Here is a 72,089-nt window from a genome sequence, read left to right on the forward strand (position 1 = left end):
TGTACGCCCTGGCACATGCACAGGCAAATTTTTGAGCTCAACTTCCATGATTTGGGTGCAAAAGAACTAAGGTAGGAATGAGCCCTCATCTTTAGTCCTTGTGCTTGCACTGCTGTCCAATGACTTCCAGTCTGAACATTTTACTAAGCCTAATAAACATTTGTGTCCATAAATAGACACCTAAACTGACACAAAGAAATGATTCCCACAATAAATATATCCTAGAAAATTAGCTGTAAAACATACAGAAAACAGATCTTACTGAATCCTTCTGAGGGACAGAATTATCTCCAGGGGTTTTGTGGAGTTAAGTTTTTAGGACTGGCAGATGAGAAACAAAAATTTTCTCCAAGAGAAGTAATTTTAAAAATATATTAGCTTATTTTTTTTTTTCTCCACTGGAGCATCATTTAGAAACCCAGACTAAATTCCTACCAAAGCTTTCAAAGGAAAACTGGTGCCCCAGTAATCTTACCAGTGATTTTGAATACTTTTCTTATCAGTATGTTTAAAGTATAAGGCTCTAACCAATTTTAAAACATTGAAAATAAAATGAATGGCATACAAAGGATATTAAGAAGTACTTGATGCTTCTGTGAAGCCATATACTTCACACACATAAACATGATGGACATCATGTGAATATTACTACCAGGCAGTTTTAATGCTGTCATTTTAAACAAGTGCAGCTTTTGTTAAGATGCCATTAATTTTTATTTAATTGATGCCTTGGTTTTAAAGATTGGGATCATTCTGAAGCCACATTATTATTCTATGCAGCAGCTTACTCCAGGGTAATTTATTTTCATGTCTGCATTCTTTGGGAACGTCAGATCTGTTTATTCAGCGCAGATAAATCTGCCATGTGGTAAATGATAAGAAGGAGATGGTCAAGTATGTTATGTTTCTAACCCTCTGAGTTCTGTCAAAAATTATTGTAAAATGTGTGATGTATTTTGAAAGGAAAAGAATAATGTGTTGTTTTATTCTGTGGAACACTTATTAATTCTATATAGAATATTATTAGTCTAGAAATTGGATGTGCCAGTGTGCTATAGAGAAATGAGTTTTTGAATATAATGTTCTGCATAAAATGAAGAATGCTATTTATCATAATATTTGGCATTTAGATAGAACTTTTCTGAGACTCTAAGAATTTTATTAACATTTATTAAGTACAGCACATGACACATCCTTTGAGGTAAGCAATTCTTCCATTAAATTAAGGAAAAAAGATAACAGCATAAAGAGTTGGTAGTTAGAACCATCATAATCTGCCTTTCCTAGGCTTCTTGCTTCTGTGAAACCACAGTCCTTCATTCCTTGAAAACAAAGAAGCCAAAGAAGATTTAAGTTTGTATTGCCCTTATTTCATTAAGTGAAACATTAGGGTGTGTTAGTTTTTATCAGTTGTTTGTTTGTTGTTATGTTATTGCTATTCTAAGATATGGAATATAATTATTAACTCTTGATAGGGTGGTGGGTGATGATCTCAAACTTATATTACTACTGATAATGAACCATTCAAAAGTAGTCTTTTACTGAAAGATATTTCTTAGCATAAGAAATATAATATCCCATTGTATTTATACATACTTTCATTTAGAAAATACATATTTAGTTAAATGTATTCTTTGCTATAATTTTTTAATGACATTTAGATGTTACAGACAGAGATTTTCCTAAATTAGTGGTCATTATTATTAACAAATTTTTATGACAGAACTTTAAAAATAGGCAGAGGACATTTCATTGCAATAACTTAAAACTGAATCTATCTTTGACCTCTTAAGTTCTTGTGATTGACCTGGTGCCAGTTTGCCCTGTTATATTTTTATAAAGTACAGATTTACTAACAGAAGTGTGCTCATAACAGAAAGCTATTTGCTGCTGTCATAAATTATATCATATCCCAAACAGTTTTGGAATGGCATTTTATTTGGAAGATCAGTAACTAGCTGTATCTCTGTAGTTTGCCCTGAAGTTCTTACTAGTAATGAGAGTTTAAAAGCCTTCAGGAGCCTCAAGGAGAAAAGTAAAATGAAGCCTCTAAATTTTATATTGTAGTGAGGAACAAATCCAGATGAACTTGTAAAAGTGTCTCAAAAATTTGGCACTTGAACAGAAAATACATTTTTAAATTGACTGTTAGAAAAAAAAGGAAAATTTTAACTAAGTTTGAACTAGTGTTTAAAGTGTTCAATAAGAACAAAAACCAGGTAACTATTTCTTATGCTAAGAAAAGTATTGTGGGTTTGATCCCTGTATGGCCCATTCACTTAGGAGTTGGACTTAAAGATCCTTGTGGGTCTCTTCCAACTCAGAATATTCTGAGCTTCTGTGATTTAGAGGTACAGGATTGTAGACTAGAGCACAGAAATAGATCAAACCAGGTGCTTCTGTTTTCAAAAGGTATTACAGAGCCCTAGACATTATGCAATGTTTCTGCACAGAAATATTATGTAAATATGAACTGAGAAGTTGGTGTTTTTTCCCTTGAGAATACCTGCAGGGGAGAGTTGGAGTAGGAACCACTTTGTTATCTGCCTTGCTCTTTCTCATTCATAGTCCCATGTAAGGTGGAACACTGTGCATTGGATTTTGCTTTGTATTGAGATACGATAGTCTGTGAAGACAGAATTAACCTACAACATTAGAACAAGGTTCCTTTGCTTCCTTCTAGTGGAAATATGCTTCAGGCAATCCTTCTCAAAGTACACATGAATACTTTAGGTTCTATTAAAAAACTTGTAACGAATAGGAAATCCAACATGGTATTCTTTGCTAGTTCTTCTGTCTTACCTACTTCCCCTGGGAATTTTCTTTTTTTTGCTTGCTTTTCTCTTTGCTTTGTTTTGGTTTTTTGGTTTTTTTTAGAGTCTTTAGGAGTCCTCTTTCATTTTCCTTGTAACAAGCCATAATGCCAAAGAATTGGAGGATTTTTCTAAATCTAAAAGCCAAATGAAGACTCATCTAGACTAGACAGGGTGACATACTTAAACACCAATTCCCTGTGCTAAAAAAACCCCAAAAGTCAGTTTGACCACTGCTTGTTCTAACTGTTCATTCCTTCCAATATTGCAGTTTTATGTTAAAACCCAAATTCTCAAAGTATGTAATAAAGTATGTAATTTAAAAGATCACTATAAAGAGTAGAAAAACATTTTATGCTTTTTGAGATGATTTTCCTATTTAAATAATAAAGAAAAATCAGCTACTTATGTGATTTGACTTTCCCTCAAGTTTCTTTAAATGAAGCATGACACATTTTCCTAGCATGCTATATATGTCTTTCAACACATCATGGACCATGAAGGACTCAGATAACTTTATCTGGAATCTACAGTGCAACAGAATTATCTATATCATATGTGAACAGGGCAATAACAAATACTATCCACTTCAAGAAATTTATTTTTTGTTCATTTTTAAAAAACTTTTATGGAGGTGATGAACTAAACTGATTTTTAAAAATAAAAGTTTGAAAATGGGATAATTTTATTGGCATTGTCAAAGTATGATTTCTGGATTTTTTTTTTCCTAAAGTTCTATAAAACTATCCTGGTAAAACAGAGAAACATTTTTTCCTCTTTTCATGACAGTGTCTTTTTAGTATCATTATTCTTTTTTACTTATGCTATTTAATAAAAAAATATTATCACGGATTGCTCTGAGTTGCAGGGGACCCAGAAGGATGATCAACTACAGCTCTGGAATCCTGGCACTAGTGTTACTAGCATCAGGCTCTAATCAGATGAGCTAACCCCAGGGTGAATGATGAAACTACTTTAATTTGAATCCTATTTTTCAAAATGAAATTCTAAAATCTGATAAGTATTTTAAAAAACAGTTCTCCACTTCCTCCTCACCCAGTTTTGCAGAGAGGCACATGGTGATTGCAGCTGGCCTGTAAGTGTTCACCTCTGCCAGTGCTTCCTCACAATTTTCCCCTGCTCTAGTGTGGGTCCTCGTGGGCTGAGTCCTTCCTGAAGTGTCCCAGTGTGGGGTCCCTGAAGGAGAGAGTCCTTCAGAAAACACTCGATTCAGTTTGGGCTCTCCATGGGCCACAGTTTCTACATTGCTTATCACAGAATGGTTGAGGTGTGAAGGGTCCTCTGGAGATCATCTGGGCCGCCCCAATTACCAAGGCAGAGCCATGTAGATCTGGTTGCCCAGGACCATCTCCCAGGTGGGAGTATATACAACCTCCCCGGGTGACTTGTGCCAGCACTCAGTCACCCTCACAGTACAAAAGTGTTTCCTGATGGTCAGAGCTAACCTCCTGTGTCTCAGTTTGTGCCCATGCCTCTGGTTCTGTCACTGGGCACTACTGAGAAGAGCCTGACTGTCCTCTTTGTACCTTCCCTTTGTCTACTTCCATTACAAGACTCTCTGACTTTTCTCCAGGCTGAACAGTCCCAGCCCTCTTTTCCCCATAGGAGAAATGTTCCAGTCCCTTTAATTGTCCTTGTGGCTCTTTGTTACACTCTGCCCATATCTCTCTTGTACCAGGGAGCTGAGAACAGTAGGGCTTCCCTTACTGTCCCTCAGACAACTCTCTTGGACATGTTATCCAGCTGTGGGATTCACAGCATCTTGGGTGAAAATCAGGCCCTGCAGGAGGGGATCTGGGGTTGCTGGCTGACATGAGTCAACAGTGAACTCTGGTAGCCAAGAGGGCAAACTGCATCCTGGGATGCACAAAATATGGCAACTACCTGGGAAAAAGAGAGGATTGTCCCACTGAACTTAGTGTTGGTGCACACATAAGTGGCCAGCTTTATTTAATAAACTGTGTATTTTTGCTTTTAGCAGTCTGTACTATTGAAGTGGATTAACAATTCTCTAAGGTCAAATGAAATCTATAGAGTTTAGCTGGTTGGCCTGCTTTTACAACTTTTTTTTTTTTTTTTTAATTGTTCTGTGTAGTACATTCATTATGCCTAGTTTTTCCAACTACAAAATAAGCCACCATGTCTTTCTGGGAAAATAGGAAGGATTAATTCATCCACTGGAGATTTTTCAAGTGTATGTTTTCATTAAACAATTCTATTTTTCCTTTTCCCATGTTAGAAACTATTAATGATCTTAACAGTGAAGGTCTGTTTGGGCTTTCTGTTGCCTAAATGTTGTGCTGATCATGGTTTATGTTTTACTTTTGTAAAAGTGTTTTTTGTCTCTGTTGGAGAGTAATATCCCCCATAAAGGTCATGACTTGTAAAGACACATGAAGTGAAGTGAGTGGCAGAAAACAGTAGGTAGCAAAGCATTGTACAATTCGGTGAACAATAAGGTCAATTACTCCATATCTACTTGTAGTTCAGCACAGCTGGATGGAAAAAATTGCAATATCTGACTGGCATTCTGTAGCAGTTTAATGCAGAATAATAATAGAGTTTAAATTGCCAGTTTACCAGAAGTGTCATTCTGAGTGGGCCAGCACAGAAATGAGAAGCAAGCTGTCAGAAAAGTATTACAAAAAGAACTGAAAAGTATTAGGAGAACAGAGAAGAAAGAAAATAGTAGAGAGCATATTGCTTGCTAAACTGACATCCTAGTTTTTCATACACTTTGTCTTAAAACTAACTGGTCAGACCATTGAAAGAGTTCTTTACTATTTAAACACAGTTTGTAGCTTTATAAAGCTGATTAACATCAGAAAAAAGTTCCCAAATGATCAACATCTGAGTTCAAATGTTCACTTGCACTAGTAAAGTTCTGTGAAATGAGTAGGTACTGAGATTATATGCAATTCATCAAGTACTGCAGTCCAGTGGAAAATTTGAACAGTAAAGATTAACTCCCTAATTGCATAAGAATCTTGAGGCAGTACTCTAGTAAGGAGAAAGAGCATTAAAAAGTAAAAGAATACAGAGAGGATTTTAGCGTATACTGATAAATATGCAGTGAAAAGATAATTTTATGTCCTAAAAATCATCCAAAAAGAGGATGAACTTGCCTGGGAAAGCCATATATATACTCTCACAAGCTTTGTGATTTAAAAAAGTTGACAGGATCTGTTAGAGAAGAACAATGGTTTTGATGTGATCTTCCCAAATTTTATATCAAGTGCATTGCTACAGACAGTTTAATGCTTGCATGCAAATTCAGAAATAAAGTAATTTTAGAACTTGGACAATATTTTTATAAGGATATGTTTTGGCATAACATGAGATATATTAACTAGGATGGGCTACCCTCATTGGCATAAAGTAAGCTACTATATTTTAATGACTATTATATTTTCTTACACAGTTTAGGATGATATTTGGTTCAGGTTTATTTTGTCCAGAAAATAGATGATAAAATTTTGAATGTTTTTCATTGTATAATTTTTATTGTGTAGGTTAAACATGTTTTTAATGCTGACTGAGAAACAAAAATGCAGAGATAGGATTTGTAAAACAATCTTTCCTTTCAATATTGCTTCTCTGTTCAGATAGCACAGGGCTGCAAAATTGTAGGAGAAATCTCAACTATGAAATTTACTTTCTCTATAAGATTTTTAATTTTCTTCAAGTTATCTCTCACAACAGCATATGTGGGTTATCCTTCCATTGGAGTTTCCAGCAGTACCATATAATATGGGAGGGGGTTATCACAAGTTTATTGCAAGTTTAAACCCAATGTTCCTTATTAAAAGTCACAGAACATAATTATTTCTCAGTTTTTCTGAACCTAGCAACTTCTTTCGATATTGCAGGTGAAGCCACTACAGAGAAAGGAGTCATCACCTGTACTTCTGTCTAACTCTTCCCATCACTGTCATCCAGCTGTTTCACCATGTCTGCTGTGAAGGAAAAGCAGGAATCCCAGGAGCAGGATATGGGAAGGATAGAGACAGAAATTAAAACAGCAGCTGGTGGCAGAAAGCTTTGGCTGGTAATTGCTTATCCTGACTTTGAGTGGCAGCAGCGTCCACACTGCTTAAAAGGTTAGTGTTCAATAAGAAATCTGGCAGTCAGATTTCCAGTTTATGCCTAACCTAGAACACAGTTTTCCCTCAAAACAGTGAAATATGAAGTTTCTTTACTCAGGGAAATATATTCTATGCATCACAGGGAATTCTTTTTTGCAAACCTTTTCATATAGCACCAGTATAATTTCACACACTTCTTCTGAGTTAGAGGTTAGTAGAGGCCTGGTAGATAGCAGTACATGTTTCTCCTACTAACACATCTTTTACTTTCATTCTTCTAAGCAATTAAATTTGTGTTAGTTGGTTGTTAGGTCAAGCATTAATTATAAGTTTTCCTTGATGAGGAACCACAGAGTGTGTGCCAAAGATATTAAAATACTTTTTTAGACAGAGAGTAATCATGGTACTGGTAATGAAGGAATTGTTTCTCATGTGAATGTAATTATTCACACTTGGATTTTTGCAGCATGAGAACATGCTTTTACAACAGACATTACCCATTGCTAGAAGCTTGCTGCCAGTTTAAATGAGTAGATCTTCTAATCTAGTGTGGCAACATTTCTAAATTGAGTAAAATAAAATTAACTTTGGTGCTGTTATCGGTGTACTTGGCTGTTGTCTACATGACAATTCCTTGGGAAAATTATGATTGACTGCTCTCAAGGCAACAGCTTGAATACAGAGGGTAATGGACACAGGAAAACAAGACAAAAGTGAACAAAATTGTGTGGTCTTGTAGTTGCTGAGATGGCAATGTCAGCAAGTTCTGATATTTTCATTCAGTCTTACAACACAACATACAGTTTTTGACACACTGCCAAGGTCTAAATTTGACTGTTTCTAGCCATGCTGGCTGTCTGAGAATTTTTCTTTTCTTTTTTACCTGGGTAATGCCCTTTTCATCCTTGTCATGAGAAAAAGAAAACATCTGTTGCAAACCAAAATTTATAGATCAGGATAGAAGCAATCATAATTAAATTCTATTTAGTAATACCAGCAATTCAGGGAGAAAGGTGACTGCTAGAAATTTTCTCTCTGCAAGGTATATTGACATAAACTTCACAAGATAAAACCTGACAACTACATGTTCTTCTGAGTTTTGAATCAGATTTCTGTTCATTACTTGTGGTAGGGATTAAGAAGTACATAAACTTTCAATTCTAACAATCAGTTCTGGTTTTTTCTTTTGCTAAATTACTTAGAAATAGATCAAAAAAAGTATTACAATTTAAAATATAGCCTTAATTTTTCAAACTTTCTTCTCCACATATCAGACTTTCTAAAAAGTGCAATTTTAATCCTTATCGTGTCCTTCAGTTTCTTCAAAATTGATAGATAGTTGTAGAACACTGTTAGAGTCGATAGATTGCTTTCTTGTATGAAATTCTTAAAAGGGTTAAGAAAAGAGCAATTACTGAATTACTAAATAATCACATTAATTTACTCTTCAACATTAGTATCATCTAAGCTCTCAAATACCAGAAGAATTTATGTAAGAAATAGTATATTAGTTACCTTGTTCTGAAGCTAAGCCAAGAAACTCACTATCAAATGAATGAACAGATGTTTTTATAATAGGAGAAGAATTAGAAAAATTTCCAGGATTGCAGTTGTCAATGCACAGAAAGGCATTAATGTCTTGAAATGGTTCCTCAGTGTCTTTTCAGTTGTTTCTCATTACAGTGCAGTTCTGAAGTTGTTCAGTCATTTGTAGTATTTTGAGGAAGCTCAAAAATTCTTTTTTTTTTTTCAGTATTCACATCTTTTTCTAAAACCAAGATAAGGAATTTTCTCTAGAATTTATTTAAAAATTAATTAAGTTTTTTATATTGTTCTGTATAATTTTCATTATTTTGAGAAATTAAAAATAACACACTGCATTGTCAGATACAACCCGAGGGAAGTATGTACTGCAGATTATCTTCAACAGACAAGGGACATCACACAAAAAAGTGTGCCCCCATTAAATAACATGTTAGATACAAAGTATTACACAATGACAGCTTAATGAAGAGTGATACTGAGTTTCTTAAATACACTCTACCTGCATCTGCTGCCAATGGTACATTATTCCATATGTAGTCTCACTGAAACCAATTTTGGACAGAATTATTTTGCTAAATTTGGAAGAAAATATCTAAAACATATATGTTTAAACATATGTATGCTTATCTTATATTGAATTTCGGTACAGGACTTTTAAATGTCTTTGTAAAAGTAGATATAAGTTTTAGCTGAGCAGAGACTAGAGGATCTATTCTCTAAATATAAATTTTTGGTGACTATTAGAGAGTGGTCAACTGAAATAGAATGACATGAGAAGGAAAAAAATACAATTATCTGTCTGTCCTGAAGTAAGGAAGGAGCTCTAGCATGTTGCTCTTAAATTACACAATCACTCAGGTTAGAAAATGAAGGGATAGCCATTCCACATTACCTTTTCATGTCCTCTTGTGAGGTAGGATGCCACTAAGTCAGATTGATGGACCCACTGGGAATCTTCCTAAAGCTTATTGCTCTCTTGCACATATACTGCTGGTGTTTTCCCAGATGTGTGGGAAATTGCAACACAGCAGCAGTAGCAAGTTTATAGGTGAGATCAAGGGATTCTGAACTGTGAAGGAACACTTGGCCTTTGTGAAAAACTAGCAGTTGATGCTCAAATTTGTTATTTGCAGCCTCTCCAAAAGTCTCTGTGGTCTACTTAAAAGACCAGGTATATACAACTACTCTTCAGATTTTTAGACAGAAAAGATTCTCAGTATTTTGAAAGAATCTGAGAACATATTATATACAGTTTTGCTTTGATTTTTTTTTCTGAAACACCATAGAACTGTAGGGAGATGACCACAGGAAGACCAAGGGATTTAGTGAAAGGATTAAATTAATCTTCCCAGTCAGAGATGCAAGTAATTACCTCCAATATGCTGATATCAATTAGTAAAAAATACTATCCTCTGGGGTCCTGCAGAGCCTTACAGATTTGGTGCCCCAATCTGTGGCTTAATGGCTGACTTGTATGGAGGGCAAAACAAAACTTCAGTATTTGGAAGAGGAGGGAAAAGGTGGTAAAGGCACCTTCCCTATCAGAGTGCAGAAAAGGTGGTGCTAGCTCCATTAATCTTTGTAATGGTTGCCTGCTACCTGTCCCCATAAGCTCCCTCTGGGGCATTGTAAACTGCAGCAGGCACATTGGCTGAACAGGAAATCCTTCTCCTTTCTAAGTGAAAAGACAGAAACTGGACCTGAGGGCTTGCCTCATGATCCTCAAGAAAATGAACTTCCATTAACTTTTTTGTAGTCTGTGCTTTATCATGACTTTAATGGTTTAATGATTTAATGGTCCTTGTAATTCTGTTTGCAGATAATGTGGCACTTGGCTCTACTGTAGTTTGTATCTGAAGATAAAATTTTGCATGTTACAGCTTTCACACATGAGAATCTACATCCATACAATATCTTTAGAATATTGATAGCATTTTTTCCTTCAACCGATTGCTTATGCATGATGAAAAAGAATTTTTTTACATGATTACTAATTTTTTCCCCTCTGCTTTCCATCACCTAAAACAGCTTGGTTTTCTTTGAATACATGGAGCAATTTTCAAAGAAAATAAAAATGAGATATGTGTGTTTTACAGCTGCCTTTCCTTATGAAGTAAATATATACATCTCTTCTAAAAGACAAGGGATGCTGTTCAGCAACCCTTACATGTGGCAATAATCTTCATTAAATTTGTAAATGATCTCCTAACAATGACTTATTAGATATTAATGCTGTATTAAACACAGAAAATTGTGTAATAAACTCATAAATACATCTAGGTGTGAATTAACTGCTTGAGTTAATACAAATAATTTTAAGTTAGGTTTTTAGAGAGAGGAAGTGCATGTTTGGAAAAAAGATGCATTTCTCAGCCTAAATACACTTGACTTAGATGTATGCTAGTCTCAGCAGGAATGGCACATCCCATTTCAGTAGTCCTTCCACAAGAAGTATTGCAAAAAATTATATTTTTCATTGTGTGTGGGGGACACTGTTTATTTGTTTGAGGTTTTTTTAAAGAAATCTAAGAAACAGGCCTTTGTTAAAATCTAAATGTCAGAAGACATTTATATATAGACATATTTATGTATGTTATCTTATGTGACTGGTGGCATTTTCTCTACGTTCTGCTCAAAATTCTTCCCCCCAAACTTTGCCATATCAATAAAAGGTCATTTTTTTCCTATAATGGAGGGATTATTTATGGAGTATCTGCCTCCAGTAACCAGTTATCTCTGCAGAGCAGGTATTAAATTTTTCTTCTGCTTGGACAAGTTGAAGAGCAAGGTCTGTCAAAATTACAAGTGCACACAAATTGTAACACACCTTTCAGTTTATTCATCATAGAGGTCCAATTGTAAATAGAAGAAATAAAAGCAGCTGTAAACCCTAAAAAACCCAGCTGTAAACCCTATGGTGAAGGTTGTAGTCATTGGGGTGATTTTGGTCCCACAGAGGGAAAGTTTTTCTTATCTCCTTGGAGAGTTCAGCTATACTGCATTGCAATACCAGTGTATAATTCCTATTAATACCATCACTGTAATGTCTCATATTTTTAGACTTTTAAGTATCTTTGCTACTCAGTATAAAAGAATCTGACTTTTAAACAAGTCAGTGAAGGGATGTCCTTATTTGAGCAAAAACTCTACAGACAGGCTGGAACACAATCCTAAACCCCCTGATTCCTCAGTAGCTACTACCAGAGGAGGACTGAAACCTTTAAACCTCCTTTCCAGCAACAAAAGTCCCACTCTAGGACCTAGAAACCTAGGTCCTGCTCATTTGATGGACGCAATTGAGGTGGTGGTGGGAGCTGGGGAACTTCCCTGTGGAGGATTCTGTGCATAAATATCTTGCAGCAAGAAGTTATCCATATTCTAGGGAATAGCACCCACATCTGCCAAATATTTTCAAAAGAGAACATAATCCAAAAGAAGATCAAATTACTTGAATTGTTTAACTTATGCCTCACAGTCATTACACTTCCTTGATAAACATTTCACCTCCTCTAATTTAGCCTAAAAACCCAAATTAGTCATCTTCACTCCATGTGCAGATGCTATTTTATACAATTAGGTCAAATGCAAGATTTTCTTGAATTGAGAAGCCAAGTTTTATGTGTACCTGTGCACTTCCATATGAGCTTTTCCCTTTTACCCATATGTGTCTACAACAAAGTTTATGTGAGCGGAAACTCAATTTTAACATTCATTTTCTGTCATGCAGGAAACATAAATCCTACATTAACTCTGAGAATCTGAAGAAACCAGATTTTGCACTTGTATGATGTTAATAATGCCAAGTTTTCTTCTTAATTAAGATATCCTAATTTCATCTAAGAGAAGAAAAATTCAGCAATTTTTTATGCTAAATGGGGGTCCATCAATCTGACCAACAGCATGTTATAATTTCAAGACAGTCAAAATGATTACACATCTCAGAGATTATAGTAAGCAGTTACTGACATTGGTGACAGAACACATTTCATTAGTAAGCTTTCTGTCACATATTGGTGGTTATTCTGCCCTTAAAATAAAAAAAAAAAAAAATTTCTTAGTAATGGAATTAGACTTATGTTGTCAGTCAGAGTGGCCAATAAATCAGCTATCTCTCTGATCCTGACTCAAATTTAATTTTGTTGCCTGACTATGCAGGACCCTTTATAATAAGAAAAATAATAAAAAGGTCCCAATTTTACATCAGCTGTAATTCATGATCTCCTTTTTTTCTTCCTTGTGTATTAAAAAAATCACTTTTTCCCTTATTCGAAAAAAGCAATACATTTAAAAAATTGAAGCACCAGTTTAACAAGTATTTTAAAAGTTAATTACCTTAAATATAATTCTGGCCAAAAGCAAATTATACCTCCATAGCTCATTCATATCTTGTATCTTGCATCTCAGTGGAATTCCACATCTTGATGTTTGAAGTATGGGTGACATATTATTGGTTTTGCACCTGACATTTATTTGTTTCTCTTTGAAGAGATGAGAAATAATGTGTCTTGTCTTGTCTCAACACATACCACTCAGATTCCAGCTTGCAAAAGTGGAGAAACACACATCTTTTTGTCATATATACATGGTTCAGTGACAACCAGTTTAGATATTTGTGGACAAGAATATACCCGCTATATTGTTCAGTGTACACTGTGCTTTCTCTTTCACTCAAAGCCTTAAGAGTGTACAGAACAGTCACCAAGTTCAGTAGTTATTTTTGTTTCTTCAGATTTCCTAGAAATGTCTTGCTTTTGGCAGTTCATATACAAGTAGAGACACTTCTGCCAGGTATTGCCACTAGTGACTTCACACTTCTTAGTGAGCTGGTGAGTAGCTTGACTACTGTTGAGGAGAACTTTTTTATGTATTTTGGCAGGAAACCGTGGAGCACATTTCAGAACAGTCAATGAAATTTAGGAGACTGACAGAGATTAAAAGTAAAATTTTTCTGAAGACTTCAGCAGCAGCTCAGAAAAGAGAACACAATAAGTTTAGATGGCAATACAGACAAACACAACTGCGCACAGAGAATATTGCAGGAATATCAGAATTGGCTGCATCCACAAAGGATTCAGCAAATATTGTTATTTTATGCCTCTAAAAATCAGTGATTCTGAGTTAAAATCTGGAATTGCTGCCTGTGGTACTGTTTGTTTCACTGAAGAAGACAGCATAGGGCCCAATTAACTCATGTTATCTTTGGTTAGTGTCAGGAGATCAGTCAAGCAGAAATCACACAGCTTTTCTGTAGAGGCTGGATTGCTAAGCCCAAATCAGTTTTTCACCTTGTTCATCTTAGTATGTCCTGGCAGGAATACAGTATTATGAAGGCTAGGAACAGCAGCCTTGGAGATATTTGAGAGAATCACTGCTGTAATAATATATTTTGCATTTTAATTACATATTTTTGAAACATATTTAATTACATATTTTCAAAATGTCTCAGTTGTTCTAGTTAATACACTAAGGTGTTAATTGGCGATAAATTTAATATGTACATACCATATTATTATTATGATTTAAAATTGTATTATTACTTGACCTAAATTGTCTAATTTCTCTTTGCATCACTAAACTGTAGGCATGCAGAAAAATGGCCTCAGTGTTCTCTGTCAATGTTTCTAAAATACTATAAATTTCTGTCAAACTCCTAATGTTGATAATTTATCAACTTCCATTTCTGTGAAGCTGTGCTACAATAAAGGCCAAAACCAGCAACCATTCTTTTGGCCAAGACTCTATCATGATGGTCTAAGCCAATTTTAGTTTAAATTTTTCCTCAAACCCAAAAGTCGATAGCTGAAATAGATTGAATCTGCAGAAAGAGATCTGTCTACAAGAATTGTGGGAAGGAAAACAAAACTAGAGCCATGTGGCTCCAAATCAGAAGAGTAAAAGGGAGATTTTTCTGACTGCTTTTTGGCAGGAGAGGGAAGAGGACTGGATGGGCTCAGTCTCACCTCCTGTCTCAATATGTGTATGTAGTCGCCAATGCAGTGATGTTCTAAATGAAATCAGTTTGGAAAAAATGCCAAATGGACATAGGCTGTTAAAGTGAGTAATTGGCAATGTCATTGTGATTGATACGGTCTATTGGTGAAACTTGCAATTCGCATCTTTCCATCGGTTTTCAGTCATTTTCGCAGCCATCTGGTTTGGGTTATGTTTTTTAACGTTCAAAGTTAATCCAAGTAAGAGAGTTTTCAGGTATACTGCTCTGAAGAAGAGAGAAGTCTAAATGGTAGTTGAAATGTGGTCAGTATTTTATATGTTTATACTTTGAATGCAGCTGAAGTTTCATATGAGCTCAGAATGTTAATATTTAACTTTACCATATTATATCATGCAACACAGCTTTATAGGACAGCTTAGTGTTATTTTGGAAAAAATCCCAAACCTTTAAATTCAATACTTCAAATACTCTTGAAGTATTAAACAGATGTATAGCTTGAAAACAAATTTAAAGTTCTTCTTAGACACTGTATAGCCACTGAATTGCTATTCTATACGCCAAGCATTTTTTCATATAGATAAATGGAAGTTATATTCAGAAAATATCACAAAAGAAAATAATATGGTTTTTGCCTAGCAAAATCTTAAAAATACTTTGCAGCCTAATTTACAAGGCAGATTTATGTGTCCTGCACTTCCTCAAAGCAGTTTTGCTTGTTTTACCTATTTCTTATGTAAAAAATATTTTTTGCTGCCTTTATAAAAGCCCTTTGTAGAATAAAAATTTGCCTGGATATTCCAGTGACAATTTTTAAATTATTTCTGTATACTTTTAATTACACAATTAAAGTTATAAATATCTGCTTAACTTTAACAATCTGAGATAAAATTTTGCTTTCCAAGTATATCACTAATAATAATCTGGAGGACTGGTTTTTTTATGTTCAGCTGGCTGATTTATCAGGGTAAGCTTAAGGAAAGTACAACTCTATTTTGGTAAGAAACACAAAATTCATATAAGACATTACCTTTCCACCTAGAAGTTTTCTACTGGAACTGTGAAAAATCTCAATTTGGCCAGTTTGGAAAGTACACTGTCATTTGAACATAAATAATAAGGACCTGTATGTATCTCAGAGGGGATATCTATTCCAGGAGTACTGTGATTATTCCATCCTTGGATAATAGATCCCTAAGATGTCTGTTGCTATGGGTGTGCCTCATAGCTGACAGAGTTTGCTCTGAAAACAGGATGAAGCATAGGAACCAAAGGAGGAATGGAATTTTTGTTCCTTTTAGAAAGAATAATAAACTTGATCCACAAATAAGATTTAGATCTTGTAACACATGGACACACACAATCTTTATTTTCTCATTGCACTGAAAAGTAATATTTTCCTTTCATAGATTGTTTTTTTTTTTGTATCTGTTACCCATGGAAAATTGATTCATGCTGTTGAATATCCTTCAGGTAGGTGCTTGTATCACACAAGTAAGAAAAAGTAAAATAATTAGGAAAGTACATTCAAGTTTGAGGCAAAATTTTGATTAAAAACATTTTTTCAGATCTCTGAGTATGGCTAGGGGTATTTTCTCTCTTATTCAAATTTACCAAGGCAGAATGCCTGTTGTTATTCTGAAACATTTGAATAGATTTTTTTTCTAAGTTAAATTATTTAGAGCAAGATAAAGAAGAAAGTAAAAACACTTATATATGCACAAATAAATAATTTTGAATTGATAAGAAAAGTGCTACAAAATACTGCAGAAATATTTTAGAAAGTTATCTGTAATTGCAAAGTTAAATGCAAAACAACGGTAGAAATTATGGAGAAATAAATTTTAAAGCTTTCTCCAGAGATGTATGTACTTGGGGAACTGTAGAAAAATTCCTTGTTTTCTAAGAAGAGAGCCATCTGGTAGTCTGACTGGGTTTAGATAAAATCTAGGATTTTAAAATTTGTAAGTGTTACCACTTGTATTCAGACCTTCTATTGAATTACTCTATCTGAATAACTCATTTTACCTCTGAAGAAGAAAGCACCTTGCTTTCTGTTAACCTTAGTGGAACATCTGTTTTTTCCCCAGCTGTTTGGTATTTAATGAAATACCTTCTAACATATGTTACCAGCTGCCCCCACAAAGGCAGGAGTAACCCAGGTTTTGTTAATAGATCCCTTGGGGCTAGAATGAAGTGATGCTGAAGGATTGGTGTTTGTAAATATATATAAATATATAGATATATGTAGGGTTTATTCTAGAACAAATTGTTTGCAGTTGAAAGCAGGTATGTAGGCTGTATTTTTGTTATTATTATCTACAGAAATATAGCAATATGAAAGGAAAAAAATATTACTCAAGAAAATGCATAAGGTGAAAGAAAGAAAGAAAAAAAGAGAAGTCTAACCATTTCACATCCAAAACCTTACCTCTCTCAAGGGATACAAACCTGGCCTCAGTAAAGCACACTGCCACCTCCACAGATAGGCAGATGTTTTGAGTCATTTGTCATTAGCAGCCCAGTCTCTCACAAGATATTATCATGTATTTATAGAAAATGAAAGAAATTAAATAAAGTCCTCTAAAGCAGTAAATGAACAATTTACTGTAAATTATATCAGCAATAAATACTTACTGTTTTTTTTTTTTTCTTGTATTTTTGAGTTGGAATAAATATTAGAAAGCCCTTTACTTGTATATTTTATAAGCAATGCTCATATAACATACTTTGCAATTTACAGGGATTCCCTAAGCCATTGGTATCACACCATTTAGGAAATCAAAGAAAGGTGGTTTCCTTACCATTTCCTTGCCACATTTCAGGTCCTGTGTGCTGGAAACATCCCACTTCAAGGTATGGGGTACAGGAAGGAGAGATGGCATTTGTTTTCCCAAGTCACACATGATGGAGCCCTGCTTTCCTGGAGATGACTGAACACCTGCTGATGAGAAGCAGTGAATGAATTATTTTTATTTTTTTTTTGGTGTAGTTTGCATGTATAGCTTCTGCTTTATCTATTAAACTGTCTTTATCTCAGCCCGAGAGTTTTCAGTCTTTTACTCTCCCAGTTCACTCCCTCATCTCACTGGGGGTGAGTGAGTGAGTGACTGGGTGGTGCCTGGTTGTCATCTGGGGTTAAATCATGACAGAACTATGGAATACTCTTACAAAAATAGTACCTGAGTTACATAAAAATGAGACTACATGAAAAATCAGACTATTCCAGACACAGCAGCAGGTGAGTGAAAACATGACCAAAAAAGAAGAGCTGGATTAAGACTGTGGAAATTGTTTTGATTTGATATTCAGGGAATATTAAAGTTATTGTATTCAGATCTAATGATCCATCAGTGTTTTAAGACAGACCTTCAAGGCACATTTCAGGACCTAAGGTAGACCTTAATCTTTCTTTGGAAAAGCCTCCTTTTACTTTCTGCTTTTTCAGGCCCTAAAAAATATAATTAAAAAGCCCTCTGGGAATTTCCTTTGACTGAAGTTTTCCTTTTTAGGTATTTACATTTAGTTAATTTAATCTAAAGATAATAATAGTAGCAAGTTGCATCCTCTAGTAGCACCTATTTATTTATAGAACAAATCTATTGGTGCCAAAATTTTTAGGAGTATTTGATGGCAAGTGGCAGTGTTTCTTTGGAGGTAATTAATTTTATTAAATGGTGCATTGGTTTTGAAGTCAAAAGTTTGATGATGCATCATTTTCTTGCATTTGCTTTAAATAAGAGTGCAATTGAACCTGTCCAATCAGCACATCACAGTGTGGAAGTGACATATATTTCAGAAGTACAGTTAGCTTGATTACATGATACTCTTTTTAGTTAAAAATAGGTAAAGGACTTTTTAAATTGCATAGGTAATCTGAATTAAAAAGCTTGGACAGCCATTCCTGTAGGAGGAGGATGCAGGCTGAACTTAAACTATAGTACTTTGAATACATCTTTGGCTTCCAGTCTGTGTTCAAAATCAGATCCATGATATGAAAATAGGTAGATATGCTAGTTACAAGATGACATGTATGGGATAATTCATATTTTTTCACACATCTGCCAAGCAAAGAACTCAAAGAGCCATCCAGTCCAACCACTGCTACAATGGGTATCTAATTTATGGGATCCTTAACTTACGAACTGCCATGATAAAACTAGAAATACTGAGTGGAAAACACTGCTGGAAAGCAAATAAAAGCCTTTGTGTTCTACTGGATAGAAATCTTCTGTTTTGCAGCTTGAACATGTTCATTGTAAGTTTCTACTCACTTGTTCTTTTGCCAGCTGTGCCCTTAAGCTTAAGTGTGCTTCGAACTAGCAGTCATATTTTCTCTCACTGTTTGCTTTTTTAGGCAAAACAAGTCTCTTTCATTTATTCTCCACTTACAAGATAGACTGTCATTCTCCTGCTGAGAGGCCGTGTACAATTAGCTCAAGGACGGTGCTGCTGAAGCTGCACAGCTTCTGAGCAGCACAGGTTGAATCTGCCTGCCTGGAAGTGTGTGAATATTTATGTCCATCAACGTGAGCTAACCTTTCTTAGGCTTTTCTGTATCTTGATTTTGAATAATCTTTAATGAAGATATACAGCCAGAATTGCAGCCCATAGGTGTGAAAGAACGGGTGTTGAAAGGATGAATGGAACATTTAACAAAGCACTGAATTAAGTCTGCTGAAAGAATTGTTTGTCACAGAATTTGCCTAGTTCAAATGGGCATTTAAATCCTTTTCTTACTGAATAGAATTTTGAAATTTGCAAAGAATCAGCAATAATTTGGTTTCATGTTAAGAATTTATACAATGGGAGAAATTAAGCAAGAAGAAATATACTTCTGGAATAAATTTTACTATAAACTGAGGCTGCAATCTTATCCAAACTCTTCCTTCTGCTGGAAGAAAGTATTGGAGGATTTGCAATATGTAATATAGTCCTATGTGTGTAAAAACATCAAAGCAAAAGCGTTTAGAAACTAGAGACAATACTTTCAGCTGTCCTTAACAAGTTTTCATTAAAGGGTATATAGGCCTTATATCTTGATTTCAAGATTTGGTGTTGAAAGGGCCCAAATATACTTTGAGCCTTCCCCTTCCCAGCTTTACTGTAGAGCAATGCCAAGATAGAAATAATCTATTATCAAATTAACCTCAATTTCAGAAAATGTGTCTCAGTGTTTTGTCTTAACCTGTTTTTGGTGTAACAAATAATGTAAGAAACAATAAAGAAATGCTTGAGGGACAAGGATGGTTAATAGCACTCTGACATTCAGATTTTATGTAAAGTAGACTTTTTGATTGGGAACTATTGGTTTAATCTAGATCTGCATATTTAGGAGGAGGGTGGAGTAGAAAGAGGAACAGTAAGGAGTGGAAAAGATAGAGTGTAACATCTTGCTGCATTAAATGCAACTCCATTTTCACTGCTCACTCACTCAGAAGCGATCTGTGACACACAGGGTTATTCCAGTACAAATTACCATTCACTTAGCAGAGCTTTATGACAAGATGTTCTAATAGCAGTGCATTGTCATAATGTCACTGCAAAGCTTGGAGATGGATTTGGCAGATGTAATTTCTTTTTGGAGACGTATGATAATAAGAACAACCTACGTGTTTCGCAGTGTAAAAAAACCAAAGTAACCAAGGTCTTCAGCTGATGCAGTGGCACTGACAGAAATACAGCATACATTTGTATACAGAGAGTAAATAGGGCAAAACTTTCTAAGATAAACCTCTGCATGAATTTGCCAAGCAAGGCAAAGATATTAGTTTCATCTTTTATATTGTGCCTTAATATCTAGTACAATGTTAGAATTCAAAGTATCTGGTGAACTATTTAAAGTTGTGACTGAAATTGTAATCATTGACTAATGGCTGAAGCGCTTCTTTGAGTCTACAGCAGCAAAATATACAAAATGGCACTGTATTTACAGTCTATGGTGTAAAAACAAATAAGTGTTGCAGTTTCTTCAGGTTGCAAGTAGGATACTCATCTAACATAAAGGTTAAATTCCTTTTGGCTAAAAGAAACTATCGTGTTACCAAAAGTACAGTTAGAACAAATAGAGTATTATTTCTAGGAAGGAGATATGAGGAATTCAGAGAATTTCGTAAGAGCATACTGTGACTCAAAAAGAAGAAATAAAAGTAGTGTTTGGAGAATTAATTTACATCAACTAGATTTGTAAGAACAACTTAACCTGTTTTTCTGATTTGTCTGTGAATCTATGTTGGAGTTACAAGTCTAACTAATGAAATGCCATTTTAAAATGCACACAGTTACATATTTTTTTTCTAACCATAACATATAGCAGTGGCAAAACTATAGAAATTACAACAAACTAGTATGTCAAAATCAACATGACCATGGACAATTGATTTGTGTGATAAAGGCATTATATGTGAATTGCTCACCTACATTTTAAGTGTGAATTGAGTGCTGTCAAAGACAGTTTCTGGTGACTGTATAATTTAATTAGTTTTTTATATTTAATTAGTTTGGTTTTTTTGCTTGCTTCTATTACAAAGAAATGACCTTTTGTTTGGCAACCAGATCTTTGTGGGCACTTTCAAATGGTATATTTGTCTGAGACGGAGAGACATTTATCATTGTATTCCTGGCTCATGAATATAATATTGTGTTGCAAACCTTTCCTGCTAATTCACCTTGTAACAGTAATGACATCTGGATTTTTTGGAGGTGTAGCTTGATTACTTTCAAGGAGATACAGAGAGATTTTAACATTGATCAACATTGTTCATTCTGCTTCATTCTTTCTGAAGTTAAAACATGTTTAATTGAGCTATCTGGTAAATACATAAAAAAATATCAAGAGATTTTTTAATGGTGTGGCAAAATGACACTTTTGTCTGTTGAGTGACATTTCCTGAATGATTAACATTGCTTCCTTTATTCAAAGCAGAGCTAGGATATTTTTCAAGTAAAATTTCAAGGACTTTAAGAAGAGACAATAAATATTTTCCTCACCCTAGGATAATACTAAATCCCAAAGACACAAATAAAAGTGTGTACTGAAGAACATAGATGCTGTGAAAAATTCCACGTAAAATCCTGGAGCTTTGGCAAAGTTGGAAATAGAATCTTACATTGACAATGCCTCAGATAATTTTTAATTACAGTGAGGCTATCAGCCTCAGGTCTTCTGTGGTATATTTATTGTAGTGCTTTCCATGTTTGAGGACCTAACAAGAGAAGATTAAGTTTTTAAAATGAAATTTTGAAGCTTTTAAACTTTAAAACATGAACTGACTGAGAAATCAATGAGCTAAAGGTTATTTAAAGTGTTAAAATTCATGGGCACTATGCACAATGCAAAAATAGATTAAAAGATAATACTTTTTAAATGAATCATATGCACTACTTTTTTAAATGAATACAATACTTTTTTAATGAATCATACATACAGAAAGAAAATGTTTTGTTAAAAACTTTCATTTAGTTTTAACACAAATTTTAGGAGTGTTTCAGAGCAGGAGATAGAGGGAATTTTTGTGTTGAGAGACAAATTACTAATTAATTTTACATTCTTAACTTATTCAAAGTCAGCTTCCTCATTAGGTTAAAAGTCTTAGTCAAATTCTACTCTTAGCTTACAAATGTAATTTTGTGTGTATGCTTGTCTGGTCTGGACACATTAAGGAGAGTAATTTATGAGCTCTTTATGAATTAAGGTTTTGATGCGTGTTCTTTCTATAATTAGAAGTTTTCAGTGTATAGTTTGCGTACAAGTAATTCCGGTTCGTCTCTAACAGTTCTCAGTGTGCTTTGTCTTTTGGACTGGATTTGATTAATTTGCCCAAAGACACCTAGAGAAACATCAGCACTGATGAATAAGAACAGACTTCCACTGACTGAGTTCTTTTGACCTGTGATTTTGGTTTGACTGAGGGACATTGCTGGGAGCCACACAGATTGAAAAATACCAAGGCAGTAGTATGCAGCAGAATTGTGATGTTTTCACAGCTAGGAATGAATGGTCAAGAATATGCATTGGTGTTTATGTCTTTTTTTGTTTGTTTTTGTCAGTTTATTTTGTTTTTTTGTTTTTTTCCCAATTCAGAACAATATTGAATGGAAATACCTCACTAGACAGCCAGAAGTACTCCAAGTCTGTAGCTGTATCAAAGGTGTCAGCGCTGATCTGCATTCTTTGAGGCTGAAAGTCACAGAAAAGGAAAAAATACCAGAAAAGTGTCTTTTTCTGACTCATGCAATATTCTCTCTACAATATTGTATTTCTTCTCAAGCGTTCTGCTTGAAAGCTGATTTGAAGTGCTGTACAAGAAGTTTATAATGCTGCCAGCTTTCCTCTTGTTGAGCCACCAGACAATTCACTGCAGGTTTTCAGAACAAATGGGGTTATGTTCTGAAAGGACTAATATTCAGACAGTCAGACAGTGAGTCAGACTCTGTAGAAGGTGTTTGTGTGATCTGCAACACATAGAAAATTGTACTCAGAATAGGAAGAAAGTTTGGGGAATTAGGGAGACAAAAGCAGAAGTGAATATTTTATTATTTTAAACATCCTGCATCTGGTGAAATTTATCTAATTTGGTCAACACAATGTCAATGTACCTGTTTTTATTTTGTCTTATGGCTATCCTCCTTGCATAGTAACCATAGTTTTTCCTCTTTTAGTTTTTATGATTGAGGAACCATTTTTTATCTGCTTGAAATATTGCAAAATAGCTAATTCAGTCTGGCTTCCAATATGTCTTACCTATTTAAGTTTCTATTTAAAAAAACAAAGAATAATTTTTTATATGCTATATTTCCAATAGGTTTGCAGTTGTAATCGAGCTGTAATCTGTCCGCAAACGAGCATCACCTATAAGCCTTTCTCAGTAAATATACTGAGAAATATGTATCATGTAATGTATTTTTAAATTTGATCTCACTACATGAAAAAGCTCATGGATTTAATAAATATAATGTACAACACATTTAATAACAACCAAAGTTTCCATCACTTCTCTGTGTTACAGTGTTCTATTTAAAAACTGTATAAAATAGAAAATATTATTGTGGGGGAAAATTATATGTTTCAGTAATAAAAAATGTACCACACTTAAGAGATTTGTATACTAAATGGGTTATATCATTTGCTGAAATCTTTACCTTTAAAATAATTTTTTGGGTGCAAGCTAAGAGCTTAAGCTTAGGCATTCTAAGAGTTTAAAGTATTCTCAACACAAGTTGTGGGCTTTCTTAATTTTAGACTACCCTCTGGAATAGGAGTGGAACTAGACTACATGATTTCCATAACAGTTCAAAATATCACATTTTTAATTCTCAAAGCATACAAAATACCATCAAGTATTAACTTGCTCTGTCACTTTACTAAGCTTTATTCATAGACAAAATAATTTTATATTAAGAACAGTGACATCATAAACCTCTGAAGCAAAAGTTAATCTGTTCCAACTGTCAAATAAAAAAAAAAATAAAATTTTGTTGCACATATGATCCAACTGAACCAATTCCAGTGAAGTACTGTTTCAGTGCTGAAATGCAGATAATAATGAATATTATAAGTTTAAACATATCTTATGGTTATAAGTGCCTTCTCTGTACATTGCTGATTCTGGGGCAAAAATACAAACTGGAGGACTGATATTCCTAAAACACATTCTAGAGCAGCCCTTTAAAGTATCATATTAATATTAACTTCTAAAACCATTTTGGATGTTATATCATCAGTGTGAGCTTTTAAGGTCCAAAATAGGTCTGATAAAAAAGTAAAAATTAGGAAAAAATTCTTGACATTTCCTAGTGGTAATAACAGACCACAATTACCTGTTCCCTGCATCACTAAGGTGTAGAAATGGGAAACGCACACAGTGTTATGTCTGTCCAAGCAAGATTGTAAAAAAAAAAAAAAATCAGAGCTTTTTATTAAGTACTTTGTTTAAAACCCAATTTTGAAATATTAATTCTACATTTATTTGAATTCTGGTAAAGTAAAAGTTTAACTAAATGTTTGCCTTATCTTTTAAGAATTACAGAATTCTGCTCTTTTGATTCCCAGAGGGCTTCAAATGCATCTAAATCTGTCTTGATCATAGCAATTGTCCTGTGTAAAAAACTCACACTCATTTTTATTCCTGCAAAAAGGACACTTGCATGTGTTTAAAGGAATTACATATTAGCACCTATCACATTACTAATTTGGTGTCCTACATTCATCTTTCAAATGAAATCTAACTTTTAGCAAAAACAAACTAAGGAAAACTGGGGGAAAGAAATAATTGAATTAGTATATTATAGAGGTAAACTGTTAGGAGGTTTTCTATTATGCTTGTATAACTGTCTATCTCCAGGAAGATAATATCTGATTTCATATTTCATACTGTCATTCCACATGTAGGTCAGGACTTTCTTGCCATTTGGTTGGAAGGCAGTGCTAATTAAAATGAAGATAAGTTGTGCCAAGATCTAATGTATTTTTCTTGTCCAAACATGAGGAATTAGCAAAAAAACCCATTAAATAACACATGGAATATAGCCCAGCTATTTCCAAGGTGCTTTTCCTTATGTTTTTATATCTGTGGTAGAATAAAGCAGAGAAGGAATGCTACCATGAAACTGGATATTGAATTGGATACTGAATTATCTGGGGCTGTATTAATATATGTAAGTCAGCATCACACTGGATGTATTGCAAAATATCAAACAACAGTTGTACTTCACAGAATAATAGTATGGTTTGGATTGGAAGGGCACCTCAAGGATCATCTAGTTCCAATGTCTCTGCTGTGAAAAGGGACATTTTTTACTAGACCAGGTTTCTCAGAGCCACATCCAATCTGGCCTTGAACATTTCCAGTAATGTGACATCCACAAATTCCATGGCTAGTTTATGCCATTGCTTCACTACCCTCAGAATAAAAAAAAATATTCTGATATTAATCTAAACCTGTTCTCAGTGTGAACAAATTCCCCTTTGTCTTGTTACCACATGCTCTTGTAAATAGTCTTGCCTCACTTTTCTTGTAAATTCCCTTCAAGTACTAGAAGGCCACAGTTACGTCACCTCTAACTGTGAGACAAGAGAAAGTCTTCTCTTGTCCACTCTGAAAAATCTCAATTCTCTCAGCATTTCCTCATAGGAGAGGTTTTCCCTCCCTCTAATGAACTCAGGCTTTCCCTCCTCTGGACTCTCTCCAGCAGGTCCATGTCCTTCCTGTGCTGGGACCCCAGAGCTGATGCAGCCCTGCAGGTGGGGTCTGAGCAGAGCAGAGGGGCAGAATCCCCTCCCTGGCCCTGCTGCCCATGCTGCTTTGGATGCAGCCCAGGACACGTTTGGGAGTGCCCTTGGCTGGCTCGTGTCCAGCCTCTCACCCACCTGCACCCCAAGTCCTTCTCCCAGGGCTGCTCTGATCTGTTCATCCCCCAGCCTGCCCTGACCCAGATTCAGCACCTTGCTGCAGTTTCTTGTGAAAAGGTTGCTGCAAAGTCTTGTGAAACCTCATGAGATTTTCCTAGGCCCATTTCTCAAGTCTATTCAGGTCCCTCTGGATGGCATCCTATCCTTCAGGTGTGTCAAAGGCACTGCTCAGCTTGGTGTCACCACAAACTTGTTGAGGGTGCACTCGATCTCCTCGTCTATGTCCTTAATGAAGATATTGAGTAACACTGGTCCCAGTACAGACCCTTGAGGGACACCTTGTCACTGAAGTCCATTGGAGCTATTCGCTGTTGACACTACATTCTGGATGTAACCATCCAACCAATTTCTTATCCACCTACCAGTGTTTCTTTTGGATCCATCGCTCTCCAGCTAGGAGAGAAAGATGTTGTGGGGGACCATGTCGGAAGCTTTACAGAAGTCCAGATAAATAACATCTGTAGCTCTTCTCTTATCCACTGATGTAGTTTCTCCATCATGGAAAACCTCTAGGTTATTCAGACAGAATTTTGCCTTGGTGAAACCTTACTGGCTGCCTCAAATTACTTCCCTGTCTTCTATGTGCCTTAACATACCTTCTAGAAGGATCTGTTTCATGTATTTTTCAATAAATTAGTTGTTGTGATGACATCAGTGGGATTGCAATCACATGTTGAAGTGTTAAAGTCAGTCAAGTGTTTATGATACCTTGGATATCTGTGGATAATTTATAAATCATAGGTGTTCAGTTTTTTAATTAGATTGTGTTAGGGACTGAGATGGAAGTGCTGGTTTTGACTAGGATAATTTTCTTTCTGGTAGCTGTGACTGGGATTTGTGCTGGCAACAACATTGATATCACAGGGATGTTTTAGCTATTGCTGAGCAGTGCTGACACAATGTCAAGGCTCTTTGTGCCTTCACACTGCCCAACCAGCAAGGAGGCTGAGGGTGCACAAGGAGTTGGGAGGGGACACATTTAGGATTGCTGACACCACTGACCAGAGGGATATTCCAGACCATATGATGCTTTGTTCAGCAATAAAAACTAGGGAAAGAGGAAGGAAGCGGGAGGACCTTTGAATTGTCCTCCCAAGCCACTATAAAAACATGATGCATTCTTGTTTTCCTGAAGATGGCTGAACACTGACCTGCTATTTGGCAATGGTGAGTGAATTCCTTATTTCTTTTCTTGTGTGTGGAGATTTTGCCTTGCCTGTTAAACTGTTTCAACTCACAAGTTTTCTCAATTTTATCCTTCCCATTCTCTCCTGCAATCTGAAATGGGGCACTGAGTGAGTGGCTGTGTTTGGGCTGGGCTTCCCACTGGAATTTAAACTACAAAAATGGAGTATTTCATCTGCGAAAGTTAAAAACTGCTTGTGAACGGTTTTGAGAACACAGATTTTCAGTGTTACTTGCTTTAATTTTAAAGGTCAGCTGGTTGAAATGCTTAAGAGTACTGGGTAGCTGTCAGGTATTATAAACTTTAATTGTTGAGATCAATGGATAACAATGACTGACATTCATTTTGGTAAACTTCTAGAGCAATTTGAAATATTTCCCACTTCCAGTTTTTGAAAGGCTGGTATGAGATATAGAAGTGCATATCTGATGACATCAGAAAATAGATACATCAGTACTAAAAATGCTTATCTATTTCATATGCTGAAGTAAATGGAATATGGAGAATGCTGGAATCAGTGTAGGCTTCTCTGAACCATCAAATAGGTTTACAAATTAGATACAGATTTTGTCTCCTTATATGTTTTATTCTCTAAGTTTATAGAAAGATTTTAAGACTTTTTTAAGATTAGAATATATTTTTAAAGATTTTTTTAAGATTAGAGTATAAGAAAGACAGAAGAATAATGTGATATACTATCTGAATTCTAAAAATATCACTGTGGGTTTAAGATTTTGATTAACATGTAGAAGATCCTTCATATACTATATTCTGCTTTAATTACACCATAAAAGAAATAAAGAAATTTTCAGTGAGTATTTCATCACAACTTTCTTTTAATCCACCGTATATTTATTTATATGTATATGTAAATAAAGAAAATGCTGGAATAAATATTGGTATTTAAAAGTGTGTATAAAAAATGGGGGAGGGGGGGAACCTGTAGTGACAATATCTATATAACCATACTTGTTACCACACTGTCAAAAGTTAGACACAATTGTGAATGGATATATCCCAGATTTGTTGGAGGCTCTTGCACAGCTATAATCTCCCCATCTTCACTGGACAGATTACAGGGACATGTATTTTATGTTGTAGAAACAGCAACCCCTTCATCAATATTGTGATTAATCTCACCCTGAATTTCAGTATACAGATGTAAGAAAATGTATTACAATGCAGATTCTTTCCTATTCCTTAGTATGTATGAAAAAATACAATAATCACCTGAGCTTGTGTATTTACACCACTAGAATACAAATGGCAATTCTCAGTGGCCTTTTATTCATTTTCATGTTTATTAAATCTAATTCTTCCCAGTTCCATCTAGACTGGCTATTGATTTAAGAGCTTTAATAAAGAGATGGCAAACAAAGTAGATAATAATAAGTTTTAAAGCAGACACTGTTTTGCATAAAGAAATTTCACTCTGTGGCCAGATAGATTTGTAAAATGATCATTCAAGGGAAAAATTCTTCATTTGGGATGCAAAACCCAATATTTTCAAGGCTTTCCCTTCTCATTTAATAATCATATCAATTCTGTCTTACTGTCTTATTTCCATAGAAAATATACTGCAAATAATAATATAAATATTGTTCAGGTATTGTATATTTAGTTGTCCTGAGCAGATCAACTTTAGTTAGTGCATTAATATTTTCTCCATATATGTGAACTGTAATTCTTCCTCTTGTCCCTTAGAATAAAACTGGCCAGACATAAAACCCAGAAATTTTGATTTCTTCTCTCTTTCTTCTGCAGTAAACACTGTTGACAAGATTGATTTTTTTTTCCTTTAATGCATTTCAAATTAATTTCACCAGCTATGATTTTTTTTTATTTTGCACTACAGCTATTTTATGTTACTAACAGATAAATTTACCTTTTAGAAGTTACAAAAGAAACTTTGCACAATGTGGACAAGTTTATTTTCCTAATTCTAATATTTATTAACATTAAAGAACTTATTTGATAAAATAATTTAAAAAACCTTCTCACATGCTAATAATCATTGAACTCTGTCAAGACTTTTTATGAAACTAGAACAGCATTTATTAAATTGGTTTATTTGCCTTGTAGTGTTTTATAGAATAACTATATTGAGCTTTCCTAGTGTTAATATCTAACATATATATATAATCTCTCTGTTAAAGAAAGTCTATGCTATCGTCACATTAAAAATAGGAAGAATATCGAGGATATGGGAAGATATTTACTTAAGGTCAGGCACACACTATCTGCAGCAATTTTCCTTTTTCCTGCAGACGTGTTGAAAGAATTAGGTTTAAAATTAATGAACTAACAGAAGTTTTGCAGTTCAGACTTTGCAAGGTATAGACAAATTTTCATAATGGATGCAACTGTGTCTCTGTCTTATGCAACCTTTACTAAGCACATTTAAGGAGCTACCTTTTTGCAATATATTTTTTTTCCTTTAAGAAGTAATCCCTCCCAAACAGACAGAAACATGCAATATCACAGCTTCATTTGAAAAAGTCTAGTAAGCAAAATGTTCTTGCAAGAATGATGTCGAGTCACAGTATTTAGAATCTCAAACCTTTGGCACTGTGGGGTTTGTTTTCATACTGGTTATTTCCAGTTCTCTTCAAGGCTGTGTCTAAGTACAGTAAAAATTATGATGTTTCTAAAGCTCCTGTTTCAATTCATGTTTTATTGAAGAGTTTGAGTATACTCTACTGGGAAAAATGTATAAAATTTCATGTAAACTTCATGTCATTACTAAGGTGCTCAGTTATTTGGTGTGAAGTGAAAGGGAATCGACCTGGGGTTCTCAGCATTTTGCAGTAGATTATCATAACTACAAAATAATATTTTTGTATACAAGTGTCTCAGAAGAAGCTGAGATTCTTGGGCATTTTTTAGGAGTGAGTATTTTAGATACGATTGCAGATGCATTTCAATTTATTCTTAGAAAATAAAAGAAAGTTACATACATTTTCATGACAGCAGAGTATCTCTTCCTGAATATTAAGTAACTTGGTGCCTTACCAGGTATGCATCCATATTACTTTTTTATCCTTCAAATTTAAGCATTTTAAAAAAGAAAGATGTTGCAAAATATTTTAACATGTGAATAGCAATTGGAATTGAACTGTAGGTAACATATGTAAGCTGTATCTTACAGAAAGTCAAACTTTCTTATATTTTGTTCTATTAAAATCTACCATCTTCTTTACATTAAGTGTTTTTGTTTCCTTCTTTTACAGAAAAATGTAGTTGCTTCAATGTCATTTAACATACATTTCTAATTCTGAGTTGTAGAAAAACAGCATTTTTTTCTTAACATGGAAGTCAGTGTGTTCTCTGAGAGACAAACTACTTCATTTTTTGATATTTTTACAACAGCTTCTAAATAATTTCATACCATAACTGCTAAGTGAAAAAAATCTTTTCCAGGATCTGCTCTTAGGCTGAGTAATAAAGTGAAAATAAATAAAAAAATCTTCCAAGAGTTAATATAACAGATTTTCTACTGCCAATTATTATTGCTGATCTATTGTAGAAAACTTTAGTGAGATCTCCTTTCATATTTAGCTATATCATCAATTTGGAATTGAAAAAATTTATGGAAATTTATCTTGATATGATTTTTTTTTATAAACCCAGAAACACTATAGCAGTTCAGCTTTATGGATAGATTTACTAGGGGATTTGTGCAATAATGTCTGAAATGTAGATCCTCAGAATCCTTGTCTGGCATGAAAGAAGTTCAATTCCTTGGGCATGTAAATTTTGCCTAGCAAAATCCTATAGATACCTAATTTTCTGCTGCAGGGTATGAACAGATAGTTGAAATTCTGACAACACTAATCTGTTTGGAAGCTCTCTCCTGTCTAAACTGCAGTGGGAGTCATAAATTACAGGTTTCTGTACCTGTCTCTTTACAGAGCCTATTCCTGAAGGCATGGTGAGCAGGAAAAAAAATGGTAACTTTCAGTCTTTATTGTGTAGCAGCTGCCTGTAGCATTTTAATAAATATAAAATGAAAAAAATATGACAGAAGAGTTTTACACAAGACATGGTATATGTAGCACTCTACTGAGATATATAGAGTGATTCAGCATAATAAAAGAAAACAAGGCTTCATAAATTTTCAGTTATCTCTGTGTTGTCCACCCATTCTCTTTTAAAACCCTTCCAGGAAGACTTTTAATCCAATATCTCATATGAGAGAACCTAACTCAGGGCAATCATCCCCCAGAGCTGGTATATAGGGATGGACAGCAAAATAGCTTCCACTTCTACCATCCAGGAGGAAGAAGTTAGTGACCTGCTGAGCCGCTTAGACACTCACAAGTCTCTAGGAGCAGATGAGTTTTATCCGAGAGTACCACGGGAACTGATGTAAAAACTCACGTCCAGACCACCTGCTTGGTGGTCCTGCTTGGTCTCCATGGCTTATCATCATGGTTTATCATCAGCCTTGATTAACTGGGGAGGTCTCAGATGACTGGAGGTTAGGCAATGTAATGTCGACCCAGAAGAACAGCTGGAAAGAGTAACTGGAGAACTCTAGGCCTGTCAGCCTGACCTTGGTGCTTGGGAAGGTTATGAAACACGTCATCTTGAGTGCCATCACACACGTACAGAGCAAGGGCATCAGGCCTAGACAGCATGGATTTAGGAAAGGCAGGTCCTGCCTAACCAGCCGGAACTTTTATGACCCATAACCCACCCAGTGGATGAGGAAAAGTCTGTGGATGTTGTTTACCTGGACTTTAGCAAAGCCTTTGATGGAGTTTCCCATGCCATTCTCCTGGAGAAGCTGGCAGCCCATGTCTGGGACAAGTGCAGTCTTTTCTGTGTTAAAAACAGGCTGGATGGGCAGGCCCGGAGAGTACTGGTGAATGGAACTACATCCAGCTGGCAGATGATCAGTAGTGTTCCCAAAGGCTCAGTGTTGGGTCCAGTTGTGTTTCATATCTTTATCAATGACCTGGACGAGGGGATTGACTTTACTACTCCTTTATCACTAGTTGTTGTGGGTAATTGTCATTCTCTCAGGTCCAGGCTGCAAACCACAAGCAAGATCAATGTAGATGGGATCTCTCTAGCCTCTTTCTAGACTTCTAGAAGCATTTGGATAATGCTCTCAGGCACATGGTATGATTCTTGGAGTTTTCCTGTGTAGGGCCAGAAACTGGACTGCATGATCCTCATGAGACCATTCCAACTCTGGATATTATCTGATAAATCTCAACCTCATTGTTCTCTACAACTACCTGCAAGCTGGTTGTAGCCAGGTGGGAGTTGGTCTCTTCTTTCAAGCAACCAACAGGACAAGTGGACATAGCCTCAGGATGTGCCAGGGGAGGTTCAGACTGGCCGTCAGAAGGAATTTCTTCACAGAAAGTGTTGTTGAACATTGAAATGGATTGCCAGGGAGATGGTGGAGCCACCACCCCTGGAGTTATTGAGGAAATGATTGGATAGGATACTTAGTGCTATGGTCTAGTTGATAAGTTGGTGATCAGAGAAGGTTTGGATTCAATGCTCTTGGAGGTCATTTCCAGCCTCAATGATTCTGCTATTCTGTGAATCCAGATCTGTCTATGGTAAATGTTTTAGTAAAGACTGGTAGTAGAGTCTATTAGGTAAAAAAACCCTTGGAGTAAAATGAACAACCAAAAAAACAGTAATTTTCTTCCTAAATGTCCTCACTAGAGAATTGTATTTCAGTAAAATTCTCTTTGAAACTCCAGTATAAAAAGTCGACTTTCTTTTCCCTCAAGTTTTCTAAAGAAAATTATTTTCTGTCCAATGCAACCTCCTTCCACATGTTTGGTTAAACATGTTATGTGCAGAATACTTTTTCCAGGAAAATACATAAATTTTAAAAATTGCATAAAAAATGCTAATATGGAATTTTTCATGACTGCTAGTGTTGTTTTCTTATTTTTGTTTCTCTGATCCTGTGATTTCTGATTATGTCCTGTAATTCTCTGTCAATTTCTGTGACAGATAATTCCTAAACTTTCATTCTGGGCTATGAATTAAAGAAAGAACTATGTAACAAAACTTGAACAGCATTTTCAATATAGAAGGATGCACGAAAAGTGTGATTACACAGAGGGAAACAGCAGATCAATAGTATTGTGCTGTATGGTATTTAACTTCTCAAGCAGTAGCATAATGTTTTATCTAAACAAATGGAAGACACAAAGATCATACGAGTAATACAGAATGAGGAGACAGTCTTATTCAGCCTTGTCCTTTCTGAGATTTCTGAACTTCTCTTGCATACTGTGTGAGTCATCTTCTTTCTAAGCTAAAAAGTACTTGACCAACACCCTATTCAGTATGTGGAAGCTGTTTGACCATCTTTGTCACCCTTCTTTGAACAATTTATGTTCATTTGTGCTACATTCTTCATTTAGGTGAGTCAGAATAACTACACAGAGTTCAAGGTGTAAGCAAGTCATGATCTCTACCATGAAATATGAAAGGGGATTTTTGGCTTGTCTTTTTTTTTTTTTTTAATTAAAAAAGAAAATCCAATGCTAGAAATGGGTCTCTACTTCTGAACTGCTGGTTTCATGGAGCTACCTGTCACCAAAACCACTTCTCCACCTCTCCCCCCTCCAAGATTCTTTGTTTCTTTAATAAATAATTTCAGCATCACTTCTGAACATAAAACATTATGCTGTGATTATTCTGTATGTCACCTTAAATTAGTCTAACTTCATATAACATTTTATTGCTCAATCATTGAGTCTTATAAGCTGCTTCTAAAATTCTTCAATTCTATCTTTATCTTTTATGTGAGATAGACTCACCAGCAGACTTAACTCCTAATTTTTTTTGCTGTTACTTGTGGCTGTGAGGATCAGGTCAGATCTGAAGAGTTCTTCTATTGGCATTTGTTTGCTGACTGTGGTGAAACTCAAAATGTGCTCCCACTCACCTGTTTCCTGCCTTTAAGTGATATATTTAGGTACATAAGGACCTTCACACTTCTGATGTGCTATGGTCTTATGCTAGGGCTGATTAGTTATCTTTGTGAATCCATGGAAATGATGTAATTCAGTTTTCCATTAATTTTATGTGATTAAGAGTTTTGCCTGTGCAGTAGACTTGGGTAAATAATCTAGATCACAACTGTCTACAAATAAATGGCCAGAAATTGCATGGTTTCAAATGGATTAATATAAGAACCAGAATGGATACCACAGTGTGATGTTAGTTGGTGGGAGACTTGTCTGGAGACTTGTACTGCTTCACTTTATTCTTGGTACTTGCTTGCAAGGTAGTAGTATCAAAGTTTGCACAGAAAGTTCAGGAAGAAGAGGAAATAATGCATGTCAGGGAAGTACTTCAGATTTTTTTTTTAGGATATGAAGATTCCGTAAGTACTTCCCTAAAGTATTTGAAGCATTGACTTATCTGTCATAAGTGCTGAATTTTTGTGCAGCTATTGTATCTTGAGTACTTCATCCCAGTGACAATCATTTTACAATTATATTATTTTGTCATTGCAAACAGGACTTGGAGAACAAAGTGATAGAATGCCTGGTTTCTGTTCTAGGCATATTGAATAACTGATGATATGCAGAAACATAACAGCAGTTGATTTGTTTTGCTCTTTCTCACTTCAGTAATGGTTGTTTGAAACACAACAGTATTCAACCAATGAGCATCTCTTCAGTGCTGCTTCCTTTGAAAATGTATTCTGATAAAACAGAAAACTGAAGGTGGGAGGAGAGAAAGAGGACTCAAAATCACCTATAAAATTTAAGTAATTGCTTTTCACTGAAATAAGACTGATTTCCTAACTTGGTCATTCCTTGGCTATCACAACATATATTTCAAGGAAGTGTAAAACAAACAAACCCAATAGAAATGAGAAAAACCAACAAAACTCCTCTCAGAAAACTTTGTATTTTACCTTTTAATTGACTTTGGGTAAATCTTTATTATTGCATTGGAATAATCAGTTCTGTTGAATAAAATATCAACTCTGTTGGGATTCCTTTAACCTGTCATTCATGAGGCATGGCAGCATCTCACACAAAAACTGAGAGGTGTTAGGTTTTAATGAGGAATGGTTGCACAACTTGGAATGACCTGCACAATTGCTTTTTGACTCATGTATCTTGGGTAACCGAACTGGATAAATTGTTGCAGAATACATAGGTGAACTGTTTTATTGTTTTTGTCAACAAGTGTAGAGTCCTACAGTGTCAGCAATTTTTATAGTACGTATCCTGGGGAGAATTTATACATACTAAAATGTCAGCTGATGGGATGAGTATTGGTTAAAATTAAGACAGACTGTAGGGAAAACTATGTAGGGAAAAAGGAAAATTATGTGCTTCCCTGAAGTATTAATTACTAAGGGAAAAATAATCACTTATACTGACAAAATAGAAGTTCATAGCATTCTTCCATTTTGAATGATAGCTCATATATAGCTTTAATGTGGAATATTTTTTATCGTATACCTAGGAAATTTATTTAAATGTGACGATTCTTAGATGTCTAGGCCTTGAAGTACTGTAAATGAAATTAGTTTCAAAGCCTTGCCTACAAAAGAAGTAAAGAGGAAATTATGTCTGGATGTCAGACCTTGCTCCAGAAGAAATCCAGATAACATTTTAGTTACATGAGGATCTTTCCATGGAATTAATTTTCTAGACCTTTAATAGTCAGGGGTCTGGGACTAGGCTGATTTTGGCAGGGTTTATTAGCATGAGGGTGACTGTGCTGATTCAGTGATACTGCTCTGTAAAGTATAAGTGTCTAGATTTTTTTCACTGTGATTCAAAACTGTGCTGCACTACTTTGTACACAGACCTTCTCTGGCTATCCTTGTGTTGCACAGCATTCTCTGTTACGAGAGAGTCCCTTAGAATCTATATTGCCTTTGAAGGCAATAGGCAAAAGCTCAGAAATTGGTCTCCTGTTGTTTACTGGCTGTTTATTCTCCCAATGAAAAGAAGATTATCGCCTGTTTCAGACAAGATAGCTTTTTTCACTGTACTACCAGCCTTTTTCAGAAACTTCTGTAGTGATTGAGAAGGAAACAACAGTTTCACAAAAGGACATATTTTCTTATTTCATTTCCTGCTGCACATAGGCTATTTTTTCTTCCCAGACCATCAATTTGACTATTGTACTGAAAAATGTATTTTTTTTGTATTTCTCTGCTCTTTTGGATTTCTACTTGCATTTGGTTTTATTTTGTTGTTTGGGTTTTCTGTTGTTTTTTGGTTTTTTTTTTAGTTTGTTTTTTTATAAAACTTAGAAAGAAATTGAATGGAATCCTGAAATGGAATATCAAGTAATAGATCATGAAAACAATTCCAAAAGATAATTCTCTCTAAGGTCATTCTCATCCACTTTTTCCATCAGGATATTATACCTTTAGTACTTGTACCAGTTATAGATATAAACCTTTTTCTGTATTTTCTGAAAGACAGAAATAGCCTCTCCATTTTGTGAGTGATTTTTTTTCTCTTATTTTCTTATCTGACCTTTCTCTCTGATTCCTCCCAATTCAGGAGCTCACATTAAATACTTAGATGTAGAGGTAAGTAATTTCACGTTAAGTTTCAAAATAACCCCAAAAAACTTGTGTAATTAGCAATTTTGCTTTTATATCTTCAGAATACATCTTCAAAATAGAAAAATATTTGTCTTCCCATATTTTAAAATATTTCCATTAGTGAGGAAAAAATAAAAAAGGTTAGACTAGAAATGTAGGAGGTGTCTCTGATGTGAGGTGGGCCACATTTTGACTGCTTCATTTGCTAGCCCTGCCTGCCTTGTCTAATGAACAAAGTTCTTTTGTTGCCCCACTGGATGTAAATCCAGTTTGCCACATGGATATGAATCAACAAAAGATCTTGCAAAGTTTCCAATTTGGAATCATTGGAAACATAATTGGAAGACAAGGGAATGTCCTTCTCTTCAATAGTATGAAAAGTAGGGAAAGGCAAGCCTTCCTCTGTTCAAAGGCAGGCTCAGTTGTGAGATCTCACAGTGAATTGGTGTTTCCAAAGGATGGAGCAGTGAATCTGGCTTTTTTGGCCTTTCTAGCTGACTAAAATGGTCATGATACGCCTATGACTAAAAAGGTTATGATAGCTCCACCACATGGGTTTAAGTGATCAAGCAAGGAGATATCAGTATTAACTCACTGGCCAGAAGAGCAATTATTAAATGAAACCTTAAGTTTAAGATAAGAGTTTTTATCATTCATTTAACATTTAACATTTTTTTTAAAGCTAACAGAAATTCAAGTAGGTTTTCCCCATCACTAATATTCTAACCTATAATTCTCATTAAGTTGATCTATGATTAGAAGGGAATTGTCCAGACACCTAAAATGAGTGTTCCTTCAGCCTGAAAAGAACTTTAGGGTATTGAAAACCTATAAAAATGGAGACTGCATAAGCTCTTTGGGACATCTGTAGAGAAACTAAAGGTAAAATGCTTTAAGGAGATGCAGAAAAATCTGTTGCAAAATGAAGAAAGATTTGGGTGAAACATGCCTTGAATAAAAAAATCTTTCTGGCAAAGAAAATCTTATATTTTCATTTAGATAAATCTTAAGGTCTATATTTTCCTCTCTACAAAACCTTTCTAGGGTAATGCATTTTTTTATTATTTATGCAGAGAAGTTTTAAGAGTATTCCTTGTACTTTACATTTCTCTCTCTAAAATAATTTTAATTTGAACTCAATTTATCAACTTCTAAGCAAGATTTGATTATGACTCAGAATATCATATGGTATTTGACAAGTAATATACCTGAAATGGAAATGGTTCACAATATTCTGTATCTTAAGTTGTCATTGATGTAGGGACTCCTCACCCTGAGTATTAACCCAGTGTAGTTATACTACTTGCTTGAGATATCAAGTTATAGTTATACTCCCTGCAGTTAATTCCTTGGGAAAAAAAAATGGTTAAAAGAATGAGATGATCTACATAAGGCTAGTAACAGCGTGTGACAAGCCAAGCATTGAGGCATGTTTAAGGAAAAGAGAGCATTCCTTGTTCTTGGTGTAATAAAACAAATTCTCTTAACTCTAAGAAATTAAAATGGTCTAGTAAAACTTTTGAATGATTCTTTATAATTGCTAAATATGACTGCAGAACCAGTGTGGCCCATATAAGCAATTTTATTTTAAAATATTTTGACTTAAAATGCTATTTCTCATGATGTTCATATATTATAAGATGTGCAGAGATTCTTTTAACAAGTGTCATCCAAAGCAAGCCACAAGAACACTAAATAAGATCAGTTTTTGTAACAGTTTAAATACATTTCTCTGTTTGTAGCTTCCCCTGAATGGCAACTGTCTCTTAAATCCGTTTACACTTCTTTGGTTTGGTTCACTTAGGAAAAAAGTCTCCAATTAAAGTCTAAAATCTTCCTGTTTTTTTTCTTGACACACTTAGGAGTGCACTTATAAACCTCATCGTATTTGATTACATGGTTATAAAGGGACATGGTACAAACATTACCCTATCTGTCTTTGAAAAGTTATTGTTGATTGTGCAGGATGCAGCCTCCTGCTTCTGTAGGATTAAACACAAACGACTCTTGTGCTCATTACTTAGAAGGCAGACTGGGAAAAATCAGCATCTTATCCATTAAGCCACCAAGGTTCTTCTTAAATAGCAGATGTGAAGCTTAAACTTGAATAACAAATATGAAGTTCAGCAGTCTTTGGTGAAGTGCATATTGGTATTCAGTGTTCTAAATGTCATTACACAATGACAGACTATCAAATACGTTGAATCATATCACTGAAAGCCAGGAGACAGAGCACTTTTCAGCTAAGTCCAATTTATGTTTATAAATGGAAAGCTCAGTTTGAGCCCTACTTAAATGAACAGACAATGCCTGCATGAGGTTAGATTTTTATATGAGCCTGTTTATCTCTAATTATATGCTAATCAATTTGATTTCTCATTTAAACTCAAACTGGGAGGCTTCCTTGTAATAAGCAACTCACATTGAAGCAACAAAGCAGCTTTATATTTACCAGATCAGCAGGGTTTAATTGCACATTTGGACAATGAAAATTAAGATGGATTCATTTTCATTGTCCTTGCAACAAAGCAGTATACAATGTACTTTTAATTTGAGCTGACACATTTATGGTAGGGATATTAAAGTATAACATCCAAATATTTGCTAACACATTGGCAAGCTATTTTGTTCATATTGTTTTCTAAATGATGCACATTGGCTCTGCACTGTTATATTTTCTATTTTAAAATACTGACACTAATTGTATTACTTTGGTATGGCATAGGTCAAAAGAATAAAATTAGGATAAGGTCTCTTTCTATAAAAAGGAGACATAGTCCAAATTACATACGAGGATCACAGACACATTTCCTAGCGTGAGTCTCCAAAGAAGCAATGAAGAACATTCTATATTGCTAAGACTGTGTTAAAATCAAATTAATTTGTGAGCACTGCAGGAAAAAACTGGAGAGGTGGTAGTAACTCTTTTTCTGCTCCCACAGATACAAAATCATAATTATTTAAAGCACACTTGAATCATTGCAGTTAATATTTCCTAGTTCCACTGCAGTTTTATTTCCTAGTCACAGATTTTAATTATGCAAACCTTTAAGCAGTCTCTACGTCCGTGACTGTGAATGTACCCAAAGACTTTCCTGAGTCCAGTAAAAAAATAAAGCCAATATACAAATATTTGTGTGAGTTACTCTTTTAATATGCACAAATGAATATCTTCATGAACTCTGTCTGATATCTGATTTACTTTTGAACCCTTTGACACACTGAAAGTGTAGTTGTATGAAACCTTTTATCCCAGCAGAAAATATAGCAAAATGTAATATAAAATAAATCAGGTTGTTGAAAAGACAAAATTACATCTTGTTTTGATTTTTATAGCTAAATTCTTTAGTTGGATGTTAATTGTTAATATAATAAGCTGTAAAAAAGAAGGTTGCATTCATTTCTCTGAAATTTATTAAAACCTTGGAATTTTTTTCACTCCTAGAACAAAGAATTCCGTAGTGCGTTTTTGGGCTATGGTGTAGTTCTTTATTACATTCTTAAGATGTATTGACGGGCATGCCAAAGCCATTCTTGCACAATTGCTGTTCAGCATGGCAAGACAAAAATACTTTTATTGATAGTAGTATTTCTACAAATTAGACATTTTGAGAACACTCAAAACAGTTGGTCTTTGATCCAAGGAAATCACACTGTGAGAAAAATAAAGGTCTTGTAAGTAAATTTTGACTGTGAAGAAGTGTTTTATATTGTTCTGGGGCTGAATGTTGTTTTTAGAGTGATCCTATTTGCTCAGTCACATTGTGACTGAACTGGTGATATGTAGACTTCAAAACCCACTGTTTTTTAGCTGGAACATAGCAAAGATCCACTTAATTCACCATTTTTGCAGAAGACCACAAAAATAATTTAATCTCCTCTCAAATATTTGGCACCTTAAGAAGTTTTAATTTATAAATAACTTATTCCTTGTAATTTCTTGAGAGGAGTCTGTTAATTTTTCAGAGGATAATTGGTTGTGATATTCCAGTCCTTTTTTCTTGGAGCAGAGGACTCTGCTGCTGCTGCATGAATTGGAGCATGTAGTGCTTCAATCTCTTCACTCTTTTTCAGAATACTGTATGCTAGAAAACTGGTATTATCAGATGACTGCCATAACCAGTGCTTCTATCATGAAAAAGAAAAAGTTAACAATAAGAATTGCATCTGTGCAATTTCAAACAGGGCTGTGAGTGAACATAACAAAGCATTTTTCTTCGATTGCTGAGATTGTGGAGGTCATGTGTCATGCCAACATGATGAATTTCTGCTAGTAAAGGCAGTCTGAGGTGTTTGAATGTATCTTATAATTTAAAACTGGTGTCTATATGTGATATGAAATATAAATATTTATGCAGAATTTTTAAAAGTGGACAAATAATGTTTGGTGAAATTCAGAAGTGGTGTGTTTTTTTTGCTTTCCCTTTCCCAAAACTTAAATGATATAGCTGAAGTATAAAACAATTTCCACCACACTAGAAAAGATTTTGAGAGTTAATCACTCTGTCAAGTGAAAAAGATTCAGTAGCTGGGCAACAAAACCTCCAGTTATTTCCGTCTTTTACTGAATTACCAACCACACTAAAGCTAAAGACAGACCACATGTGTACTTAGGTTTTGCCTCCAAATCAAAATTGAATAGAAACATGGATAATTTTTAAATTGTTGACCCACCTTTTCTTTATAAACTGTTGAAGGGGTGTTCAGGAAGTATGAAGTAACTGCATGTTTCAGGAAAGGTAAATTTAAAAGAAATTTGTTGGAAATCTTGAATGAAAAATGCAGAAAATTATAACTCTACTATCCCAGTGGTGCAGAGGACAAATGTATGCAGAACAATGGCTATGGAAGTGGCATTAAAAAAAACTTAGATTTGAATTTTCTGTCGTTTGATGTTCCAAGAAAACAAATAAGCAGTAAATTTTCTAAGGAGAAAAATTATCTCCCTTTTGAAGGCTACTTTTTTTTAGTTTCATACCTACAGGTTGAAAGTTTAGATTTACTAGGAAGTCAGGTATATACATATGAATATTGGTCTATAATTAATTAGAATACAGTAATCTTATCAAGTACAACTATTCTGCAACCAAGATACTTTTATTCTTGTTATTTGTCCACAGTTTTACTGTACCTCTGTATTTCTTTCTGCTGAGTTGTCTTTGCTATTGCCACTTCCTTTGTTTGTATTTCCCTTATCATTACTTGGCACAATTTACATTGACTTGTTAAGTCAAATAAATTTGATGGTTGCAGTTAGTATCTCTGTATGTGGGAAAAGAATTACAGCTTGTACATGGATGTTTTAGCTTTAAAAGGGACTCTACCAGTTTAGATTGCATTAGCCCATATGGGTGTTGTCATTAAGATTTTCCTTTTTGTGGATGTGACCAAGCTCTCAAACAATTCCAAAGGAAAAGCTATGGAAAACTGTACTAAGGTGGCAGTGAATTGGTGCTGCTGCAGTACAGCACCGTACAGAAATGACTAAGGACACTTTTGGTTCAGCATTCAGCCACCTAGCACAAGGGACAGAGCTTTCACATGCTTTCAGAAACAAAATGAGGATGGAATCCCTGTAAGGTTCAGTTGAAAATTTTATCTCATTGTCTCTATTTTAGTACTTTTTAAGGTGTAGCACATTAATAACTCTGCAAATTTTAATGAGTTGCCCAAACTGTCCAAGACATTCATTCTTTATTTCAATTAGACAGATTTTATCATATGTTTAGAAGTGTTCCTGGTAATGTTTCACAAAATATGATGGTGATAATATTTAGCAAAATGTGCAGCAGTCAGGCTGCACAGTCTACTTAAACATTTTAAAGATTATGTACTGAAAATGAAGAAATGAGTTTTCAGTCGTTCTTTTTAAATGGTCACTGTGGCTCTTATAAGGGACACTAAAAAAAAGGTCTCTTGATTCTGTCTTGGGAAATAATGTCTTCAAATCTCATCAACTTCTGTTCCTTTGCCATCCACTGTTTCACTCCCAGCAGCTTCAATTCTGTTCTGTTTCAGCTGACACAGCCATTTGATGCTCCTTCATCCTTGAACAAGTCTGCTGCATTTTATCTTCTCTGCTTGTCTGAACACATTCTTCTTCTCTATTAGTTCAGGTAGCAGCAGGAACTCACCCATCAGGACCTTCCCTTGTGGACTCTGTTTTGCATTATATCCCCTGCTCAGCACAGGAATGGATTGACTCCTATCTTGGTAAGAAAACAGAGACCAAGCAAAATGTGTGTGATAAAAAAAATCAGTTGAGCAGAACCCTGGGGAAATAGTGTGGAAAATTGGTAGGAAGAATGGAAACACCAGTAGAACAAGAGGGATATATATGAACAGAAAACACTAAGCAGATCATCTATATTTACAGTTTGATTACACTGGATGAGAAACTGTCATTTGATTGTTTTGCAAAGGTATAATTAAGGCAAGAAAATTTAATAGTAAGGTGTTCTTAGGTGAAATGTGTATATATTCAGCAAAGAAATGAAGATAAAAAAAATCCTGTGGTTGATAAAAATATATCTATATCTATCTATAAATGTATATATATATGTAGTGAACTGTTTCACTGTGTCACATAGAAAAAGTAATGAAGTAAACTGGATAATATAATTCTACTTTTTCATTTATTTTATGTGCATTATTCAGCTGAGCAAGGACCAAGAAGCAATTAAAGTTCAAGCCTAAAAAGCATTTAGGACTGTCCAAAAGAGCTAGGATTCCACTTTCAAAAAATAAAACATTATATTTTAGATGAACAAACATCTAATTCAGTTCTTTCTCTCTTTCTGAAATGTACTTGGGAACATAAAGGGAAAAATAACTTGAAACAATTTTGCAATGAAAAAGATGTGAGCGATAACAGACTAAGAGAAAGGGAAAAAAAGGATGGAAGAGCATAGTCCAAAGGAATTTAAAGAGTCAAAAGGAATGTGTATGAGAGGAATTCTTCTGTGTATAATTAATACTGGACATTCACAAGTGTTTTAATGTTAAATAGTAATGTGAACGTTACACAATAGAAAAACCATAAAATTGCAGAGGTTTGGTTTATACTTTTTATCAAGACTAGTAAAGCGTTCAAAAAAACTGGCAAGATAATTTCCATTGTATTAACTCATATGTTGTATTTCAGATTTGTAATAATATATTATTTATAGTGAAAACTTCTACGTAATCACAGAATGACTGAGATTGGAAGGCACCTGAGCAGGAATGGATGCCACTAGCAAGGTCACCCAGAGCTGATTTTCCAGAAGAGTGTCTAGATGGCTTTTGAGTATCTCCTTGGATGGAGACTCTACAACTGCTCTGGGCAACCTGTGCCAGTGTAAAACACTTTTCCTGATTTTTAGAGAGACTGTCCAGCGTTTCATTCCATGCCCATTGCATCTTCCCCTGACAATGGATACACTGAAGAGAGCCTGTCTGTGTCCTCTGTACGCCCTCCCTCCAGGTATTTGGAAACATTGATGAGATCCCTGAGCCTTCTCAGACTGAACTCAGCCCTTTAAGCCTCTTATGGAGAGATGCCTTAGTCTTTGAATCACATTCATGTTCCTTTGCTGGATTCTCTCTTTTTGTCCACGTCTCTGTTGTACTATGTTCCAGAACTGGAACTCCAAATAAGTTATAAACAGTTCTGTAGTCTTGAAACCTATTTCTCTCATTGATGAGAATGATTTCATTTACTATTCGATATTGTGAATATGTTATACCTTAGATGTTTCATCTTTTACAGCTAGAAGATGACTCATCTCAGTATGGGACACAAAGCAGAGTAGAGGAGTGAGAATTTTGAAGGGGCAAAAGAACTCTTAGAGAGGAAAATATAACTGCAACCATGAACTGCTTTGCTGTTGACTTCAATCTCCTTCATCAGACTTTTTTTATACTCAGACTACCAACAGTCAAAGAATTCTTTCTGATAAATTACAAAAAAAACCAAAACCAAAGAAAAACCCAAAGTGCTCCCTGGAACCAGAACAATCGGGTAAGTTTATGTTCGCCTTCATCTTTTTTAACCTGACATATTGCAGACAAAATAGGAAAGTCAGAAAAGTCAGAAGTCAGAATTTATTTTACATTTTAGTATACTTTAGGCTTTTTTCACCTTTTAATAAATAAAAACCCACATTTTAGAAGACAGTCTGAACATATTTAACAAGATGTTTTTGAAAGTAAAGCTTTTTTATTTTCTAATGATAACAATTTCGTGTTGTATGTCTAGAACATTGTCTTTCAGAGAAATCTCTAAGCACTTCCTGTAAAACTGTTCCATTTAGAGCTCATTCTGTTTACTCAGACATGGAACTGGGATATAATGAGTTTGGTATTTGAACAGTGGGAAGCAGAAATATGTTGTACTTAGGAAAGAAGGGAGGAGGGGTTTTTCCCAAGGAAATTTCTAAGATCATTTAAGTGGACAGAATGTAATTAATTGCTAATCTGAAATTCAGCCAAAGGAGTGGAAGAACTATTTCTTACTTGCCAAAACAAACTAAAAAGCTGAACAGAAACACCGTGGTTTCTTTCATGACAACTGGTGAGGATTTGAAATGTAAATCATGTTCAATTGATTTAGTGGCCAGAACATAAAATGCTAATCCTTGATACTTGTTATTTTGGGTTTTCTTTTATTCTAAATATAATGGAAACCACTTGCTTTCATGACTGGAACAACCACAAATGCAATTGATCTTGGCTGCCTGAGAGAGCATCTTTGTCAACAGTCAGGGCTACAATATTTCTGTAAAAAAAAAAAAAGACATTTTTCTGTGTTGTACAGAGAAATCACTCAATGTCCTAGAAATCTGGTCTCAATTCTAAAAACAAAATAGCTTTAAAAAAACAACCCAAAACAACCCAAGAAAAAAACAAACAAACAAACCCCACCAAGCCTGTGACACTTTTGGTTTTGTAATCAGCTATCAATTATTTGGTAAGTCTCTCCCTTCCCTTTTTACCTGTGAATTGTTCTGATATGTTCCCAGGTTTATTATTTCTTAAAAAAAAGAAACACAAAAAAAGCATGACTTTTGTTTTGTAGTTTTAAGATTTGCTGTTCTGACAATCTAATTGCATTTTAGATTATACAAATAATTATTCCACAGCAATATAATCTTCGTTGGTTTTACAAATTATTTTGAAAATTTTGTTTATATGACCTACAACTTTTTCCCATCTGAAATTGTAAGGCTTACCTCTGTCAGAAATAAAAGAGTGTTACACAGTTGAAAATAGTGCCTTTAAGATTTGGAAATCCAATTAAACTTCTCTTAGAATTGTCAGGGTGTGGGATAAGTGAAACTTTTGAGAGGGAGATTGGATAGTAAAAAGCTGTGTTGGCAATTAGCAGAAAAGGGTGAAAATAAAAAGAACACAGAAAGTTTCTTGAGTGACGAAAATGGTAATATTTCTTTGAAGTGATTTGAAATACCAAAAATATCCAGGAAATATTCATTCTGTGAAAGTTAGAGTTTAAGAAAATTGTTCACTCGTTCACCCTCATTTACTCTGAGGATGACTAAGCACTTGAACAGGTTGCTAAAAGAGGTTGTCAAGTCTCCCTACTTGAAAATACTCAAAAGTCATCTGGACACAGTCATAAGCAGCTGTCTCTAGGTGTCCCTGCTTGAGGAGTGAAGATGGAGCAGAAAACCCACAGAGATCCCTTGCAACCTCAACTATTCTGTGATTCCTAGTTCTGGTAATTCCAAGAATGACATTATTCAATTGTCTTGTGGAAAAAGAAAGATTTCCTACCAATGTACCTGCTCTTCAGCATCAGGTTACTGATAGTTTTTGGTATTTCATTGAATTGCAAGTGATAAAAGTGGAGGAAAGTAAGGTGAAATTGAAGTAATGGCCAGCTTTGAATAAAGACAGGGCACATCTGAAAGTTAATCTACTAGTTCTTTATTCTGTACTTGTCAATGTTCTCTTACGATCACAACCAAATCCTTCAAATCCAGAGGCACTCCAGTTTCCCAAACTGTGAAATGTTTCAAATCGTATGTTTTAATAAACTTATCCATTCATATAATTTCAGTTCAAATTAGAAATTTTAGTTTCCATTTAGGGCTGATTAATGTAATTTAATTGCTAATAGCAAATGCAGTAGAAGAACCAATCCTTTTCTCTGAAGGTTGTGTGATGAAGGATTATGTGCAATAAGTCTGTATTATGTGCAATGGCTTTGAGAATATTTTGGAGAAGTTTTCCTATTACAGAAATCCAGTATGAGCTTTGCATAGAAAAGAAAATAAATAACTAACAGCAGAAGACTAAATTGTGAATTGAAATGCTGGAGTATATATATATATATACAAGAGTAGTGGTGTTTTCTAGGTTGATATAAACAATTTATGCTTTGGTGAATTAATGCTTTGGTTACAAGAAGAACTAGTTAGGTATGCTAAACAAGGTTTAATATGTGTTTAGTTGATAATAACACAGAAAGACAGAATTACAGGATAACAGAATGCATGAGTTTAGAAGGGACAAAGGAGGTCATCTGGTCCAGCTTCCTCTGCTTGGGCAAGGTCACTCAGAAGTAGTTGCCCAGAACTGTGTCTGGATGGTTTTTGAAACAAAGAGAAAGAGCTCTTAGTCTCTCTGGGCACCCTGTGCCAGTGCTCAGCCACCTTCACAGTGAAAAGAAAGTGTTTCCTGACGTTCAGGCAGAACCTCTTTGTGTTGTGATTTAACCCGGCAGGCAGTTAGAACACCACACATCTGTTCATTCGCTCCTCCAAGCAGTCAGATGGAGGAGAGAATTGGAAGGAAAAAAAAAAAATAAAATTCATGGGATGAGATAAATACAGTTTAATAGGACAGAAAAGAAAAAGATAATAACAGTGATAAAAGAATTAGAATATAAAAAACAAATGATCCACAATTTAATTGTTCACCACCTGCTGGTTGGTGCCTAGCCAGTCCTTGAGTAGCAGCACTATGGGCAGATTTTCCTAGTTTATATAAGGAGTGTTATGCCACATGGTATGGAATATCCTTCTGGCCAGCTGGGTTCAGCTGCTCTGCTCCCGTCTCTACTGGCTGGTGGGGCAGGTGAGAAGCTGAAAAGTCTTTGACACAGAGTAAGCACAGCTTAGCAAGAAGTAAAACATTAGTGTGATATCAAGATTATTCTAGTCCTAAATTCAAAACAGAGCACTGTCACAGCTACTAAGAAGAAAATTAACTCTAACCCAGATAAAGCCAGGGCACTGTACTTCAGTTTGTGTCCATTGTCCCTCATTCTGTCACTAGGCAGCACCTGACAGTCCTCAGTTCATCTTCCCTCCATTCCTTTATGCACTGAGAGATTTCCCAAAGCCTTCTCTACTGCAACCTGAACAGTCCCAGACAAGCTTGCCTCATAGGAGTGATACTTTAGTGTCCTAATAATTTTCGTGGTCATTTCCTGGAATCTGTCCAGTATCTCAATGTCTCCAGCAGAGCTACTTACATAGGACATTTTTTTTCCTAAGTATACTGATCATTATTCCAAGAACATCAAGCCTGTACTCCTAATTGCCTATGCCAGTGATTTTTCAAGATAATTTTGAATTACGCAATGAATAATCCTTATGACGCTAAAATTGAATGAGATTGTTAAAAGAGGTGGTATGGATTTATCTGCAACATGTCAACAAAACTAATATTTTTTCTGAAAGGATAACTGAAATCCTGAAAAATGGAAAGCATCAGACAGTAAGAACATATTCTGGTAGCTTTTCAGTACTATCCAAGTTACTGTAATCAAGATATTCTCTGAGCCCTATCTGGTGGCCCTCCAGCTGCTTGGAGTCCTCCAGATTTTGGTTATACAGACATTATCTGTAACCTATTCTGCATGAAAGTACAGGAAATCCCTCGTAAGAGTTGTAGCTACCACAATGACTCAAAATAAAATATCAACCCTTGAACAAATGTCCTCTGTTATCTGAGAATGTTAACACAGTTCCCCATAGAATCCCTATCACGCCTTTTATAAGGCTGAGTATATAAACATGGACAAAACTTATAGGAGGTATATAAATAGTTGCAATTGGTGTCTTTTCTTGGTCTTAAAAATTGAGAGCCAGACATAGTTAAGGGACAAGGGGTTTTTACCTCTGTATTTTAATAAGATCCTTATTGGTGCACCACTTCGACGTGGGATGCGCCACTATTCACCCCCACAACAGATCACTTAGACTATTTATAGACCTTACAAATTAGCATATTTAACATATTAGCATATTTATTAATGATGCCCCTCATGGGAGGCCTGGATGAATGGCGTGATATTCCCCCATCTGTGAAATTCCCCCCAGTATGGGCCAAGTCTCTAGTCTACAGGATAAGTTCTAGAGAGGACCTTGGTTTCCCAAGATAGTGTAGGGTTTCCTGGCCTCCGACTACGAGGCCTTTAGGATGTTTGGTCTCCTGGCCTAACAGAATACTAGGACTATGCTAAGTTACCAGACTTCAGGTATATAAGTATGCATGCTAAGAATACTGAAGATATATAAAAGAAAAGGCAGAAAACCATCTTGGCATCACAAAAACATTTTTTAAGGATACGTGCTTTTATAGAAGAGTTCAGTGAAATATTAGGTAAAGTTTTAACAAATTGCTGTGTTTCAAAGCAATATGTCGTATCTTGGAAGCAGAGGGAAGAACCAGACACAACATTTAAATACAGAAAGCAACAGAATGAGGACATCAAAGGTATATCAACAAGTTTGCTTATTTGCTTAGGTAGATTTATATAACTTCTGCTAAAACTAGACTAGATTGTTTTCAATTACCAAAGATATCTGACCTAATGTTCGCATTTTAAGTTTATGGTTTACATTTTTTTACATTTTTCTCCTGTTAAGAGAACCATTTATTTTACCTGAAGCTGAATACTATTTCAATTTTCAACTGCATTGAGTAGTGCAGTTTTTTTCTCTTTATTTTAGTGTGCTGACAGACTGTTCCATTTAATTCATACCCTCTGGTGACTTTCTAGAAGAACTCTAACTAAAATTATTGTTACAAAAAAAGAAATTCTGGTGTAAATTTCCTGGCTCTTTCTTGTGGCTAATAATGATGATGCTCCTTACGTTGTATGGAACACAAATTATTGAATTTACTATCTTTTTTTTTTTTTTAATTTAATGATGCACATTTCTGAAACCAGAGATTAGGACTTTTCCTTTCTTAGAATCTTCCAGCATTTCATATTCAGCAACAGCAAGGTTGTTCTAGATACTTAACATTTTTCTAGCTTTAGATTTTTTAAAATTTAAGTTCTTGGCTCACTTTCAGTCCTTAGTTAGGAGCTTGCTTTGAAATTAGTCCATTGTTAAACTTCCCAAGGTAGTAATGCTGTTGTGAAAGTACTTTCTTAGTGCCATATCACTGAGGAAGAGCAAAAAGAGTAACATGGTAATATAAAACATTGATTCTGAATTTTGTCACGGTCTGGGCAGTGGTCTGGGTGCTGCGATCTTCCCAGAGAAGCGTCCTTGGAAGGACACTGTTGGGCACGCAGGCACTCCCTGCCCTGCTGAGAGCAATCTCAGGTCTGAGCTCTGAAAAGGGCTGGTGAGTGGTAGAAGCTCTTTGGGCGATGTTCGAGCAGGGAAGGAGGGACGGGAGCCTCGTGTGGTGTTCCACAAGGAGCCTTTATTCTCAGTCCGGGGATGAGGAGAATGCCAGCCACCACCAAGGGGTCAGAGATGAGAGACTCTGGATAGTCAGAGGGAAACAGGGGTTTATATAGGAGCAGCAGAACTAGTCAACTGAGGGTTCAGCAAAGGGGAAAGACCAATATGGTACATAAAATTTGCATGAAGTACATAAAATTTGCATGGGCTGCAAGGCATGCTGGGGGCAACTCCTTTTGTTGCCTCAACAAAAGGCACTCGTCTAGGAACCTTCACTCCAAAGGAGTGTTGTAGACTCCTTGTAAATAGGCCCACCAGCTTCCACAGTATTTGGTATTCTTCTCTGCAATTTTCCTGATTGAATCTTACAGAAACCAATTTAATAATGATGATTTAATGTTGATTTTTTTTTTTTTTAATGAACAGTGTTCACTTCTACTTATATTTTTTACCTCAGCTAGAAGTGTGTCATCATGAGTTGTCAGGGCAAAACTGCTGCATTAATACTTCATAATTCTATCATTGTCTTAGATCATGAGTACTTTACTACTTGTGAAGTACTTAGTACTACTATTAGTAATTTACTATTTATTCTATGTTGTAACAGATATTGTATGTCTTTGAGTTTTTCAAGTGGCTTGTGATTTTAGTGGTTACTGATGCTAACCTAGGAGCAATCTTTGCTCAGGGATGACTCTGGCTATTGGCATTTTGCTGGAAGACTGCTGTTACTGTTTAAACAAAGCTTCTGACAATGCAACGTGTTAAAACTTTCCATCTTAATGTGGCTGCAGTCATCTGGAAAACTGTGCTTAAGCAGGGCTGTGCTTAGAAGCTGCTGTGTGGCTATTGTGAGGCTCGGGCTCATCAGTGATGAAGGGTCTAGGAGCCAAACAACCAGAGAGAGGAATGGACAAGATGTATATCAAAAGAGGGAGTATGTGAGCATTTTGACAGTATTGGAAGGAGGAGAATGACTCACAAGACATGCAAATTTGCATGGAAAATCAGAAAGCAGGTAGAAACTGAGGACAAGTAAGCACTCCAAGCACAAGCAGTATTCATTCTAATTTTTTTGGCATATGGAGGTTTAATTGGTTTACGGAGTGCAAAACAAATTTGAAGAAAAGAGTCAGGATAGTACTACATCCCATTGTTAAATCTGACAGATTATTGATATATCAAAAATTTTCTCCTTGCTCTGTCTTCTCTGATCATGACTCCTTTTCTTATTCTGGGGGATTATGACCCTGCACTGAAAGAGCTTGCTAAAGTGACCAAAAAGGAAACTGACAGTGGCTATTTTTTTCCTAACCTGATGGGTTGGATTAGATCAATAAAAGGACTGACTAGGGTAGCTTCATAAAAAGGTTCAAGAACATGCAAATGAAAAAATGACATAGGAAGGAAGGAGAATAAGCAGCAGTAAATGTTGAACTCCCAGATTAACTAAAACATAAAAGAGAATTTAGTCTGGGTAAAATTGAAGAATTTTTTTATAGTTCAGTGCAGTAATCAATTGACAAATACATTTATAACCAGATTTTTATTATAATCCATGCTCTAGACCACAAGAAAAAAAAAATAGAAGGGATTATATTTCATTTTCATTCACCTTTGATAAATCTTAACTGCCAAACATCTTGCAATGTTCACTTTGAATTTATTGTGGAGCTAACTTAAAACATTAAAATAAAACAGTTATGCTGATATTTATCAATTCATTCTTTGCCTGTCCCTCAATATCAGACACATATTTCCAGAACATGAAATTTTTTTGGTGCAAAAGTGGGGGGGAATTTATAAATGAGAGAGCATGTACTCTGCTCTCACAATTGAATTATCATGTTATTCACAACTGAGGGTTCATCTGAGCTGTGCTGCAGAACAGCACTTTAAGTGCTCAGGTCAGAAGGAAGAATCTATTTGCTCTTTCTCACAGAATAAAGCTGACACTGAAGACTCATGTAACACATATCACAGGGTAATGTTGATTCTTTCAGTGATCATGAAATCTTACTGATGGTTCTTCATACTGGTTTTGTTGCTAATATTGGAATATTTGCATAATGTATGTGGAGATATTATTGGTAGCATCTTGAAGAAAACATGTTGCAGAAAGAGAGGAAGGGGAGTTAAATCTGGAGCCAAATGATGATATTCCATGCTAAATCTGGAAGCTGACTTTCTTTCCACAGCAGTTGGGAGGTACTGTGACCACTTTGGCTTGCTTCTCTTGGACTTTATTTAAACAGTGTGTTTTTCAATCTGAAATGGTCTGAAATGGTCAAAACGGCCCTACTTTAGTGGTCCAAAGGAATTGTAAGGGTACTGAAGTCAAAAACACATTTTGGACTTCTTTCTATCATAGAAAAGATTTAAGGGTTAGTCTGTGGTGCTGTTGTGCAATACCTGTAAAAGGCCTTGACTAATACCTCATGTATAATAAGAGGATAAATACTTAGGATTTTTTGAGGTGATGCCTAAATATTGTGTCTCCTTGATCTATAAAATTTTTAGGAACCCTAGTGTCTGGTTCAGTTGGAAACAGGGAAAATAAAGGGTTTTTATTTACAAGCAGACTGCTAACATTGGGGTTTGGAAGGTTTAATATCATTGCTAATTATTTTCATCTGTAAACAAAAGTGGATTAGTATACTACATGCAATCAAAATAGATGAAAAAGTGGGACACATATCATTTAGTACCTTTTTTATGTCAAAATATGTGAGTTTTTCTTTGATTCTAGCATTCCTTGCTGAGACAGAGATAACAACAAATTTGGAATAATCTTTAATAAAGTCCTTTACTTTGCACATAAATGAAAAGTAAATAGGAAATACATTTTACTTGTACAGTGGTAATTTAAAATTGTCTCCTAATTGAGCTTCTCATATTCTAATCTTAGTTTTCACTTATACCTGTGGTGCTTCTAGCAAAACCACTCATGTTTGAATGAAGATTTAACTTTGATGAGAGGATAATGATCCCTAGAATAATATGAAGCTAAGTCAGGGGTGGTTTATGTTAAATATCATTAAAAAAAAATTTACCCAGAGGATGGTTGGGCACTGGAACAGGCTCCCCATGGAAGTGGTCACAGCACCAAGCCTGACAGAGTTCAAAAACCATCTGGCAACACTCTTAGGCATATGGTATGATTTTTGGGGTGTCCTGTGCAGACCAGGAGTTGGACTCAATGGTATTATTGATGGATCCCTTCCAACTCAGGATATTTTATGACTCTATTACTTTAAACTTCAAGTTAACACAGTTTATCACATAATTAAAAAGTGAATTTTTGAGGTTTTTTTATCAGCAGTGTAAAATGACTACTAAATAAATTCTGCCATTGCTTAAAACAGCAAACATTTTTTGCTTCTTTAACTCAGTAATTATAAACTTGTATTTTTAGAAAAAAAATAAAGATTAGATTTTTTTAGAAAGAATTTTTGGAATTCAAACATATTCTTAAGATTTTCTTTCTATTTCTGTGCTCAGTAAAATTTTTCGATTAATTTGGACTAGCCAAATGCTGAAACAGAATAAGCTTATATATGAAAAGTTTTTGTTAATGAAATCACACTTTATATAAAATCATACTTTATATGAAAAAACTTGCTCTTTATTTTATAAATTTTTCTTACAGTAGGTGAAAAAAAGATATGAGAGAGATATCTTTATATAATGAGATTTAAAGATTAGATTATACACATAGTTACATGTGTGATCTGCATAAACACAAAGTTGAGAATAATGGAAGCCCTATGCTAAATAGGAACCTTTGGTCAGTTACTTAATAGTCAATCCTTTTGAAGGAAAGAATTCCTTCTATAAAAACCCAATAGCAAAAATTTAAATGAATTATGTTTCTTTAGTTTCCATTATGCCTTGTGTTGTGGTGATTCTTGTCACCAAAGTACAATTTGAAAAATAATTAATTTCATAATATTATTTATTAAAATTTCCAGATACTATTTGATTATAGTTAGAGTGGAATGAAACTAAGGAGAGGGGTTTTTTTAAGCCTTCATTCACTTTGCTTTTCACTTACAGGTTTGATGATTACTATGAGCAAAGATTATTACTTAGCTCCAAGGTAGGACTTGATCCCATAAGAAATGGTAAGGGTCATAAAAATATAGCAATTTTTGCTTAGCTCCAACTAATCTAGCACTTTAGAAACACTCATCATGGAATCTATTCTTTTGAATGCTGTGTGTCAGGAAATGTATCACTGTTATATGTATAGCCATTAAACCTTAGCTTTCCCTTAGGGCCTGTTTCCAATACTTTATTCATGTAGAGTTTTAAGTAACTTGCTCAGCACTCATTTCAGTGTTATAAGGAATAGATTATACTTTAGCTTACTGTTACTCATGGGATTTTTTGTGCTGAATAACAAACCTAATAGAAATATTCATTTTGTAATGGACACTGGTAATGTACTATTGAACCCAGACCAAGGTGGTATGAAAACATAGAAATACTGCCAAGAAATGAGGGATAAGCTAAATAAAAAACAAAAGTCCCTGTGTTTATTTTAACAGAAATTTACATATATAAGTGTGTGTGTAAGTGAAAGTGTGATAGCTGTTTGCTATTCAGAAATAACAAACTTAGTGTAGCAGTTCAGCACTAGTAGAAATAAAATGCAGCCATTTCTATATTTCCAAAAGCATGGCAAATAACCCCCACGGAATATTCCCATAGGAAAGGGGATGTCAGATGTATGAGTCAAGGACTATGAACTAAAATGCAGCATCAAAGCAATGTAATTTCTGTAAAAAACACCATAATTAGTGCTGTACAGAAATGATACATCTGCAAGGTTTTCACTGACCCTTCTTTCTGCATGTGACCAGAAATATTTAGAATTGAAACTCACAACTATTTACCCAGAAAAATCATTCTGCACGTTCCGACATGTTGCTCCTGCTGGCCTGTGCTCTTAGCCTTCAGAGTTTACCACCTAGTATCTTCTAAAAACATACCTAGCACTGGAGTATCTTTTTGTTACTAGCTGTGTTTCAGTATTATATCCAACTGTCACCTGGACCTTCAGTCACTTCTTGATCTTCCCTGCGAGAAGTTCTCTTTATCCTTCATTGGACAGAGATTCCTTCTCTCTCCTTAGCTTTCTCTTTGGCCTGTATTTTTCTGTCTCCTTCCAGCTTTGGTAGGACAGTTGTCCATACAATAAAGCTTCCATAATGACTCTCAAAGTCCTGTCCCCTCATAGGCAAAGCCAAACAGGCTTCTGTCATGATGTCATTATGTTGGCCTTTTCAAAACTTTTCAGTTCCTTCTAGTTAATGTATTTGATGGGGAATATGCGGTTGACCTTTCTGTCTGCTCTTCTCACTTTAGCAATCTCTGTTTCCTGCACATAAACTGCCTAAGAAAAATAAGTTTGAGATCCAATTTCAGGGAATTTGTGCAGATGCCTCAATCCCTTTCTGCTTCTTTTCTTCTTTTACAAGTATCAGAACTTATTCAGATCTTTACCTTTTCAGTTATTGGTCTGTTATTTGGTAATTTAGGCTCTGATTGGCTAGACGGCCTTCATAAAAAATTAGAAAATGTTTTTTTGAGATGCCTTTATACTAATTATCATAGGCACCAATGGTTTTACAGCAGAGTATTGAGTCCTTCACACTGCCAGTGAGTTATGCCAAGGAATGGAGCAGCTCTCCTATGAGGAAAGGCTAAGAAAATTTTGTTCAGCCTGGGAAAGTGAAGGCTTCAGGGTAACCTAATTGTGGTCTTCCAGTGCCTGAGGGGATCCTACAAAGAATATGGAGACAATGTACCGTGTGATGAGGACAAGGGAGAATGGCTTCAAACTGAAAGAGCATAGGTTTAGATTAGTTATTAGGAAGAAGCTCTCTGCTGTGACTTTTGTGGAATAGGTTTCCCAAAGAAGTTCTGGATGCCTCATCCCTGGAGGTATTGAAGGCCAGGTTGGAAGGGGCTCTGAGCAACCTGGGCTAGTGAAAGTGTTGGAATTCTGTGATCTTTAAGTTCTCCTTGAACCCAGGCCATTCTATGATTCTATTATAATGTTAAAATTTGAATGCCCTAGAATATGTAGGGATAACTTCTGCAGCACTTGGAATGAAACTGTCCAAACCCAGAGTATTTTGCATGTAAATAATACTTGAAGCAAAAGAGAGCCCTTAAAATACTGCTCAAAGAAAGCCCTTAAAATATTACTAGAAGCTAATCAGCTCCACATCTACCTGGATTTTCACATGCAGGTGGAGCCATGCAATATTCAATTGGATTGGTGAAATGTATAACTGAATTGGTAAAATATGCAAGTTCTCAAATACTAAAATAAACAACACACAAAAGCGTGATGGTTGATTAGTGAAATATGCAGCTTGAGCAGTAAATCCTATAATATGATTAGATGACTGTATGTGTAACAGAATTAGGAAGAAAGATTGACTAATTTGTAAACTGTCCTTGATATTTCAGTAAATAGGAGCATAAAATTGTCACTTTGAAAGTGTTGATACTTTGTTTTGTAATGTCATGGGTATTTTAGGATTGATTTGAATACCATGATAAAAACTAAAAAAAAAACTATGAAAAAAAGAGTAGAAATGAAAAAAATTCTCATAATATAAAGAGATTCTTCCTTTTTATTCTATTTCTGTATACAAGATTTTCAAGGTCCAATGAAATCAAAAGTACATTGGACCAAAGAAAAGATGTAACAAAGTTGGTAGAAATTGTCCGTATTTTCCAGGAAAATCTCCTAAAGCCAAACAATCTGTTTAATTTATTTCTTTATATTTGGGAAAAATATTTTTAAGCACAAGGGTTTTTGGCTTTGCACCTTCCGTTGCCTTAATCTAGTCAAACACACTGTAATGAAGTTAACATTTCTTAAAATACTTTGATAGTAAGAATAAATATTAGTTATTTCTTTAATAATATTAATACTTATTACAAGAAGTAATACTTTTTGTAGATGTTGATCCTGTTCAACTCCTTGCACTTCATGGTCTACTGAGAAGAGAGAGGAAGAACTAACTGGGTTGGGACCTCTTTTTGCTTCTGAAGGTGTTGTAGATGGTAGCAGTGTCACTAATGCAGCATTCCTCACCAATACATTTTTCGACATAAAATACTCTTAAAAGGTCTAACAGATTTAGAAACCTCTCTGTTAAAAAAAAAAAAAATCAAAAAAATTTGAAGCACAACATTTCCCTTTCAAAATACTTTCAAAAGAAACAAGATTCAAGTTGCTTCCCAAAATATGTATTTTATATCAGCCTTTGAACTTATGAACCAGGAAAACTTTTTTTAATAATGTGAGAGTGGCTATGGCCCTTTTAATGACACATGCATATCGTACTGAGAGATATCTTTTTAACCGGATTGTATTATCAAATATACACCATATTGACAAAAAATGAAAAAACACACTGTCAAATTTGCTTAAATAACAAGCATTTTTCTAGTTTGGAATACACACTGTCACCCAGCAGAAACTCGCCTTGGCAGACTGCCATCTTCTTTTCCCTTCCTTACTCTAGTGACACTCAGTTTCTTTGAAATAAACAGGCCTCATGCAGTTGGGTTTCAATGTCACTAGCTCTAATTACTTGTCTTTTTTACATCTATCCCTATGTACCACTACTAAATTACTGTCCTCATTTTAAGGAGAAATTTGTTAGACATAACCTTTACATCCCTTTTAGTAAACAAAAAGAATGATCTAAGAATAATTCAGTGCTATATTGCTAATGAGCAGGAAATGTTGTGCTAAGAAATAAAAACAAATCATGTCCTTTGATTTCTGACTAAATTGTGTGATATGCAGCTTCAAAGGTCCTCTGGAGGTGTAAATAAAATGTTACTTTTCCACAAAATACTGAAAACTCACCAATCTTTTTATTCTGTAATACCACACAATAGTGTTAATGATTATTATAAATGTTTAACAGTGACTATTGTTTACAAATGTCATCCATGTATTAATGCTATTTTAATTTGTAAGCAAGAATATTTCCAAACAATCAACCAAACTAAAATACTTTGGTTTTTACTCTAAACAATTTCATTGCTTTCCATAAATAATGGGTTACGTTTACTGAGTATTTCTCCAAGAAAAAGAAACAAGAGGAACATAAATCCAACAGTCTGAATTAAGTCATTACTCAGCATGTACATATTAAATGGCTTTTAATTCATAAAAGAGCAGCTGGCTCCTGCCAAAGGTGGTGATTTTTGCTGCTCATGATTGCAGCATGAGTGCCATGAATGCCATGTCCCAGTGATGCTTCTCCTAGATTGAGAAGGTCAGTTCAGAAGGTCGAGTTTCCCTTGTGTCATAACACTTCTCAGTAAGACTAGTCACTGTGCTGTCTGCTCCCACGGAAGCCCATGGAAGATTTGAGTTCTGATGTTCTTGAATGGCTTAAACTGTTGGTTCTTCAGTATACAGTTATTTCTTATGTATATAATATTTCTTATATGTACAATTGGTATCAAAAGGCAGCAGGGACAGTACCTGTATGAGGTGTGAGCAGGTTGATGTTCTACTCAGCCTGGTGGTACAACTTCAAGAGGAGGTGGAAAGGTTAAGGAGTACCAGGGCTGAGAAGGATTGACTAATGGAGCTTCTCTGTACCAAACCTGAGGTAGGGTAGCACCTCTGGAAGCAGAGGATCCCCTATGTTCTCCCTCACAGGCAGGAGGGCACCTGAGAGACAGGGAAGAGTGGAGGTGGGGCCCTCCTTTGTAGCAGACAAATCCCTTCTTGGTCTCCCTTCCCACACTGACTGCCTCTATGGAAAAGATATGAGGCTCCGGAAACTGGAAGCCGGCCAAATTATAAGGTAGGAGAAAGACTGTCTTGGAGGTTGTCTAGGGTGACTCAGACAACCCCATGTGTTGCTTTACAAAGCAAAAAAAGAAGGGTAATAGTTGTAGGCAACTCCCGTCTGAGGGGCACCACATACTGACAGGACACGTCCACAGGAAGGTTTGCTGCTTCCCTGAGGCCTGGGTATGGGACTTTACCAGGAAACTCTTATCTGGTATGGCCCTCTGACTATCAGTCACTATTAGTTATCCAAGTTGGTAGTGGTGGGATTGAAGGAGGAAGCTGTAGGAAAATCAAAAGGGACTTCAGGGCACTAGGGCATTTTGTCAAAGGAATAGGTATACGAGATGTGTTTTCAGTTCCTTCAGTATCAGGCAAGAATATTTTGAAGCCTACTTCCCCAACAGAAAAGAAATACTAGCACATTTTGAGGGAGTTAAAGCCACTTCAGAACTGAAGTTCTTTCCTACCGCTCCTCTTGTATCACAACTGTATGTGCTAAAATGGATGTGCAAAGGAAATATCCTCTCTTCTTCCAAAGTAAACACTGCACATACTGTGAGCCTACTTCCTAGCAGCTGGCTGGACATTGCTGCCTGATAGGAAGTAGAAAATAAATCTCCTTTGGTTTTGCTTTGTTTCAGGCTTTGCTTTCCCCCCACCCCTCCCTCCCTTTCCCCATTAAACTTCCTTTATCTTGACCCACATGTGGATTTTTAATCTCTAGTCCTGCTAGAGGAGGTATGCGAGAGCAGCTTGGTGGACACTTGACAGCCAGACAAGGTTAATCCACCATGGTAACTTTTGAATAAAGTGAAGGACAGATGGTAGTCTGTGTCTAGGGACATGTAGATTCTGCTAGACTGCACAAATAAATCTTGGAGTGGTCTCAGGCTTTCAAAGCTCTGTGGTAAAAGAAACCTTAAAAAAAATAAAATCTGTCATGCAAAGACCACATAAGTTTGCTGCAAATCCTTTTAAAATTTACCACAGAGAAATATTTAACAAAAAGAATTCTTTTCATTTTCCTTTTCCTACATCACACACCTGTACAATCCTATGAATCTTTTTTCAAATCTCCTATATATCAAGGTTTCTAAAACATACTAGTGACAGTGCTGATGTGCAAACTGTTTCAATATAGCAGCACCTTCCCTTTTTCTGTATTTGATCTATTACCTGAGGGAGTGGTTGACTGTCTTCACATTACCAGTTATCTTGAAAGTGTGAATAATAATACTAATTACAATAATAATGATGATGATGATGATGCAATCACAGACCTGATTTTACCAGCCAGTTACTAATTGTATGTTTGGTGATAATTAACCATTGTCCACAATAGTAATTTCAGATGAATTGACTTGCCAGTGTGGTTGAGGAAGCTCAAGAGGCATTGAGACAGGCTGTACCTGTCCTGTAGATATGATCAAGGCCAAGACATGGGTGCAATGGGTGCTGTGATGAGTCAGCACAGCTGTGGTATTGGAGGGGCCTCTTTTGTGGTGGCAAGGAAAGCAGACTGAGGAATGCCAGGAGAGCAAGGGATCATTAAAACTGAAAATGCACCTTTGCAGAGACGGGAGGCTGAGGCAAGGAGAGGAAGGGAGGAACAAGTGACACCTCCAGCCTTCACATGGCTAACAGCACAAAGCAGGCAACCGCCCAAATGTCTTTGCCAGTCTTGATGGAGCATTTATAAATCAGTACTTGTGGCTCCTGCTGGCACATCTGGAACTTCAGTGCTACAAAAACCAACAAACCTGGAAACCCCTTTCCATCTTTCTGCTTTGCAGTGAAAAATATGGACTGCTTCTGAAGTTATTTTGAGTGTAATGTGATATCACTGTTAGACATGAAATAAAGATGCTTGACTCCAGTTCAAAGGCAGAAGATCAGAAGGCTTTACTGCCCACTTTTTAGTCCCTTTTATAAGGTATTCCAATACAGACTTAACATGATTGGTAAAAGGGAACAACACCTCTCTAGTCCCATTGGTGGAACAAGAGAAACACAATCAGCACATCTGTACAGATTTATTTTGAGAAACATAAGTTAGTTACAGAAATTGTCCTTGAAAGAAAGACTCTCTTGAGAAATTTTCCCTTGGGAGGAAATCGGCCACTGGCAGGCTGAAAACCTTTTCAGACTCAGAAATATCAGGTTCACAATGTGGTGGTGATTAAGTCTGGTGAGTAACTCCAAGTGACAGGATAGAAAGAAGCTTTGTAACTTTTCTTGAGCTTCACCTGCCATATCTGCTTGGAAGCTCCTCAAACATTTGAATTATTTGCTTGATGTAGTCTGGGTTTTGTTTAAAAAGAGACAAAATAAATGAAAGCATTAATTTGAGATATCTGACAGTATTTTTCACTGACTGTGTTGAAATGTAAGATAGAGAATATTTCTATTATAGCAATAATGTGATTATGTGTTTATAGTTTTATCCTCAATGGTAACTTTTTAATGTATACAAATCAGGATCCTGTAAACAGTGCAACTGATATTAATAAATGGGTATGTATTAATTAAATTTTTAAAATGCTAGCAGCAAGAATATTTACCAAATTTAAACAAAATAAATTAAATAAAGAAATGTGAGTGATAATATCATTCATCTTAGATTTTTCTAAACTTTTTTGATTGGTTTAAAAAATCATTTTAAAAAAAGAATTACAAGCTTAGGTGAAGGATAATATATTGTTCTAAGTGTAGGAAGCTCTAAATTAAAATTTATTACATTTGAATAGTGATCGTTGTAAACATTCATGATTTAAAATCAAATGCTTTCACTTCTTCATTTTTCATTTCTTTGGCCATATGTGCGTTAAAGATGTTGAGTAATTCATCCATCACTTGGCAAGTTTAACAAACCTATGTTTGCAAAATGTAGATCACAAGGCAAAAATATCAGCTGGGAGAGAAACATGCATTTGGTCATATTTTTTTTCTTTATCAGTTTATTTTTAATTTTAATCAGGTTGAAGATTTCTGCTGGGAAAAATCAAGTGTGCCATGATGATTTGATAAATGTTCTGTGGTGAAGCTCAAAATACAGGTTTAGCAATACTTAAAAACCTGTCTGTTTTTGACAACAAATTCCCTGTGTACTGAAGCCTATGATGGCAATCTTTCAGGATAATTGAAAATGTAAGATGGCAACAGTCACATTTGACATATTCTGTTAAATAATCCAAAGTACTTGAAATCTATGTGTTAATTATGAAAAGAAGTTATGGTATGGAGCTAACAGCTACCATGTGCATTTTTCAAGACAATTAAAAACTATGTCGCTTTTATTCACTTTATTGAAGTTACTGAGTAATTTCAAGAACAAATCAGCAAGAGATCTCTAATTTTGGTGATGGTATACACTCAAAGTTCTTCAGGATCTGAAGAAATGTGGCAATGACTAGGGTATCAATATTTTTAGTCAAGTAACCAAAAAATCATTTACATTATTAAATCATGATTTCTGCATTAGACTAGAAGAGAAGTAAAAAGGAGAAGAAAAGTAAAAAAAGGAAAAATCCTCTGAGTGAAATTGAATGTAAATGTTTGTAAGAATTGCAAAAATAATAATGCTTTTTTAAATAGAAATTAATATGTACATGAAACAGGCCATAAGTAGGATGTTTCTCACAGAGCAGAGGATCTGTTTTTTTCTTCTCAAAAAAATACCAATAAGGTACTCTCTTGGAGACCTTAGTAGTTATATTGTACTGCTAAAACGATATATATATTTGCATGTATGTGTATATCTATTTATATATGTATACATACACGTGGTTTCAAGAGCTTTTTCTTTCTTAGGAAATCAGAGGTTTGTTAGTAAATGTAACTTTAGGCTTAGGGGATTGATTCTTTTATTTTATAGAATAACACAGAAATGATGCGTATTTACTGATCTTTCTCATCTATGAGTATGGTGTTTGTTGTATGTATTGCTTTAATATTGTCCAATGGGTAAAATTAGTGCTAAATACCTATAAAAAAATCTTAGAGTTTGATTTTCCTTATCAAGCATTGAGCTTAGCTGCATAGAAACAGAGTAAGAACCTTAAGATATCAGAAACTGATATGCTAAGGATGAGTGGGCATTGTGTCTGAACAGCTTAGCTAGAGACAAAAATGGTTCCACCTTTGACCTGCTTCACTAATGGAGTAGCTGTTTGCATGCATTTTATATTCAGCACATTTTTACAGTGATTCTGAGCTTTGTTTATTAATATGGAGAAAAATACACTAGTTTGATTTAGCGTTGTACTCTAGTGGGGAGTAAAAATTATCTTCAGTTATTTTTACCCTCTGTTAAGGCCAAAGCAGTTACTCATGTCTTGTTCTTGAGAAAAACAGCTACACATTTTATGGTTAAACTTAACAAGAAGTCTTTCTGATCTTCCTTATGGTTCTTTAAAATACAAAATTTGTTCTACAATTGTTTCATGTGAATACTATTTCGAACAATATACAAATACCTGCCTCATAGTTGGTGAACTCTAGTGAAATAAGTCTAGTTCTTGCTCATTAACTTTACAAATGATTGTAAAAGTAATGATACTACTATTTGTAGCAGGATCTCTGTCACCTCCTGTAGATAAAAAACGTCCTTGCTTTTAATTTGTTATCAAACACGTTTTATTACTGCGGACTCAGTAGTAAAACCAAAAGAGCTATCTTTTTGCTATTAAGTAAATTCCTGTTAAATTATTTATAGGCTAAGTAAACTAGGACTCAGAGTTCGCTGTGTCTTTGTGTGTGTACTCTTCTCCAAACTCCCTCACAGCAATAGGATGGATAACAAACCACAAAGTAAAGAGTAAACCAGGACACATTAGAGAAGTGCTTCTACTCAGGTGACAGCTAACTAATCCTCACGTATGTCTTGCACAAACCTGAACTCAGACTTCCAACACGAGAAAAGTCTTTTAGATCTAAATGATAAAATACTTCAAATCTCACTTCTATGCCCCTATTTTTCTTCAATACAACAAATAAATTTTATGGCTACTTGATTGAAGTTCTGAAAATACAATCCATGTTATTTCTCCAAGCTGGAGATAGAATATGGTTTGTTTTGTGTTTGAACTTTTAAAAGTATCTAGAAGTGATGAAAAGAAAACTAATTACAGTTGATCCACAGTCATATACACATTAACTACCTTCAGAAGATATCTGTCTGAAGTAAGGGTTCTCTGTATATGTTAATGTATTTAGTTTGAGAACTTTTATTTGGCTTTCATAGCAGAATACTCTTTGGATCATTATGCTGTTTACTCTCCCCGAGACTAGTCAAGTAAGAAAAGTACCATCAAAACAAGGCTGTGCAACTAATTGATTTTTTTGGTTCATTGGCTGAATGAAACAAATGTGGAAACAATCGAGTTTAATGGTTTGGGTTTTCATGATGAAAACAACCAAACAAAAGTTTTAAACATATTAAATATTAGATAGTCTTGAAATAATTACTGTGTAGTTCAGTTATACCCCCAAAACTGGTATTTTGTTTAACAAGTAGACCTTCCATGGAATTAATGCAGATATTTCTTCCTCCTTCTTTTTATTACAGTGGCAATAATAAAACATTTACTGTGTAGTGCATCAAGTATGGCTTTTCAAAAATGAGTGGTTCAGCTCTATTTCCATAAAATATATTTTCTATATATTTATATTATTACAAAATGTTTGATGATACAATATCCTTATCACACCACTGTCATTGTAATTATAAACATTATTTTCTTCTCTTACAGACCTTTTTTTCCTTTGTTAAAATGCAATTTTATTAATCACAACTTTAATGCTTGAATTGTAGCATTAAGATATAATTCATTAAAATTTGTTCCAGACAGAATGAGTCATGCAGTAAAATATTTATTACTGTTTCCAGCACTTTTGGCAGAAAACTGGATTTTGAAAATAAGGAATTATTATATATACCTAATATATTGATGATATCAGTCTGTAAAAAAGTTGCAGGGTTATGTGATGCATTCTTTACATGTCAGTCTTGTTCCACCGTCCTTGCAAGTGTTCAGCACCAAGATTTTACCAGAATTGTCTAGTCTATCTACTCTCTTTTTCATGCACTCACAGGTACTGACTGAAGTCTAAAACCATATCACCAGTCAATGTTAAAATTCTTATTTCAGTCAAATGTGCCTTTCAGTTTTGTTTTCAGCCAGAGAGAAAAACCATCAGAGCATGAACATTGCAGGGAGCTTAGGAAAGCTTAGGAAATCTTAGATGGCAGCTTTCTAAGACAGGTGCCCAAGGAGCCAACAGAGGCAGACTTTACTGGATCTCATACTTACAAACAAGAAAGAATTATTTGTCTTGTGAAGGCCAGGGCAGCCACTGCTGCAATAATCATGCAGGAGTGCAGGATCCTGAACAGAGGAAGCAGGGCTAAAGTCAGGATCACATACTTCAGAGGAGCAGCCTTTAGTCTCTTCTGTGATGTGCTTGAAAGAACCTCATGGAAGACTGTCTTGCAGACAAGAGAGTTCCGGCACAACTCATTGATGTTCAAAATTGACATCCTCCAAGATCAAGAATTTGAGAATGTAGATCAGTGGGAGGTCAAGCAAAGACCATAGGAGAGGCCTGGATGGATGAATAGGATCTCCCAGTTAAACACAAAAAGGAAGTGTACAAGGAGTGAAAAAAGCACAGGCGATTGATTTGGGAATAATGCAGAGATGGTGTCCATGTCCAGCAGTGCAGGAATGGGATTAAGAAATCTAGGGCCTGCATGTTAAATCTGTCAAGGAACATAGAGGGAACAAGAAAGGATCCCACAAGTACTTGAACAGAAAAAAGAGGGGAAAACGTGACCCTGATGCTTAATGGGGAAGGCAACAGTGACAAAGTACACAGAAAAGGCTGTGGTACTCAATGCCTTCTTTGACTCAGTCTTTACTAACCAGGACAGCCTTTAGCAATCCCTGGATGCTGAGAGTTTGGACCAAGGAAGATTTCCTCCCCCTGGTGGAAAAGTATCAGGTTAGAAAATGTAAGCAAACCAGAAACACACAAATTCACAGGACAGGTGATGACCCTGAAAATCACGGAGACTGATGCCCTTGTGAGGCTGCTCTTGATTGTCTCTGACAGTTTACATGCAAATGGGTGAGGTTCTTCAGAAATGAAAAAAGGTAAATGTTAGTTTTGCCTTCAAGAAGGAGTAGTATGAGAGTCTGGGGAACTACAGGCAGGTCAGTCTCATTGATCCCTGGAAGATGATAGAGCAACAAATCCTAGAAATAATTTTCAATTGCATGAAGGACATGAGCTTGTTTGGAGTAGTTGGTATGGACTTGCTCAAGTAATGGAACTTTCTCCAATGAGATGACAAATTTTTTGGATGGGAGGAGGGCAATGGATGTTGCTTATCTAGACATGATCTCTCCTCTAGCATTCTCATAGACAAGATGATTAAGCATGAACTGGGAGGTGGACTAGTTCAAAACTGCTGTTTAACTGGAGGTTGATCCAATGCTCAGCACTTTTTCCCTCAAATCAGTAATATAAAATAGGAAATAAATTCCAACACATTTTACAACCACAGAAAGAAGCTACTTGTTGAATTTCACAGCATTTAAATTAGTTTAGTTAGTATCACTTGTAACACTGAATCAGTCTGAGCTGCTTCCTACTTTCACTCCCCAGTGCAATTCCAACTCCAGCTGCAAGTACCTTCTTGTTTTTTTTGTACTAGTATTAGTGCTTTTTTATCTTTTTGTAAATGGATTCAAAAAAGAAGAAATCTAATCCACCAGAAAAAAAATACTGTCTCATGTCAAGAAATGGAAATGGATGACTTCTGCATGAAAGACAAGGCTTTATATTGAAAGTCTGTATTTATAAGACAGTGATTTATAAGCCCAGAACTGCTCTGTACTATCGTGTTCCAAGGAGCTTGAAGTTTTAAGTCCTCTCCAGGATTAACATGAAGGTAGAGATCTTCCCTCCTTCCCACCTGCCCCTTGATTCAATCAGTAACTTGATTCCTCTACATCTGCATCAATCTACAAAATCCCTAACCCTTCAAGTCCACTAGCTTCTCTAATACTTGACATCACTAAATTCTAGTCAAGGCCTACTCTCAAAACTTGTCCATGTTTCTTGCCCTACTACTTGTCACTTGGTCTGACTCAATCCTCAATATTGAATAAAGAAAAAGCTAAAGTGTTTTAAAGAGAATGCGCTGCTTTCTTGGTGGCAATGGAAGGTTTTTTCTCTAGTTGAAATATTTTATTCACTTGTTGATTTAGTAATCTATCTTCACAAAAATTACAAGATTGTTTAGATAAACAGAACACCAGTCCTATTTTCTTCTAAATTATTTTTCTTGTCAGAAGTGAATTTTAAGGGACAGTGAAACATCATTTCTGGTGATGCATTTAAAATTATCATGCTGCAGAAAATTATTTGTCAGAAGGAGAGGGAGGAATGTTGTTAATGCTTTTTTCATGGAGTGACTCTTGCTCTGTGAAACATCATTTACAGTTCCAGAGATAAATCAACTAGGCTATGCTCTTGCAGACAACCTTACCTTTCAAACAAAATAGTACTAGGTTGGCTTTAGTAATGAGATATCCCCATTGATGTATTTCTTGTTTTATTCATGCTGTCTATATATTAAAGCAGAGTACACAGTAAGTATAAAATATTGAATAGGGTTTATTAATTTTTGGCAAAGATTTATATTTATAACAATTAAACACATTGCACTTTGTAATCTTACTTTAATTCAAAAATGTTTAAATAAAAATGTATTTATTTTCCAATATTTTTGGCAGAACTCAAACAAGATCAATATAAATCTAGTTTGATCCAATTAAAGTTTGGGTTATTTCACTTTGGCAAAGCAAATTAACCTAGTAATCAGGGGTGATCCCTCTTCTCCGTGTGTACTATGGATAGATTTTGAAATCTATGACAATGTGATGATTTTGGCCTATGAAGAGTTAGTCTGCATAGTAGCTAGTATGGGGCTGTATTTTGGATTTATGGTGAATATGGTGTTGATGTCACAGGGATGTTTTAGCTGTTGCTGAGCCATGCTCACACAGAGTCAAGACCTTTTCTGCCCCTCACACCGCCCCACCAGTGAGGGGGGTGGGGGTGCACAAGGAGCTGGGAGGGGGCACAGCTGGGACAGCTGGCCCCAATGACCAAAGGGATCATAGTGGCCATAAGGGCTTCCTGCTCAGCATATAAAATGGGGGAAGAAGAAGAAAAGGGGGACATTGTTAGTGATGGCATTTTTCTTCCCAAGTAACCATTTCAAGTGATGGGGCCCAGCTCTCCTGGAGATGGAGGAATGCCTGCTTGTCCATGGGAAGTGGTTTGTGATTCCTTGTTTTGCTTTGCTTGCATGTGCTACTTTTGCTTTACCTGTTGAACTGTCTTTATCTCGATATAAGACCTTTCTCACTTTTACTCTTGGATTGTCTCCCTCATCCCACCAAGTGAACGAGCAGCTGTCTGGGGCTTTGTTCCTGGGGCTGTGTTGCTGGCTAGGGAGAGATCCAAATTAAATCATTATTAACCTGTTAACGTTTTAATTATGGATGATTGGATATTCCTATTTGTGCCAAGGCTTTTTTACAGTATGGGAAAAGAAGCAAAACCAAACCAGCCAAACAACCAACCCCACACCCTCCCCGCCCCCAAAAAAAAAACCAGAAAGAAAAAGAAAAAAGGAAAATAAATCTGTACTTGACAGTGGTCCATCTTCAGGGGAATTTTTGTTTCTGATTCTGACTTAAGAGAGACTGTCACACAACTTCAAAAATCTGTGAAAATTTCCATTTCTTTGAAAAGAAAGGTCAGAGAAATTGTATAGCTTACTGCTTCTGCAATCTATAATTAGTTCTGTTAGTTGCCATATAAAGGTCATCAACAAATTTATATATTGTGAGGAAGTTCTAACCAAAACTGCAACTAGATTAGATTTTGGACACACAAAGAAATATTTATGTTTGATTTGTAATTCTTGGTTTGAGTCCAGATGAAATTTGGGAGACTTAAACAACAGAAAAATCTTGACATTGTTCTTAGAGATGCAGAATTTCTTCTACAAGTGCTCTAAAATACTCAAAAAATATTCAGAAATAAAAATGTATTTTTTTTCTTGGAGACCTTATGATCTAAATTTAAAAGGAGAAAAGAATTGTTAAACTCATTAAATAATGTGTGTTGAGTTATCAGACTAGGGAAGAGAATAGGATGATCATGGAGTAGAAGATAATAAAGTCTTACATAGAATTTAGGACACTTCTTCTACTTGGTTGAAAAAGCCTCCTGTTTCAAGCAGAAGGTTAGGTTTGTTTCTTGTTTTTTTTCTAGGTATGATATTTTTAATATGATATTTTAAAATGAAAGACCTTTATTTCTGGATATTTCTTTCAGAAGAAATATCAGAAGTCTTTCTGAAGACTGTTTGTTAACCTTTAGAATACAAAGTGAAGCCTCCCAGTTTCTTCCTTCTTTACTGTTAAGTATCAATGTGTGATTTAAACTACAGTGGAAAGTCATTAGGAAGAAAGTTTTTTTTTGGTAAAAATAGATTAGAAAATGCCATAATCACTTTATGGAAGTGGATTGATTTGCATTTCTGTAAATCATTTCATGAAATGTATATTAATGCAGAATTTTAGATTCAGTATGTGCCCATTGAATTAAAATATGTTATAAAAATTCTTGCAGTGAGACTCATTTGCATAGTTCAGTGCATTTCTAACTGTTCACATAATAGTATGTGTTATACATTGCTGTCAAGCACAATGGCGATAGCACAGAGCACAGATTAAGGCTCTGCTGGCTAAGGTTTGATAGTACAAGGAATAAATGACAAGATGCACTCTGCCCAGTTCTGCATGGTTGAAAGTAGAGTAAATAATGCTTTTAACTTTACTAGAAAGATGACTAGATTCAGGTGTATGGTAGTCCTACAGCTAGAAGAATAGAATGTTCTTATGGGGTTAGGGAAAGTCATATCTTTGCAGTAAATATTAGTATTTAAGTACACAGCCAAGCCATGCTGTAGTTAGAGAGAGACTTGCCAGGTTTTCAGTTACACAAAAGCCCTTCCAGCTGAATCTTTTATCACTAAAAATAACCTGAAAGTTAGGTATTCACTTGTGGCAACTATTTTATTAAGTAAAGCATAAATGAAGGACCATGTGCATTTAAATATGTGTGCATGCACATAAAATATCTTCTATAGTTTTTCATCAATTAAGAAGTCATGTTATTTTTGAAAGAGTATTTGTAAGTAAAAACTGCACTTTTTTTTTAGATTTATGTTAAAATATCTATAATATTCCAAGTAAAAAATTCTAAGAGAACAGTATTATTTTCTGTAATTTAAAAATACCTTGCTGTAGGATTTAGTTATCGCTTATGTCTGGTTTTCTTTTCACGTATGAATTAAGATATAAACTCAGATAAGGTTATTGCAGACATTGCACTATTTAGTGGATTTATACTACTTGCTAAATAAAACAAGATACTAAGAAACTGAAAGCCAAGCCAACCCTGTGATTTATACGTAGACTCTGTGGAAAAGTAAATCCGTGTAAACAAAATTCTTATTCCTAATGTATAAAAATTAAATTTTCACATTGACATATAACTTAGTTTATGTGTTACAAGGACTTAGCACTGTGATAAGGATATTATTGACATTGGAGCAATGCTATTGCTATTTCCTAAATACCACTACGTTTCAGAGGTTCTGTTACAGAGTATTTCTTTAATAGGTTTAACAATTCATATCAAACTTGAGACTGTATTTTCAGAGACTGAACAAAAAAGATAGACATCTAGCATTTATTTATTGTGTTCACTAATGTTGCTATTGTTTATGAAATCAGTAATGTTTTTCTGGCTCTCAATATATGAAAATTGAATTTTTCATCTTTTCTTAAATACCAATTAATGCAAAATTTCAAGTCCTCCCCCATAAAATCCCATGTCTTCTTATAATGCTCTTGAGGGCACAAAAGACAATGAAAACAATCTTCCTAGTTCAGACTGAGATTTAATATCCCACAAACAGGAGTAGGGGATAAAATAGGTTTTGCTTAGTTATGCAGTTCTACAGGACAGATACTTGTTTATTTTCATGGATATACATTATTTCTAAGTATTCTTTATGACATTTCATCTTGACAGATGGATAATGATTTACATAATTCAAATATATTTTTCCAAGGAAAATGAAAAAAAAGTAGATTAGATAAAATATTTTAAAAGTGATGGTAGTTTCTACAGGAAGCAAAGCATGTTAAAAGATAAAGATTTCATGTGGAGGAAGCCATATGATCTTTTCCTCAAGGAGTTTTCCTTTGGAAAAAAGAAAGTGATATTACATTTTTTTGGCTATGGCTAAATAGCTCATTTTTAACTCAGCATCTCATCCTATAGCTTTGGGCAGTTGTGGACATGTGTGTAGCATAGATAATTTCTTTGTAATAGAAATACCTTCTTTTCTGAATTCTGCTATTTATGTCTCTTTTTAGAAAATCATGTTTTTGTTTATGGAGAAGAACCTTCTATTAACCAACTTTCTTTTCAGGTTTCATACTGAATCAAAAAAAAAAAATGGCAACCTCAGACTGGAATCACCTTTACACATTGATTTTATGCCAATCCTCTAACAGTATATTTTATACAGTCTCATAAAATTAAGCTGTAAAGAATTAGTAATGTCTACTCACACCACAAATAAAAGAGCATAGCAGATAAGTACATATGTGACAATTGTTACTTTAACAAATATGTGCTAGAACACAGCATTCCCTAAATATATAAAAACAGATTAATGCTGTGAAACAAACCTTCTTCCTCTTCAAAAATCCGAATTCCCTTTGAGTGCTGCATTTCTTCATATTTTTTTGGTTTTATTTTCCTGTTTCTATCTCTAAATCTCCTACACGCAGACTAACTAGTTATTCTCAGTAGGATAGCCACACTGAGGGACTGATGGATGAAAATTATTGTTCC

Source organism: Pseudopodoces humilis, chromosome 5 (assembly GCF_049639895.1).
Source record: "Pseudopodoces humilis isolate 2021_Gansu_Grassland_sample_001 chromosome 5, ASM4963989v1, whole genome shotgun sequence".
Taxonomy (NCBI): Eukaryota; Metazoa; Chordata; class Aves; order Passeriformes; family Paridae; genus Pseudopodoces; species Pseudopodoces humilis.